At 55.9% G+C, this 69171-nt stretch overlaps 3 protein-coding genes across 3 annotated transcripts; 1 reads left to right on the top strand and 2 right to left on the bottom strand.

The window, feature by feature from the left end:
• Positions 1 to 22530: 22530 nt before the first annotated feature.
• On the bottom strand, positions 22531 to 42857 carry LOC309579563 (sacsin-like; the record flags this gene model as incomplete). Its single annotated transcript, XM_082292968.1, has 8 exons — positions 22531 to 32612; positions 33075 to 33163; positions 33404 to 34736; positions 35107 to 35253; positions 35510 to 35612; positions 35801 to 35888; positions 38912 to 39312; positions 42750 to 42857. The coding sequence occupies 8 exons, from the start codon at positions 42855 to 42857 to the stop codon at positions 22531 to 22533; spliced, it is 12351 nt and encodes a 4116-aa protein (XP_082149094.1).
• A 1708-nt stretch (positions 42858 to 44565) lies between these two features.
• Positions 44566 to 46629, top strand: LOC309579562 (osteoclast-associated immunoglobulin-like receptor; the record flags this gene model as incomplete). Its single annotated transcript, XM_082292967.1, has 5 exons — positions 44566 to 44688; positions 44800 to 44835; positions 45033 to 45302; positions 45534 to 45815; positions 46448 to 46629. The coding sequence occupies exons 1-5, from the start codon at positions 44658 to 44660 to the stop codon at positions 46627 to 46629; spliced, it is 801 nt and encodes a 266-aa protein (XP_082149093.1). The 5' UTR covers positions 44566 to 44657.
• A 5453-nt stretch (positions 46630 to 52082) lies between these two features.
• On the bottom strand, positions 52083 to 68639 carry L3MBTL1 (L3MBTL histone methyl-lysine binding protein 1; the record flags this gene model as incomplete). The annotated part of the gene is made up of 21 exons (XM_082292631.1): positions 68492 to 68639; positions 66311 to 66534; positions 65471 to 65615; positions 65192 to 65330; positions 64404 to 64527; positions 63680 to 63792; positions 61530 to 61614; positions 60833 to 60937; positions 59912 to 60047; positions 59411 to 59511; positions 58221 to 58372; positions 58059 to 58135; positions 57603 to 57688; positions 56939 to 57049; positions 56575 to 56689; positions 56219 to 56318; positions 55116 to 55313; positions 54780 to 54826; positions 53918 to 54075; positions 53136 to 53198; positions 52083 to 52217 (listed from the first exon to the last, which is right to left on the bottom strand). The coding sequence occupies exons 1-21, from the start codon at positions 68625 to 68627 to the stop codon at positions 52083 to 52085; spliced, it is 2550 nt and encodes an 849-aa protein (XP_082148757.1). The 5' UTR covers positions 68628 to 68639.
• Between the last annotated feature and the right edge of the window lie 532 nt (positions 68640 to 69171).

Below are 69171 nucleotides of genomic sequence, written 5' to 3'. Positions count from 1 at the left end.
ATTTCGGGCTTCCTTGGACGCCCTAGAGAAGGAAAAAGCCAGGTAAATGAAAGCCTGTGGGACTGTGCCTTGTGGGAATGGATTCCCTCTTTGCCATCTTTGCACCTGCCAGGGGCTCTGGCAGCATCTCCTACGTGGCAGAGTTCTGAACTCTCCGTGCAGACGCGTCTCGTTGTCTGGATGTTGTGTTTCATTTTCTTTTCTTTCAAGCCTTCAGTTAGAGTTTTTCTGAAGACAAAGGCTTTTGGAGTAGCTCTTTCCCTCTGGGGGTGTGTTCTGTTGTGAGGTGGGTGTGCTAACACTGCCCAAGCTGCAGTGTAAGGAGCTGGACACATCCAGCAGCTCTGCCTTGGGTCCTGTAACTTGAAGCCTTTGGCATCTGGATCAGCCTGGCAGCCTGATGCCTTTGCTTGGCAGAACCATCTCAAGGCCCTGATTGCTGACCTAGGCCAGATTCACCTCAAAGGCACCCAAGAACCAAGAGTGTCTCTGTTGCATCGTTCCTCAGAAAATGCCCCCAGGTGCCTGGAGGGGCTCAAGCAGGGTCCCTGCCACCCTCCAGAGTCACAGGCAATACTGACTGTGCAAAGAATGCAAGAAACAAGACCAAGGTTGGCGGGGCTCCTCCAGCTGACCAAGTCCTGCCGGTCTTAAGTGCCGCAGGATTCTTCTTCCAAGAAGAAGACAAAGAAAAGGCAGGGCACTCTTGCTTGCCTGCAGGTTTCTGCATCTTCCATCAGGTTGTGCTCCAGGGCTCTGTTGCCACTTCTGCTATCGGCCTTTGTTTCCCCAGCTGGAAGTAGGATGGGTGCTGGTAAATCTTAGGGAACTTCCCCGAGATCCGCTGGCTGTAGGGTGCTGCTCCTCCTACCTGGACATACAAGATGGGGCAAGGAAATGTCTCTTCCATGTTGACCAAACCTTTCCCCCTTGGAGCCTGGGTAGTCAGAAGAAAACTCTTCCTCTCCCCTAATCTCTTCATTGCAAGACTTTGTTAGGTCTATATTCACATTCCCATCTCAAGAAGAAGGTAGGACATGTAGGCAGGAACTCCCCATTCTTTCATGAATAAAAGCAGAGTGGGCACATGCTGGGCTGTGACTGCAGGGGGAACAAACAAACAGCCACGTTGTTTAGACAAACCTCATCAGACAGAGCAGTTTTCCCCGAGGTGGTGCGAGTCCTAAGAGTTCCTAAACTGTGATACCGTGTAGTAATGAGTTGCATGCTTCCCTTTTAGGCTGGTTCTGTCTCTGGAGGAAAAGAACCTGTGCCTCAGAACACTGGAAGAAAAGAACCAGGCACTGAACAATCAGGTGTGTCATCTGCATTCTGTGCTTCAGGAGGCCGAGCAGCTGTGTTCTGAGCTTAGAAAACAACTGCTGGAGCTCAACATCCAGGTAATCTGTGCCCTGGCATCCTCTTCTCCAGGGGCACACATCATCACCTTTGGCTTGGAGGCCCCACCTGCTTTCCCCTCCCAGCAGCATCCACTGCTGCCGTGTTCTGCCCCGGGGTGCTGCTGCACCCACAGGCCAAGGCTGGATCTGGTGTGTGCTGCCGATGTTTTCCCCCGTTCTCTCCCGGGTCCCAGCAGGAAATGTGGGAGGAGAAGCAGCAGCAGACTCCTTTGGAGCTTCTCCATCCCTCTGTTAGCAGTGTTGTCCCAGATGGAGTTGGTGCCTGTGCTGGGCACTGAGCAATGTGGGCACACAGACGTGGCTATGGCAGGCTGGGGAGGGCACTTCCACCGCAGCCAGTTCAGCCGGTGTTGAGAGCTGCAGCCTCAAGGATGCCCATTGGCTCCCTTTCCCTGTTTGCAGGACATTTGTTTCCATTGGAATCCTTGGCTCTGTGCCTTCTGTTTTGGGCATGTTTTTTTGTCTGAAGTCATTTCTCCTTCACTGCTTGCTCTACTGCCTGCTCTGCTGCCTCAGGAGCAGCCCTGTTCCTGACGCTCTGTGCATCCATCTTCCAGATTCAGGCCAAGCTGGAAGCAGTGATCGAGAAGGTGGCTCTCCAGCCTGCTCAGGAGCTGGAAACTGAGGTGTCTGAGCTGCGTGTGAGGCTCCAGAGCTCTGAGGAAAGAGCAGAGGCCATGGCCACGCAGTGTAAGGCTTTGGAGCTGGAGCTGAGGGAGGTGCAGGCTCAGAGAGACCATCTGAAGGCTCGCAACCAGGAGCTGCAGCAGGAGTTGGAGGAAAATGAGCAAGGTAGAGCTTCTCCTCTCGCACCCACTGCCCCATCCTGTCTCGCCAGCAGGGATCTCTGATCCCATGCAGAGCAAAAGTGCCCAGAGATGGCAGAGGGGAAGAACAACCAGCAGGAGATTTATCCATCCAGTGCCAGTGAAAGCTTTTTCTCGAGAAAGATGCCGTGGCTGGCAGTGCCATGTGGCTGTGCTGTGGCCGATGCCGTGCACAGGTGGTGCCTTTCAGGTGCTGTGTCTGTGCTGAGGAGCTGTAGCTGGATGCCTCAGCTCGATTCCCCCCAACTCCAGGCCCTGCCAGAGCCTCCAGGCTATTGGCCTCTCTGGAGCAGGGCTGCACAGGCATCCCTGCTCCTTTGTCTCTCTTGGATTGCTCACTGCACAAGCGCAAGAGCAAAGACACTTTCCTATTCCTCTGAACCTTGCCCCTTTGATTCCTGCTTTTTTCTCCTTCATTTCTGTCAGCTTTGGAAGCCCTTGTGGCCTTAGGGGCTGGCAAACACAGGCAGGCCGAGAAGACAGTGCTGTTGTCCCTGCAGGATGCACATCAGTTTGCCTTTGCTTTGCTGTTCTCATTCTCCTTCTCCTTCCTGCTGCAGCGATGTGGAGGGCAGAACACCAGAAGACCTCTCGAGAAACTGCCCTGGAAAAAGAGGCCGTTGCCCTGAAGGAAGAGGCTGTGACTCTTCATCAGGAGGTGGCACCTCTGCAGAGGAAACTGGAGAGCCTGGAGAAGGAAAGGAAGGATGTGCTGGTGAGAACGGCAGATGCCATGAAGGGCCATTTCCTAGCTATGTTTGGCCCTTGTGTTAATAGTTCCAAGGAGCACCTCTTTGCAGTTGAACTTGTCAAATTGCATTCTTCTGAATAAGGAGGAAAAGATGTCGTAGTCATGTCAAAGCCAGTTAGTGCTGAGGCTGCTGGTTTTCCTCCATGCTGGAGTTTTGTGCCCTACAAGCTGTAGTTCTCAATGTCCACACTGTCTCTGTGGACATTGCATGGTCTGGGCAATTCCTCGTGTCCAAACCCACGTTCAGATTTCAAATACCTGGACCTGGAACGAGGGGTGAGAAGGGCAAGTTTGCTGTTAATAGAAAGGTGTTTGGCCTTGGCCATCAGAGAGCAGCCAGTGGGGAGAAAAGAGAGAAAAGCAAAGTGCTGATGCAGATAAGGACGTGTGCCTGCAAGGGGAGAACTCGTCCTGAGTGGCAGCAGAGAATGACAGACTGATGTGGCCATTGCTGCTCCAAGAGAGGGCAGTGGGGCTCTCGGGGATGGTGCCATGGAAACTCTACACAGGAGAGCTCAAAAACCACTCCTGTCACCCCAACTGCAGGGAATGAAATGCTGGGGGTGTTTGCTCTTCCCTTTCTCCCTGATGGAGAGCACATCCTCATTTAGGCACTGCCTAAATCCTGCTTAGCATGGGCTTGGAATCCTGGCTGCAGTTCTGGCAGCTGCTCCCCAAAGGAACACTCGAGTGGAGCTGCAAGAGGTCGGGGAAGGGCAGAAAGGGAGCTGGGACGGGCTGAGTGAGCTGGGAAAGGCTCAGCGTCAAGGGCGGCCCCAGCAAAGGTCTGAGGCATCCCGAGAGGCAGAGAGAGAGGGGCAGCCTTTGCCTGCCTGTGGCAGGAGTCCTGATCTGGTATGAAAAGCAAACCCAGAGAGGGAATGAGTGACCTCTCTGTTTTGGCAGCGTGAACGGGAACTGTACGAGGAGCAGATGAGAGATCTGAAAAAGAAGAATGAAATGAAAACACCTGAGATTCCAAGAAAGGAAACAACACAACAATTGGACACTGAAAATGAAAGAAAACAGGAAGAGTTGGAGCATGGGGCTGCTGCTTTGAAGGAATGGCAAGAGACCGCTCAAGTCCTGACTGCTGCACTGAGCAAGAGTGAAATTTCCAAAGGGGCTCTGAAGAAAGACTTGGACATCCTGAAGGAAAAGCTTCATCTCCAGGTAGGCACTGGCATTGATCTTCAGTCCACTGCAACGTCTCTCAGTGATTCCAATGAAGTTTCCCATGAAGAGGTGGGATTCTAGATCCCTGTCAGTCTAGGCCTGCTTGGGCAAAGCAGCCCGGGCTGCAGCAGGCAGCCTTGTGTGTCTGCCTGGCTCCAGCCAGAGACCATTGGCTGCCAGATTGTTTGCTGGCACGCCTGGAACAACTGATGCAGCTCTGGAGCTGCTGTTCAAATCAGCTCCAGGCCAAAAGCTGGGCATGGGGAATTGCTTCTCCCGTGCCCAGGCAAGGGGAGGCAACAGGTGGGGGTTGGATTTGGTGTGGAAAGGAATGGAGCAGGTGAGCAGAGTGATGGACTGAAGTGAGCAGAGTTCTGTAGCGAGGGCTGAAGAGCAGCTGCACTGCTGGAGCTTTGAGGATGCTTCCTGAGATGGAGATTTCTGAGGGACAGCTCTTGTGGTGTTTGAAATAAGGCAATCATCTCCTCTCTGAATTCCCAGCAGGCTGTTGGAGCAGAAGGGAAGCGGCTGTCAGAGCGCTCCAGGAAGGGTGTGGAATGTGTGCGGGACCAGGTTGCAGCAGCAGCAGCAAAAGACAAGCCAGAGAAGCGTGAGCTCAGGAGAACTTTTGAGGTAAAGTGGGCTTTCGCTGCCTCTGCAGAGCCTCAGGCTCCTCTGGAACACAAGCCCGTGGTGTCAGGAAAGAAGAGTTGGAGGAGTTTCAAGGCCTCAGCAGTGCTTGAAGGCTCATTCTCCCCCTGGGCTTTGTTGCCCACATTGTGCTCTGCTCCCATTTGGAATGCTCAGATGTTTGGGAGAGGGAGAGTTTGCTCCCTGTCCCTGGGCTGGCTGTGCAGGAGCTTGCTGTTCAGATCAGCTCCAGGCCAAAAGCTGGGCATGGGGATCTGCTTCTCTCTTGCCCAGGCAAGGGGAGGCAACACGTGGGGGTGAGCAGAGTGATGGACTGAAGTGAGCAGAGTTTTGTAGCGAGGGCTGAACAGCAGCTGCGCTGCTGGTGCTTATAGCAAAGTGTATTGGCAGTTGTGGAAGATGCAGTATTTTTGGGTGACAACACGGAATTTGGGGCAGGGATGTTTTTCGGGAAGGAGCAATCTGGTGCCAGGCAAGCCAGCAGGGCCTGACACAGCACTTCCAAGGAAACAGTGCCAGAGGCTTTTGGCAGCCCAGGGTATCGGAGCTGCAGAGGGCAGATGCTGTGAAACTTTGAGCCCAGAGCACAGGAGCTCCCTGTCCTCTGGCTGCCTGCGAGGTGGCACTGGCTGGCTCTGCACAGGGCTCCTGAGGAAGGGCTTGAGCTGTACCTTGTCCTGCTTCCAGGTTTCCCAGGAGCAAGAGTCGTCGAGCAGGGCTCTGGAGCAGCTGCACCAAGAACTGGCCCAGGTGTGCAGAGAGAAGGAGCTGCTGGGCCGGGAGAAGGCTGCCCTTGAGGGCCAACTGGCAGCCATGGAGTGTCACCAACAAGACCTTTCCAAGCAGCTGGCAGAGACCAGGTAAAGGCAGGGAGGAGACCCTTTCTGGATGCTTTTACTTTGCATGGACAGACAATGGAAGTCTCAAGAAAAAGAAATATGCCACAATGTGAAGGTTATTTTTCTGACATCTAAAGCCAGCAAAGCTGTCATGAGCCTTGGGCTCCTGTTTGTGCCGCCCAGCACACTCATGTGGGAAGTCAAAAGCAAGCCACCCGGCCCTGAATTGAGTAGTAGTTAAACCATGCAGCTGTTGAGTGAAACCTCATGTTTTTCTTGGGTTTAATTCCTTGTTCTGGGCATTGAACATCCCTCTTTCCTTCCTAAGTAGCTTGACACAATCCTGATCTTCAGAACTGAAGCTTCATCTTCAGAATTCTAGGCTCTGACCTTGGGATGTTGGCAGTAGCACACTGCCATTCAGGGGGAAGCCAGAGGCTCCTGCTGAAAATGCTGAGGGCCTTCTGCTTCCAAGCACGCTCTTGAGAAGTGTGAGGCAGGACCTAGAGCTGGTTAGAGAGCAGCAGGGAAACCTCTTTGGAATTGTTGACAGCCCCTGGTGATTCTTGCTGAGGGTTGATGGGCACCCACCTGTCAAACCTGCCAAGGTCCTTTTGGATGGTCCCTCTCACTCTCCAAAGAAGGACAAGACTTGGGCTACTGCCTGCTTAGCTGGCAACACTAAAATAATGGTGGCTAGTCTATTCCGTGACCATGCAGGAGTTTAAACTGCAGTCTCTGCATTCAGGTAGTTGTTGTTCAGACAACATAGTGTTCTAAATTTTTACAAGTGCTGCCACGACCATGAGATTTTACTGTATCATGCAAAGTAGTTCTGAAGTCTCTTAAATACAGGGTGTCTGGAAAATTATGTACCTTTATGTCCATGATGAAGAGAGTTAACAAGTCAGGAGTGAGCCAGGACGAGAGTCTGTTCTGTCCCCCTGCAGAGCAGCTTGGAAGTGCTGATGAGAGAAGGGCTGTGAGCAGAGGCTGGGCTTTTGCTCCTCGGCCCAGCCTGTGTGGGCACAGCTAGCCAGGGTCATAGGTCAGGAACAGCAGCTGAAGGTTCGGCTGTTGAGGTCACGTTGGGCTGGGCTGTCTGTGCTGTGCCAGGCCATAAGGAAGGCCTGGGCACTCCCTCAGAGGGCCCTGCTTTGCTACTGAAATGGCACAAATGGGCCTTCTCTGTACAAGTTTCCATGCGAGCCATTTTGCATTCTCAGGCCTGGGGACCTTGAGCCACATTGTCTTGGAATAACTGCCTGGGAGTGTCAGGAGTGAGCAGCTCATGTCTCTCCGTATTTGCAACCTGTAGGTCAGCGAAGGAGAGCCTGGAATCCAGCCTGTTTGCTGCTCAGCAGCAGATATCTCAGCTGGAGATCACCAGCAACCATCTGGAGGCTCAAGTGCTCACAGTCACACAGGCCAAGGAGGTGCTACAAGGTGAGAACCTCGTGTGCTTTGTTTGTGGTGCCGCCCCTGCCTAGAGAAGCTGCTGTAAAGCCTCCTCTGTCTGCAGGGCTTCTGAGGAGCGGTGGGGCTGGAGGCAGGGCCCTCCTACGCCGACACTGGAAGGGCCTGAGTCAGTAAAGGCAGAAAAGACTCTGAATCTTGCTGTTGGTCGTGTTTGCAGGAGAAGTGAAGTGCCTCCAACGTGAGCTGGAAGCAGAGAGAGCTCTCAGGAAGCAGGAGCAGGAAGACACAGCGCAACAGCTCTTGCAGGCAGAGCAGCAGTGTCAAGAAAGCCTCAGGCTTCAGGGAACTGCTCAGCAGGTGGAAATAAACAAGCTCCTGCAAGACCTGGTAGGTGACAATAGGCTTCTGAATTGTCCAAGCTGGCCTTGGGGGCTGGTTTAGCAGCAGCAGAGCCTGAGGGTGTGAAAGGGCAGCAATCCTCTGCCAGAGGCCTCCCGCTGCTGGGCCGGGCAGGAGAGGCGGCGGCTCGGACTCGGAGGCGCGTGAAGACCCCCAGGATGGTGCTGGGCCAGTAAATGCAGCCACGGCTTCCGTGAGGGCGTCAGACGAGTTCCAGAGCAGCTTGGGCAGTGCCCACCCAAAGCGTGGCAGCCCAGGGCAGGATCTTCCCCGAGTCCCACCTGCCACGGAGCAGATGCCAGCGTGGAGCAGATGCCAACAGTGCTGCTGGCTGCAGGCGTGGGAACTCGGTTCCTGTCTTGCTGTGCTCCCACGGTGGACAGAGGGATTAGCTTTGGGCTGGAAGCAAATAGAACAGGCCCCGGTCCTTCAGTCCTTGTGACTGGGGCATCAGGGTGCCAGAAGGTGACACCTCCTTTTCTGAATGGTTGGACTCAATGCTGGTGCAGGTCTTTCCCAACAGAAATGATTCCATGGTTCTGTGATTCTTGCACCTGCTGAGCCTCCTTTTAAATTCCCTGACAGGACACAGTTTCTGGAGAGCAGAGAGCCAGTGCTGTTGTCTTTTCAGGTTGGGATTTGTGGGAGGGATGAAGCTTCACGGTTTTCAGCGAGGAGATTGCCTGGGGACTGCAACTTGAAGATTTTTCCTCCCCTCCTCAGGCAAGTGAGCGGGAAAGGCACCATGCAGAGATGCAGGAGATGCTGCAGCAGTGGGGAAAAGAGAAGGCAGAGAGGGAGCAGGAGCACGAGAAGGTGCTGTTTGAGATGAGGCAGAAAGTTGCCACCCTGCAGGCTCAAAGAGAAGAGGAACAAACTAGATTTGAAAATGCCAAGCGAGAGGTAATGATTGTGCAAGGAGAATTGGTGTGATTTTTTGCAAGGCTGGAGCTGTGGGAGATGGCAGGCTATGGGGGCTGTGTGGAGCATGCCCTCCATGTCTTCTACATGGAATTTGGGGAGGTGAAAGGTGAACAGGGCTATCTTTGGGCCCAGGAATGAGCCCTCTCCTAGGAAGCCAGGCAGAAACATCAGCTTTCCGTTGGGATTTTTGTGCTGCTCTTGTGCTCTGTTTTTCCAAGACTTACCTCGGAGGATCTGCACTGTTCTCTTACGGGTCCTCTTTTGGTGTGTACTGGTTGGTGTCCATAGGCAAATGGAGTTTGTAGGACTTTTCTTTTGTGGGCACAGGGAGGGCGCAGCAGGAACGCTGACAAGAGAAAAATCTTTTTAAAGACTCGCCTGGAGTATTTCTGAACAGCAACCCAGAGATGTCTCCTGGGCTGTGTTCTAAGTCACTTCCTGGGAAGCTGTGTCCCCCCCAGGGCAGACAGTGGCCCAGGGGAGCAGCAGCCGAGTGCTCTGAGAGCGCGTGAGCCCATCAGTCTTTGCCTCTTGCCACACAGAGTTTGCAGGGGAAGTGTCAAGCCCTCTGCTCTTTCCTTCTGTGCAGGTCCTGCTGGAAAAGCAGAAGGAGAATTCTTTATCAGAGACACTGCTCCAAACTCGGGGACAGCTAAGCCGAGCCTGCCAGCAGGTGCAGAAGCTCAGGCAGGAGGTGAAAGAGCAGCAAGAGAAGGGGCAGGTAAGTCTGAACAGGCAGGGAACAGAGTGCAGGGCAGTGGCAAGGGCACAAAAGGCAGGTGCTGGGAGTGAGGAGGCAAGGGCTGCTTCAGGCCCTGGCAGCACAGAGCCTGGCAAGCTCCAGAGCTCAGGCCCGGGAAGGAAGGCTTGCAATGGAAGCAGAGCTGGCTAGAGAAGCCAAAAGAAGTCGCTGAAAGAATGGGATTTTGGGACAGCAAATGGGAAAAGCTGAGCCTGAGGGCAGGTCCCAGGAAGTTGCTCTGCATTTTGTTGCCAGACCATCGAGGCAAAGCTGCAAGCTGAGCTGCAGGAAGCTCGGAGGGAAATCCAGGCAGCGCAGAAGAGGCACGAGGAAGAACTAGGAGGCATCAAAGAGGAAATGAATCTCCTCCTTGAGCAGAGGGAGGCTCTACAAAAGCAGGTGAGTGAAACAGCAGTGGCACTGCAGCATCCAGCAGGGGGTCTGTGCCCTTCTTGCTTTTCCATGGCAGAGCAGCAGCTGCTGGGGTGGTCCCTGGGGCTGCCTCGTGCTCTGGGCTCCTTGGCAGCTGCTCTGCAGGAGCCTCAGTGCTCTGCTGAATCTCAGCTGCTGCCCTGGACAGCTGGGCTAGTCCTCTGGGCTGTTGGCCAGCAACCATCAGCATGGATTCCTGCTGGCCTCTTCTTGCTAGCCTTGGTGTGGGAGGTGCTTTTTCAGGTGCCCTTGGTGGGCCACGTAGAGATTGAAACAAGTTGTGTATATGCATTGTGAATCTGGTGCTCTGAGGACAGGGAGAAATGGAAAGTTGGCCTTTGCCTTTTCTCACAGCCTCTGCTGTGGCTGACAGTGACAGGCTGTGGCTGTAGCCTCTGACTGCTTTGTTCTGTTTGACTGGAGGTGGGAGAGTTGGCATCTCAGCTGGCAGCCTCCAGAGAGTCCCAGGCAACGATTGTTCAGAGAGCCCAGCAAGAAGTGAGCTGGGCCCAGGAGCAGTCAAGGCAGAAGCTGTTGGAGGTTGAGCACCTCCAGAAGATGCTGGAGGAGGCAGAACAGCAGAACAAGGAGCTGCAAGTGCACCTGAAGAACTTGGAGCTGGAAGGGAGTCAATGGGAAGAAGTGGCACGCCAAAATTCAGGATTTCGGGCTTCCTTGGACGCCCTAGAGAAGGAAAAAGCCAGGTAAATGAAAGCCTGTGGGACTGTGCCTTGTGGGAATGGATTCCCTCTTTGCCATCTTTGCACCTGCCAGGGGCTCTGGCAGCATCTCCTACGTGGCAGAGTTCTGAACTCTCCGTGCAGACGCGTCTCGTTGTCTGGATGTTGTGTTTCATTTTCTTTTCTTTCAAGCCTTCAGTTAGAGTTTTTCTGAAGACAAAGGCTTTTGGAGTAGCTCTTTCCCTCTGGGGGTGTGTTCTGTTGTGAGGTGGGTGTGCTAACACTGCCCAAGCTGCAGTGTAAGGAGCTGGACACATCCAGCAGCTCTGCCTTGGGTCCTGTAACTTGAAGCCTTTGGCATCTGGATCAGCCTGGCAGCCTGATGCCTTTGCTTGGCAGAACCATCTCAAGGCCCTGATTGCTGACCTAGGCCAGATTCCCCTCAAAGGCACCCAAGAACCAAGAGTGTCTCTGTTGCATCGTTCCTCAGAAAATGCCCCCAGGTGCCTGGAGGGGCTCAAGCAGGGTCCCTGCCACCCTCCAGAGTCACAGGCAATACTGACTGTGCAAAGAATGCAAGAAACAAGACCAAGGTTGGCGGGGCTCCTCCAGCTGACCAAGTCCTGCCGGTCTTCAGTGCTGCAGGATTCTTCTTCCAAGAAGAAGACAAAGAAAAGGCAGGGCACTCTTGCTTGCCTGCAGGTTTCTGCATCTTCCATCAGGTTGTGCTCCAGGGCTCTGTTGCCACTTCTGCTATCGGCCTTTGTTTCCCCAGCTGGAAGTAGGATGGGTGCTGGTAAATCTTAGGGAACTTCTCCGAGATCCGCTGGCTGTAGGGTGCTGCTCCTCCTACCTGGACATACAAGATGGGGCAAGGAAATGTCTCTTCCATGTTGACCAAACCTTTCCCCCTTGGAGCCTGGGTAGTCAGAAGAAAATTCTTCCTCTCCCCTAATCTCTTCATTGCAAGACTTTGTTAGGTCTGCATTCACATTCCCATCTCAAGAATAAGGTAGGACATGTAGGCAGGAACTCCCCATTCTTTCATGAATAAAAGCAGAGTGGGCACATGCTGGGCTGTGACTGCAGGGGGAACAAACAAACAGCCACGTTGTTTAGACAAACCTCATCAGACAGAGCAGTTTTCCCCGAGGTGGTGCGAGTCCTAAGAGTTCCTAAACTGTGATACCGTGTAGTAGTGAGTTGCATGCTTCCCTTTTAGGCTGGTTCTGTCTCTGGAGGAAAAGAACCTGTGCCTCAGAACACTGGAAGAAAAGAACCAGGCACTGAACAATCAGGTGTGTCATCTGCATTCTGTGCTTCAGGAGACCGAGCAGCTGTATTCTGAGCTTAGAAGACAATTGCTGGAGCTCAACACCCAGGTAATCTGTGCCCTGGCATCCTCTTCTCCAGGGGCACACATCATCACCTTTGGCTTGGAGGCCCCACCTGCTTTCCCCTCCCAGCAGCATCCACTGCTGCCGTGTTCTGCCCCGGGGTGCTGCTGCACCCACAGGCCAAGGCTGGATCTGGTGTGTGCTGCCGATGTTTTCCCCCGTTCTCTCCCGGGTCCCAGCAGGAAATGTGGGAGGAGAAGCAGCAGCAGACTCCTTTGGAGCTTCTCCATCCCTCTGTTAGCAGTGTTGTCCCAGATGGAGTTGGTGCCTGTGCTGGGCACCGAGCAATGTGGGCACACAGACGTGGCTATGGCAGGCTGGGGAGGGCACTTCCACCGCAGCCAGTTCAGCCGGTGTTGAGAGCTGCAGCCTCAAGGATGCCCATTGGCTCCCTTTCCCTGTTTGCAGGACATTTGTTTCCACTGGAATCCTTGGCTCTGTGCCTTCTGTTTTGGGCATGTTTTTTTGCCTGAAGTCATTTCTCCTTCACTGCTTGCTCTACTGCCTGCTCTGCTGCCTCAGGAGCAGCCCTGTTCCTGACGCTCTGTGCATCCATCTTCCAGATGTGGGCCGAGCTGGAAGCAGTGATCGAGAAGGTGGCTCTCCAGCCTGCTCAGGAGCTGGAAACTGAGGTGTCTGAGCTGCGTGTGAGGCTCCAGAGCTCTGAGGAAAGAGCAGAGGCCATGGCCACGCAGTGTAAGGCTTTGGAGCTGGAGCTGAGGGAGGTGCAGGCTCAGAGAGACCATCTGAAGGCTCGCAACCAGGAGCTGCAGCAGGAGTTGGAGGAAAATGAGCAAGGTAGAGCTTCTCCTCTCGCACCCACTGCCCCATCCTGTCTCACCAGCAGGGATCTCTGATCCCATGCAGAGCAAAAGTGCCCAGAGATGGCAGAGGGGAAGAACAACCAGCAGGAGATTTATCCATCCAGTGCCAGTGAAAGCTTTTTCTCGAGAAAGATGCCGTGGCTGGCAGTGCCATGTGGCTGTGCTGTGGCTGATGCCGTGCACAGGTGGTGCCTTTCAGGTGCTGTGTCTGTGCTGAGGAGCTGTAGCTGGATGCCTCAGCTCGATTCCCCCCAACTCCAGGCCCTGCCAGAGCCTCCAGGCTATTGGCCTCTCTGGAGCAGGGCTGCACAGGCATCCCCGCTCCTTTGTCTCTCTTGGATTGCTCACTCTGCACAAGCGCAAGAGCAAAGACACTTTCCTATTCCTCTGAACCTTACCCCTTTGATTCCTGCTTTTTTCTCCTTCATTTCTGTCAGCTTTGGAAGCCCTTGTGGCCTTAGGGGCTGGCAAACACAGGCAGGCCGAGAAGACAGTGCTGTTGTCCCTGCAGGATGCACATCAGTTTGCCTTTGCTTTGCTGTTCTCATTCTCCTTCTCCTTCCTGCTGCAGCGATGTGGAGGGCAGAACACCAGAAGACCTCTCGAGAAACTGCCCTGGAGAAAGAGGCCATTGCCCTGAAGGAAGAGGCTGTGACTCTTCATCAGGAGGTGGCACCTCTGCAGAGGAAACTGGAGAGCCTGGAGAAGGAAAGGAAGGATGTGCTGGTGAGAACGGCAGATGCCATGAAGGGCCATTTCCTAGCTATGTTTGGCCCTTGTGTTAATAGTTCCAAGGAGCACCTCTTTGCAGTTGAACTTGTCAAATTGCATTCTTCTGAATAAGGAGGAAAAGATGTCGTAGTCATGTCAAAGCCAGTTAGTGCTGAGGCTGCTGGTTTTCCTCCATGCTGGAGTTTTGTGCCCTACAAGCTGTAGTTCTCAATGTCCACACTGTCTCTGTGGACATTGCATGGTCTGGGCAATTCCTCGTGTCCAAACCCACGTTCAGATTTCAAATACCTGGACCTGGAACGAGGGGTGAGAAGGGCAAGTTTGCTGTTAATAGAAAGGTGTTTGGCCTTGGCCATCAGAGAGCAGCCAGTGGGGAGAAAAGAGAGAAAAGCAAAGTGCTGATGCAGATAAGGACGTGTGCCTGCAAGGGGAGAACTCGTCCTGAGTGGCAGCAGAGAATGACAGACTGATGTGGCCATTGCTGCTCCAAGAGAGGGCAGTGGGGCTCTCGGGGATGGTGCCATGGAAACTCTACACAGGAGAGCTCAAAAACCACTCCTGTCACCCCAACTGCAGGGAATGAAATGCTGGGGGTGTTTGCTCTTCCCTTTCTCCCTGATGGAGAGCACATCCTCATTTAGGCACTGCCTAAATCCTGCTTAGCATGGGCTTGGAATCCTGGCTGCAGTTCTGGCAGCTGCTCCCCAAAGGAACACTCGAGTGGAGCTGCAAGAGGTCGGGGAAGAGCAGAAAGGGAGCTGGGACGGGCTGAGTGAGCTGGGAAAGGCTCAGCGTCAAGGGCGGCCCCAGCAAAGGTCTGAGGCATCCCGAGAGGCAGAGAGAGAGGGGCAGCCTTTGCCTGCCTGTGGCAGGAGTCCTGATCTGGTATGAAAAGCAAACCCAGAGAGGGAATGAGTGACCTCTCTGTTTTGGCAGCGTGAACGGGAACTGTACGAGGAGCAGATGAGAGATCTGAAAAAGAAGAATGAAATGAAAACACCTGAAATTCCAAGAAAGGAAACAACACAACAATTGGACACTGAAAATGAAAGAAAACAGGAAGAGTTGGAGCATGGGGCTGCTGCTTTGAAGGAATGGCAAGAGACCGCTCAAGTCCTGACTGCTGCACTGAGCAAGAGTGAAATTTCCAAAGGGGCTCTGAAGAAAGACTTGGACATCCTGAAGGAAAGGCTTCGTCTCCAGGTAGGCACTGGCATTGATCTTCAGTCCACTGCAACGTCTCTCAGTGATTCCAATGAAGTTTCCCATGAAGAGGTGGGATTCTAGATCCCTGTCAGTCTAGGCCTGCTTGGGCAAAGCAGCCCGGGCTGCAGCAGGCAGCCTTGTGTGTGTGCCTGGCTCCAGCCAGAGACCATTGGCTGCCAGATTGTTTGCTGGCACGCCTGGAACGACTGATGCAGCTCTGGAGCTGCTGTTCAAATCAGCTCCAGGCCAAAAGCTGGGCATGGGGAATTGCTTCTCCCGTGCCCAGGCAAGGGGAGGCAACAGGTGGGGGTTGGATTTGGTGTGGAAAGGAATGGAGCAGGTGAGCAGAGTGATGGACTGAAGTGAGCAGAGTTCTGTAGCGAGGGCTGAAGAGCAGCTGCACTGCTGGAGCTTTGAGGAGGCTTCCTGAGATGGAGATTTCTGAGGGACAGCTCTTGTGGTGTTTGAAATAAGGCAATCATCTCCTCTCTGAATTCCCAGCAGGCTGTTGGAGCAGAAGGGAAGCGGCTGTCAGAGCGCTCCAGGAAGGGTGTGGAATGTGTGCGGGACCAGGTTGCAGCAGCAGCAGCAAAAGACAAGCCAGAGAAGCGTGAGCTCAGGAGAACTTTTGAGGTAAAGTGGGCTTTCGCTGCCTCTGCAGAGCCTCAGGCTCCTCTGGAACATGACACGTGTGCCCAGGCAGTGCTCTGGAGTCCTCTGCTCGTTTCCTTGCCTCTCCCTGTCCCTGCTGTGGGTGCACCCTTTTGTTTGTTCTCTCTGTTGTGGCAGCCCATGGCTTTCACAAAGGCACCTTCACTCGGCTGCCTTCCTCCCTGGCCCCGTGTCCCCGGACACACACTGGCCTCTCCTGCACAGCCCCCAGCGAGAGCTCTTTGCCCCCAGTGTTGTCTGGTGCAATTGAGGGTCTCTGAGCTGAGATCTCCTTGCCTTGATGTCCAGAGGTCCTTTTGCCCCATGTTTGCTGACAGGTTTCTGTGACCCTTTCTCCCATCCAACGTGCAGGTGGAACCTGAAGGGAGGAGAATCAGAACTTTTAGGAGAGTGTTCCCCCCAGACTACTTTACATTGCCTGTCTCCAAGTCTGACCAGCAAAATGCATCAACCTCTGAAAGACAAGAGTCCTCCAGTAGCTCAGGGGAGCTGCAGCCCTCGTGCTGAGGCACAGCCTGTGGAGAAAGGGGTCAGTGGCCCGAATGCGTGCTTTGGGAATCAGAGCTGGGTTCCTAAATCCTGTTGGAACTCTCTCTCCCAGACCTGTGGTGGCTGAGGGTTGTATGAGGGAAGGGTTTGCCAGCCGTGAACTGGACTTGTTGATCATCTGAGCTCCGTTCAGGGGCAGTGTGGGAGCCTGTTCCTTTCCCCTTCCCCAGGGGCAGAGTGTTGGTGAGGGCTGGAGTTGGAGGCTGTGTCTGCCCCCACAGCCGGTACCGTGGGGCTGCGGATGCTCCTGCCCGCGTGGGCTTGACTGAGCTGGGCTTTCTGCCTCTTTCAGGTGTCCTTGCTGCACTCACAGCTGGCCCGAGACCGGCAGGACAACCTGGAGAGCTGTGCAGGGAGCAGGCAGGAGATGCTCCCGTTGAGTCACAAGGACCTCCTTATTTCCTAGGCTTGTCAGAGAGGAGCCAGGGTGCAGCTGGATGCAGTCGTAGTCTCAGATTTTGTCCATAGTTTATGTTTAAAGGGTTGCAGGTGTAACTGTAGGATTGTAGGATAATAGGTGTAGTCGTTGCAGCAGTCGTAGCCTCAGATTTTGTCCATAGGTTATGTTTAAAGGATTGCAGGTGTAACTGTAGGATTGTAGGATCATAGGTGTAATTGAACCTTTCTACAACTGTGTTCCAGAGGATGAAGGATATATTTATAGAAAAATAAAGTGTTTATTATGATCATGATTAAATGAAAAGATCTTTATCAGAGTTATTGACTACCCAGTACAGAGAACTATAACTTCCACTATAGTGCATTATATTTGAAGCAACATGGAAGCAGTTATATTCAAGCCAGCAAAACCTATTATTAATTAAAGATTGACGCTTCTCACCCAAACCAATGACCGTGGGCAAATATTTCTGTCAGCCTCAAGGAGTGACCTTGAGGGGCGTCCTCACTCCAGGGAGGAATCTGCAGATGGGACACACGTGACATGAACCACTTTGGTGAGGGCAGGAGAATCCTGCCATGTGTGGAGCTTTTCCATTTGTCCTTAGGAAACTGCAACCTGTTTTTTCTCCGAGTCACAGAATCTCAGGCTGGGGGAGGCTGCAGGCACCTCTGGAGGTCACCTTGCCCAGCCCCCTGCTCCATCAGGGCCACCCAGAGCCGGCTGCCCACGATGTGTCCAGGTGGCTTTTGAGTCTCTCCAGGGATGGAGACTCCACCACCTCCGCGGGCACCTGCACCAGTGCTCGGCCACCCTCCCAGTGCAGAAGTGTGTCCTGAGCTCGGAGGGCCCCTCCTATGTGTCAGTCTGTGCCCGTGGCTCCTGGGGCTGTCCCTGGCCCCATCCCCTCTGCAGCCTCCCCCCGGGTATTTGTCCACAGGGAGGAGATGCCCTGAGCCTGCTCTGCTCCAGGCTGGGCAGTCGCAGCTCTCTCAGCCTCTCCTCATGGCAGAGATGCTGCAGTCCCTCCATCACCTTGATGGCCCTGTGCTGGACTCTCTCCAGTCTGTCCCTGTCTCCTGTACTGGGCAGCCCAGCTCTGGGCCCAGCACTCCAGGGCTGCCCTCACTGGTGTGGAGCAGAGCGGAAGGATCCCCTCCCTCCGCCGGCTGTGACACAGCTCCCAGTGCAGCCCAGGACGCCGTTCTGCATTGCTGCAGGAGCACATTTCTGGCTCATGGGCATCCTGGTGTCCAGCAGGACCCTGCCAAACTTTAGTTTTCCAACTGGGTGGCCCCCAGCAGATACGGGTGCCTGTGGTTGTTCCTCCCCAAGGACAGGACTCAGCACTTGTCATTGAACTGTCACCCTCGTTGAACTGTCGTCCCTCTGGATGGCAGCACTTCTCTCTGGCGTATCAGCCACTCCCCCGCTTTTGTGGGAGGGCACAGCCTGCCCCATCGCCCAGATGACTAACAAAGATGTCAGAAAGGACTGCACTCAGCATTGTCCTCCGGGGTACAGCGCTAGACTTCATGCCCCTGATCACCAGGGATCCAAGAAGGTAGATTTGGTGCAAGGTGTCTTTGCTTGTATGTACGTATTCAGAAAGATTTGGCACGATTTACAGGGATTTCTGTTCCATATCTCATGTGGGAAAAAATGTAATGATCCATGCTCACTCTGACTAGTGGCAAAAGTGGTCCTGTTGTTGGTGACAGTGGATGTCACCTGCATGGGAACTGTGCCAGACTGGTGTGACATACTGTGGGAAGGAGCACTCTGAGGGAGGTAAAAGCTGGGGTGTAGAGATCATTTGAAGGCTGTTCTTCAAGCCATGTAAGTCCCTGGTTTGTGGGCTTATATGGCTTGATCAGGGACAATTCCTAGGCAAGGGCTGAAACTGTGATTCCGTGAGCTCCTTTCCCTTCCAGATTAATTTTCCATTAATGATGAGTGATCCAAGTTGAAACTTGCTCAGCTGATAATGCACTCATCTTCCTATGACCTTTGACAGGAGGGAGGAATTCTTGATCCTGGAAATGCTCAAGAACTGCCTGAGGATGAGAAGGTCAGGGGTTGAGGCTGTGAAAAGTACATTGGATAGTGTTGGCTTTCGCAGATGGGTTGTGCATTGTAATGTTGGCTCCGTGAGAGTGGTTCTGTTGTTATGAGGGGAAGAGACTGGGTGTTGACTTTCACTGGGGTTTAGAGCTATTTTTAACAGGAAGGTTGTACTGAGGTAGGAGGATGGTTGTAATTGGATAACATCTAAGCAGTGAGGGAATCGAAACCTCTTGAATGTGTGCAAAAGTAACAACTGCCCTAGACAAAGACAACTGCACACGCTCTAAAAAGGTGGGACAGGCGAGGAGCCATGTTAATTAGTTGAGAAAAGGTTTTAATATGAAAAATTATTTATAAATATGTAACTAGCTGATGCAATACCCAGGGGTATATAAGGGGGGTTGCTGCTGTTGACTGCGTGCCTCTGGCTGTGGCTATGCACTCAGCGCTGTTACCTTTTGCCTTTGTTTACTTTGTCCCTTATTAAATCTTTCCAACTTTGAAAAGTGAGTTCTATTTCTCACAAGGACCTAATTTAAAATAAGATAACTTAGCAAGGTGAAAAGCAGAATCACAGCCCTGGCTGACAGGAGATCAGTTGAGCAGGGAACTTGTGATCAACCTCATCTCAGAAAGGAGGAATGTGGAAGAAAAAATTGTGGAAGAAGAATCAAGTTATCCAGAAGGAGTGAACAGACATTGTTGTGGAAGCAGTAGGGGAGGGGGAGAATAGTCAGGGAGCTCTTGAGCCAGGCATCCACCAGGTGTGAGGACCAGAGGAAGCTACAGGAGCTGTCTGTCATCTTCAAAAAAGCCTGGCCATTGAAGGTGGTTCCTGAGAACAGCAAAGAGTGTTACACCAGTCTTAAAGATGGGCACAAAAAAAGGAGGGTCTGAAGAACTACAGGCTAATCAGCTCCTTTGGAATCCCTGGGAAGGTGATGGAGCAAATGGTCCTGGACACCCTTTCAAGCAACTGCGAGGGAAGGGCACTGGGAACAGCCAGCACAGATTTACCACGGGGAAATCATGGCTGGCCGACCTGATGGACTCTGTGAATAATGGGGGACCAGGGACGGTGCTTCCTGACATTGCAAAACATTCAGCAGCCACACAGTCTCCTTACAGCCGGGCTGGCGAGGTATGGACCGAGTGAGCGGCCAAGTGAATGGAAAACTGCCCGAGCCAGCGGGCTCAGTACTGCTGGATCAGGTGCAGGAAGTGGCCAGGTTGTGGTGACACCACGCACTGATCCTCCCTGGAGCCGGTATTACTGTTGATTAACGACAAATATTTACATGCAGAGGCGGTCTCCTCTAAGCAGATGTGTGTCATGAAACTTTACAACGGCTGTTTATTCCGTCAGGATCACACACATTCATTACAAGGTACTTCCTGGCTAATACATAAACATTAACTTTCCTGGAACTAATCTACCCACCTCTGCCCCTTACTGGAAGTCCTTTTATGCTCTTAGAGGGTTGTCTAAAGGTGGTCGTATTTGCTGAGAGCCCCCAAAATTGTAAGTGACCTTGCCTTGAACTTCTCTTAGGGCGTGCACTGGTGTTCCTTGTTACATAACTTTGTCACAAATCGCACTTAGGTTCCTTATTATCTGTTTATCCACTGCTTTCAGTGCTGTTTAGCATCCTGTGTGTACTTTTACATTCTTTTATCTAATTTGCTAGTTAGTCTTTAAGCTCTGTTTTGCAACCGAAAATTTCTATTCTCCATGTTGTCTGTCACAGTGAGTGGCAGCGATGCATCTTCCTGGCTGGAGCCACCCCCCATTTCTATGGTCCCTGAGGCTGACAGATATGCCACGCACTGATGTCACGTCCAGCCTCAGCTCAGCTTGCATCCCTTGCCCAGACAGGGGAGACCCACAGGCAGGAGAGACAGAAGCCGTGTGCTCAGGCTACCCTGCCTTGAAGGCACGTAAGCCTCCGCTTTCTACAGCTGCTCAAGGGTCAGGGCACCTGGCAGTGAGCCTTCAGCACCGAGTGATGGCATCCCACTTTTGCAGTCTTGGCCCAATTGGATGACCTGGTCTCCTCAGGAGCTGCCCTTTGATCTTGTCAGGGACCACCCAATGGACATGATGCCATGGCAGCTTGGCACCCCCTGGATTCGCCATCCCTAGCATGATGTTTCACCTCAGCATAGAATCCCCAACTGGTCTGGGATGGAGGGACCTCAAAGCTCATCCTATGCCCCCCCCGGCCATGTGCAGGGACATCTGCCACCAGACCAGGCTGCTCCAAGGCCCCTCCAACCTGGCCTTGGACACTTCCAGGCATGGGGCAGCCACAGCTTCTCTGGGCACCCTGTGCCAGGGCCTCCCCACCCTCCCAGGTGGGAGAGGGAAGAATTTCTTCTAACCCTGCCCTCTGGAATGGAAAGCCATTCCCCTTGTCCTGGCATTCCAGGCCCACTCCCAGCTCTCCTGGAGCCCCTTTAGGCACTGGAAATGGCTCTAAGGTCTCCCTGGAGCCTTCTCTTCTCCAGGCTGAACACCCGCAGCTCTCCCAGCCCGGCTCGGAGCAGAGGGGCTCCGGCCCTTGGAGCATCTCTGCAGCCTCTCTGAACTCACTCCAGCAGCTCCACATCCTTCTGATGTTGGACCCCAGGGCTGGAGGCAGCTCTGCAGGTGGGATCTCAGCCAAGCAGGGCAGAGGGGCAGAATCCCCCTGTCCCCTGCTGCCCACGCTGTGAGATCAGCCCAGGACATAGGGGGTTTCTGGGTGACAGTGCAAGGGGCTGGGGCACGTTGAGCTTTTTATCCACCAACACCCCCAAGTCCTTCTCCCCAGGGTGACTCTCGATCCATTCTCTGCCCAGCCTGAGTCTGTGCTTGGGATTGCCCTGACCTGGGGCCAGGCCGTGCACTTGGCCTCATACCAACAGAATCACACTGGGATTTTGGTGGTGGTCTCTGTGCCTATGGTAATGACTCCAGCTCACTGAAACTTCAAGCTCTTCTTGCTGCTTCCCCTGCCTCACACCTTCTTGAGACCCCCATGCTCCCCTAGGTACCACCTCATCATCCTTGTCTTGGGTTTGCATGGCCACGTCTGGGTAGCAGGGGCTGCAGGGGGGCCCTCTGTGAGGAGACACCAGAAGTTGCCCCCATGTCAGGCAGAGCCAGCTCTAGAGGGCTCCAGGACGGACCCACCACTGGCCAGGGCTGACCCAACCAGCAATGCTGGAAGGGCCTCTGTGATAAGGTATTAAAAAGGGGTAAACACTGCTGTGCAACAGCAGCTGGGGGGGAGGAGGGAGAATATGTGAGAGCAACAGCCCTACAGGCACCAAGGCTGGGGAAGGAGGAGGTGCTGGAGCAGAGATTCCCCTGCAGCCAGTAGTGTAGCCCATGGGGAGGAGGATTTTGCCCCATAGCCCATGGAGGCCAGCAGAGGAGCAGATCCCCACTGCAGCCCCATGTAAGGACCCCACAGCACAGCAGGTGGGGATGCCCCGAAGGGAGCTGCAGCCTGGGAAGAGCCCACACTGGAGCAAGCTCCGTGCAGGGGCTATGCTCTGTGGAGTCCATGCAGGAGCTGGCAGGACACTGGAGCAGTCTGTTCCTGAAGGACTGTACCCCATGGAAAGGGACCTTGCTGGAGCAGTTCTTAAGACAACTGCAGCCCATCAGAAGGACCCACTTCAGAAAAGTTGGTGCGGGACTGTCTTCCATGGAGAGGGGAACAGCATGAGGAGAAAGGAGTAGCAAAGTGTGATGAGCTGACAGCAATCCACATTCCCCATCTCGTGTATTGTTCAGAGGGAGGAGGTAAAAGAGTTGGGAGAAGCTGAGCCTGGGAGAAGGGAGGGTAGAGGGAGGTGTTTTCATGTTTGTTCTTATTTCTCATTTTCTTACTCTGTTTAATTGGTTATAAAATAAATTAATATCCCCACATTGAGTCTCTTTTGACTGTGACAGTAATTGGTGAGTGATCTCTCTGACCCATGGGATTTTTATCACATTTTCTCCCCCTTTTGGGTCAAAGAGGGGGAGTGATGGAGCGGCTTGGTGGGCACCTAGCTAGCCAAGATTGACCCACCACGAGTTCTCCAAATCTCTTCACCACCACCTCCACCTTCCACACCCATCCCATTGCCCATGACCTCTCCATGTCCCTGACTCCACCGTCAGTGAAGAGTCTGCCAGGACTGCAGCATTTATTAATGCACTTTATTTCCCCCTCACTCAAGACATGCCAATGGAACAGGCTACCCTGTGATGTCCAGTGGTCTGGGCCCTCATCTGCCTCCAAAACTCCCCTACAAGGGCTGCACAAATTGCCTGTGGCAGGTCTGTGGCAAGTCCATGGTAAGTCCACAACAGGTCCATGGTGGGTCTCTGATGAGCCCCTGGAGGTCCCTTGGCCCAGCTGCCTGTGCCTCTCTGTAGGGACCTCCTCACTTTCTGCCCAAATGGTCCTTCAGTATCACCAGCACTTTTTGTGCCTTCTTCAGGACCTCCTCCTCATCCACACTGGGGAAGGCCTCGCTGGGGGTCATGGGGAAGGGGTGGTAATTTGGGTACTGTGTGGCCTTGCCATTCACGCCGCAGCCACACAACCACTGCACATCCGGTACCAGGCCCCTCAGCTCCGGCTCCTCCGTCTCCAGCCATTGGGCCAGACCCATCAGCCCCCCTGGGCTCTCAAAGGCTTCACCACGGCAAAGTACGGCCGCCACCAGTGCCTTCTCCAGGGCCTGGTGCACTTTGAAGAGGACCCAGTTGGGGCAGCAGCGCCGGATGTCATTGTGGGCTGCCTGCAGGTCACTTGTGGCCTGACACAGCCACCGCAGGGCCTCAGGGACGGATGGTGTCAGGGCCATGAGCTCCTCAGTGCTCAGCCAGGAGCTGCAACCTCCCTGTCCCTGGTGCTGGGCAGCGCTCGCAGGTTTGTACTGGACACAGAACTCTGGCCACACCTTTGGCTGCCTGACACCATGCAGAGGCCTCGAGATTGCCAGGCTGGGACCCTTCCATGGCCCCCCTTCTTCCACAGCCTCCTCCTGCAGCCTCTTCTCTGGCTCTGGTGCAGCACCCACCAGTTCCACGTTGTTCTCCTCCAGAACCAAGGCCAAGTCCTGTGGCTCCTGGCAGACCAGCATTTCACGCAGCACGGACAAAGCAGGTGCCTCCAGCTGCCCATCCAGGATATTATTGATCTCCTGCACCAGTGTCTCCACGACCCTCATGTGGTGCCGGTTCAGCCCCATCTCTGTGTGTCGGATGTAGAGGAGCCGCTGGCCACCAGCAGATGGGCACACATGGATGACGTGTGACTGGGAGCTGCCCTTCACCTTTGCCCCACCATGGACCAGCACAGTGCGGATGTCCTTGCAGCACTGAACTTTCAGCTGCTCCACTGCAAAGCCACCATCCTCCTCCATTCCCGTCACAGCCTTATGGCTCTTCCACTGAAGCAGGGACTCCAGCCCCAGCCTAAACCATGGGGATATCAGCAGGGTCTGCAGATGCCTCTGCACGGGGCACTGAGAGCCATAGTGACATGGCCTTGGGCCACCCTCCTTCAGCTGCTGCTCTGTCACCTCTGAGAGTGCCCGTGGCCGCAGGTGAGGTGGCAGCCTTTGCAGCAGCCACCTGGTATTACACCCAGACACTGGCAGCGCAGCCATGAACACAAAGGTCTTCTCCAAGGCCCGAGCGGTCTCTGAGGACACGCAGTCATTGAAGCACAGCCTGTGGGATGGCTCCAGGCAGTCAGCAGTGCTCAGCAGGTACAGCTCAGCCACAGCAGAACAATCGGGGGGCTCTGGTTCCTCCTGCAGCAGCTGGAAGAAACGCCGTGTGGCCAGGAGGACCGTCTTCTTCTGGGTACTGGTAAGGGTCCCACTGCCATGGCTCTCCTGGTAGATTTGGGCCAGGACATGGCTGTAGTGAGTCACTGTGGGGACCAGGACCACGCCAAGGTGTTGCAGGAGATCTCCAAAGGCAGCCATGTGGGGGTCAGGTGTGAGGAGATAGGGGTAAAAGTCAGCCTCATCTGGGAGCGATGTCACCACCTGCCGTGGCCTGACCATGTCCCCTGACTTGGCCAGCACCATGGGCAGCTCAGCGAGGTGCTCTGAGTCCACCTCCTCCAGATGGGTCTGCAGGAAGCTGTACACGCTACGGAGCACGCTGCCCCGCGTGCTCACCTGCTCTGGTGTTGGGCAGGCTGCCCTGCACACATGCTCCAGGTTGGCCACCACCAGGGCAGTGGGTATCTCTACAAGGACTCCCATGGCCTTCAGGAACTTCTTATCAAGTTCAAGGGCTTTTGGCAGGATGGTGGCTGATGTCCACAGGAGCTCAGCCACATTTCTGCAGTAGGAAACGCTGCCTTTCAGAGCCACAGCCTTAGAGGAGGCTGCAAAAGGCGGGTGGAGGTTCATCAAGTCTAGGGGGATGTTCGGTGGAGGCAGGAAGTGGATTGTGGCAATTTTCTTCACGAAACCCTGTAACTCGGGATTTTTCAACAGGATTTCAAGCTGCTTGAGCATCTCCTGCTGTCGCGGCAGCAGTGCTGCAGTGTCGCAGGTAGCCTGAGTGGCTTCACACTCTATCTCCTGGGCCAGTGCCACAAAATCCTCTTCAGAGAGGCTGGTGCGGACACCTGCCTCAAGGAGGAAACCCATAGCTTTACAGTCCAAACATAGCTCCCTAAAGAAAGATTCAGGCACAAAGCGGTTTTGGAGCCGCAGGGTGTGGAAGGAGGGCATGTCATCATAAAAGTAGGAGGCCAGGCGCCAGACTCCGCAGGCATCTTGTATAAAGGCCACCTTCTGAAAAGCTGCCGCAATGGCCTCCAGGCTCTGAGCGTCAAAGAAAGGTTTCAGGACAAAGAACAAGCGTACAGCTTCCTTGAGGTTTTGTTGTGTGAGCTGGGACAGCCGGGGTAGCACCACAGTCATGAAGAGCTTTTTGTCATCTGTGGACTCCCAGTTCAAACCCTTGGCCAGCCATTCATGGATCGGGTTTTGTGTGAGCAGCACCATGTCTCTGTCCAGGTCATACAGGGCTTGGGCACTCGGGGGCACTTCTATGTATCTGTGGAGCAACAGCACTTTGCGGTAGGGAGCCACAGCTACATAGCCCCCCACAAACTTCTTGAAGAGTGGCAGGTGCTGGAGCTGCTGCAGTGCCCGTGCATCCGGATTTCCCTTCTGGACAAATCTCAGCAGGGCTGTCACGTCCTGATCGCTTAAATCCCCCCAGCGGAGATTAGCTCTGGTGTATGCCAGATGGGCCACGACAGCCCTGGGGTCTGTGACCTGCAGTGCTTTTGGCTTCAAGCAATGGACGGCAAAACTACGGGGCAGCAGGGACTGCTGGAGCACAGGGATGCCCAGTTTGTGCAGCACCTCTTCCTCTTGTAAGTAACACTGAAAAAGAACCCTGGAGAGGGAGGATAGTGGCAGTAGGTGCTTCGACTCTGTCTCACTCCCCTGAATAGGCAGCACCGCCATGTCCTGGAAATGATCCATGAATGACTTCATGTTTTCATCTGAGGTGCTGGTCAAGACCACACTTTCAAAGAAGACCCACAGCTCCTGGATCCACTTTTCCCCCTCTGTGGTCCACTCCAACTGACCCAATGCCTCCTGGATGAGTGGTGTGGCCTCTAGGAGGCCAAGCTTCTTCACAAAGCAAGGTGGGATCCATGCAGGAATACACTTTTGGGCAAAACGGTGTCTCTGCTGGGGGAAGAGGTGGGCAAAGGAGTTTTTGAAGACAGGACGGTGGATGCTGAAAGCATTCAGAAAACCATCTTCTGTGGCCAGCAAGGGCAGGCCTTCCAGTTCTTCCTTGTCCCCATTGTTGAGAGTACCTTGGGAGTGCCTGCTCCATTCTCTTAAATACCGCAGAAGGATGGAGCAGCTCTCTGCTGTCCTCAGGGGTGTCTCAGACAGCTTGCAGGGCACAGGCAGAGCCAGGGCCTTGAGGAAGCACCGGAGAGATGCTGGCTCCAAGACAACAGTGTTCACCTGGGCTTCAAAGAACTCCTCATGGATCTGTTGCAGGGGGGTGAATGCTGGAACCAGTTTCATGTTCAGTTGCTGCAGCACCTTCTGGACTTCTGGGTGAGGCATGTTCTTGAGGAAATATGGCTCTGTTAGCACGTCCCCTCCACCTGGAGATGCCCAGGTTATTGTCACCTTGCTGTCAGGTGACTTCTTGTCATCTGGCAGCAAGATGACAGGCACCAGGGGCAGGCGCGCATGACTGAGATGCCTGTAGATCTCTCTCACCATGTCCTGAAAGATAGGTAGCACCCTTTTCGTAACAGGGAAAAACTGGAGGAACTGGGAGTGCAGGTGCTTCTCACAGTGTGTCAGGGACTTGTACTGGAGCTTTTCTGGCCCCAGGGCTTTCCACTGCCTGGTGAGAAAGTCACAGTATAGTGGGACCACCAAGTGCCGGAGCAAGAAGTCATTCCAGGCTGTCTCTCTGCAGCCTTTGTCCCAGTGGAGATTGCGCCTGGCCGCATTCACAGAGAAGTTGGCGTTGATGTGCACAGGAAGCCCAGTGTTGATGGGCAGTGGAAGGGTGCAGAAGGCTCTGCCCACGTCTCTGTTCAGAGGCTCCAGCGGGGCAGCCAAAGCCCCGTAGGGCAACCACTCAAACACTGGAGACTTCTCAGCCCCACCCTGTGCCCCAATTTGGGAGATCACCCTCCACACACCTCTGGTCTTGGCCCTGCTGGTTTTGACTTTCATGGTATAGGAGAGAAGGGTGGGACTGTTCCCATCCATGGCTTGGCTTAATCTTGCTTGAAAATCCCGTCTCAGCTCTGCATCATCACCCGTGAGCTCTGTGGTTACGTGCAGCTTCTCCACCAACTCTTTCCCATCTGGGGGGATCTCAGAGAAGACCACGGTGTGGACGTGCCGGAGGAAGAGCACCAAGTCCTCACCTTCCTCAGCCAGTATTTGCTCCATGTCCCTGAGGTCTTGGTCTCGCACAACCATGTCAGACACCCTGGACTTGAGAGCCTCAGCTGCAGTGCGGAGCGGCAGCCGGAAAAGGACACCCTGTTTCAGGTCAAAGAAGGATGGTAGGAAGGTGTCATAAATGTCTGGAAAATTCTCCTTGAATTTAGGGTTGACAGCAAACATCCCACCAGGCTTCTCAGCTGTGGCTGTGGGCAGGTAGTAGAGATGGGGATCAAAGACACACAGGGTACTGTCTCCAGTCACGAAGGCTGGGCAGTCAGTAAAGTGGAAGACAGTGCTGAAGCCAAGACCATGTTTGCCTGTGACATCCTGCCGGCCTTGCTTGCCACCCACCCCCAGACGCTGAATGCCTTCAATGTCCTGCTGCTGGAAGGGGCTGTCATTGTAGATGCAGAGGGCAGGGCCCTGCAGGAGGTTCCAGTTCTCATTGAAAGTGGCGTTCACTGGGTGCTGTCGGCGGTCCCACACGAAGTGCACAAGCCCTGCACCAGCATCGTCCGCATTCTGGAGCACCTCCTTCACCATATCAGGAGCAGACGCTGGGTACTCCTTCAAGATGTTCTTCAGCCGTGTTGGCAAATCTTCATGGGCACCAAATGGCTGCGCCCAGCGGCTCAGGTGATCAGTGATTAGTTCACTCCTCTCCAGTGCTAGGTGGCGTATGGTGGCCACCCCACAGTGCAGGGCTGCATCTCGGGACAGCTCCTTATGGCACAGCAGGACATCTCTGTCCAATGGCATCCACGGTGCATCATTGAAGTGGAGCTTGTCCCGTGGGCGCAAAATGCCCTCCTCATCGGGCAGAAAGAGTTGCTGGGTCTGGTAGGTGTCAGGCTTGTTGCCATCTTCCATCAAGCCACAAGACACCAGCCGAAGGGCCAGAGCCAGCTCCGCCGCAGGCAGTGGCTCTCCGGCATGTGTCTCTGCCAGGGTGGAGAGCACTCGGGCATAATCATCCCACGTGAATGTGTGGCGCAGCCCCACACACTCCCAGAGCTCTCTGTAAGGCTTGTACTGCTCTTGGAGCTGATGAAGGTATGGGACAGCCTTAAATGACAGTGTCTCAGCCACAGCCGTGACTGGCACAAAATGGGAGCCCACCAAGATGAAGGGCTCCCCTTGGGCCACTGCAGAAGCCACCTCATCCCAGCTGGAGCGATGTTCCCTGAGCAGCATGTTCAGGTGCCTGTAGCAGCAGTTGGTGGTGTCCTGCAGGTTCTCCAAAGGGAGAGCATTGGAGCTACAGCTCAGTGCCTGCAGCTGGTTAAGGACTGGAGCTGCTGGTATCTGCCGGTCCAGCCCCAAGAAGGATGCAACCTCCTTGGGGAGGCTGAAGTTTTCCCCCAGCACTTTAGGAGCCAAGATAGGGTGGATGAGCCCCACTAATGGGGCATGGATGTGATGGTAGAGCTGGGCAGCTGGCAGCAGCACATGGTCGCCAGTGAGCAGTGTAGCAGGGAGGAAGGGCACAGTCCGGAAAGCGGCCTGCAGGGTGTTGTTCACTCTCTCCTTCACTGCATCCTGAAGCAGCTCAAGGATGCAGGCAGCCCTCTGGTAGCCCTGGGCATGATTCTTGGTCCAGACAAGCTGCACGGTCTTTGCCCGCTCCAGCAGCTCTGGCAGGGCCATGGTGTTCTTCACCATGCCCAGCCTCTCCAGTTGGCTTAGTCTCTCTGGGGAAAGGAAGGCATTCCCAGTGGGGAAGCGCCCATCGTTAGGGTCATATAAAGGGGCAGCACGGCCTCTGGGATGCACCAGGCGATTGATGAACTGCAGGTGGCCATGAGGGGTGGCAGGGATGCAGGGCACTGTCTGCAGCACTTTGTCCACATCCTCATGGGACATATCCAGCGCATGGAGGAGCAGTGGGTCCCGGTCAACAGCAGGGAGGTTTATCAAGTTGGGAAGCACAAGCTCACAGAGAAAGCGAGGCCAGTCATAGGTTCCAGCATCCAGCACCTTCCCAAGGCCCTCCTGCACTTTCCCAGGCAAGGCCACAGCCAACAGGGGATGGGGCACGGTGGTGGCAAAGACTCGCTGTGCCACAGCACCCAGCTTAGGGTGTCTTTCCACGGCCTGGTGCAGGAAGCGGGCGTCCTGCAGCGAGCACCAGGAGCGGCCATCAGAAAAGAGCCTGGGGCCACTCCTGGCTGCCACAGCCTGGTAGAAACCAGTCACGGCCTCTGTAAAGGGGTAATGGGCAGTGCTAATGTCTGGCCAGAAGAGATGATACTCATAGTTCTTCAACTCGCCTGCCTCATGCATGGCACGGAGATGGTCCAGTGCCCGGAGCCAGGCCGTCGGCACGGCGTTGTGGAGCAGCACCTGGTTCCATTTGCCCCTCTCCGCCTGGTTCCACAGCCCCTTGCGGTTTGAGAGGATGCTGAAGGTCCCATGCACATGAATTGCCAGCCCTGAGAAGACCGGCATGGGAAGGTGGCAGAAAACTTGCCCCTTCTCAGCATCCAGACGTGGCACCCACTTGCCATCTTCAGTAGGGGCAAGGGGAAGGGCCACACCAGCCATGGGAGGCGGAGGATGGAGCCCTGCCTGTGTGTTCTGGTGAAACAGTTCCAGCAACTCCCCATCACCCTGACATACCAAAACCAGGTAGTGCCACACAGTCCTGGATTCCTCCTCGCAGGCTGAGAGCTGCTCGATGGCTGCCCAGCTTGGGGGATCCCCAGGCGCCCCCAAGTCTTGGATCTCCTTTCGCTGCAGTGTGACCAGATGTGTGGTATCCTTTGCAGAGGTGGCCGTGTCTGGCAGCATCTCCAGGGACAGCTCCCTCACCTTCTTCAGGAAGAGCAGCAGGAGCTGGTTAGAGCCAAGGAAAGTGGTGCCAAGGGACTGGATGCGCTCTGTACCAAAGGCCTCAGTGCAAATCTGTGATGTCACAGCTTCTTCTTCAGTGCGAAAAGGCAGGCGGAAAAGGCTCCCTGGAAAGGGTCCTGGCTCAGGCAGGCAACACCCAAAGATACCATGGTAGGGCTGGAACTGTTCAGCAAAGACACGGAGGATGTGTGGTCGGCTGGAGAAGTCCAGGCGGATGCCAGGGCAGCTGGCACTGGGGAAGTGCTTGCCCAGATGGGTGCCGTTGGGATCAAAGATGAGCAGTGTCTCCCCACTCAGCACTGCCGGCACATCCGTGACACGGTAGACAGAGCTGAAGCCCAGCCCAAAGCGCCCGATCCGGCCTTCCCGGCCCTCCTTTGTAGCAGCCCCAATCCGGGTGATGTTCCGGAGGTCATCCTCTGTGAATAGGGCATTGTTGTAGGCCCAGAGAGCTGGGCCATGGCAGGCAGCCATGCCTGGGTCTAGCAGCCTAGAGGTGGCCTTTCTGCGGCACCGCAGGTCCAGGAGGAAGCGGCACACGGTAGCGCCGGCATCCTCTGCATTCTGGACCATCTCTGTGAAGAGGTCGCCCTCCTCGCCGTACTCCCGGAGGATGTTGCGGAGGCGTAGGGTGATGGGCTCCGAGGGGCCACAGGCTGTGAACGGCTCCGGGCCCAGCACCCGTGTACTGAGCAGCTCTGTGCCCAGGAATATGGCTGTGCTGGAAGGCAGTGCCTCGTGCACCACCTCCTGAACATCCTCGTCTTCCTCCAGCTCCATGTCCAGGTACACAGCAGAGGCAGCTGGTCGGAGGGCAAAGCCTGAGCCCTGTGGGATCCTCACAGGAACAGGCACGGTGCCCTTGCCCTGGTGGCCCCGACTCTTCAGCCACTCCAGGACAGCTACAACCACCTGCAACTCTGCAGCAGTGCCTGCTCTGGAGCTGCGCCCATCTATGTCCTGCCCCAGGCAGCGCAGGGCCGACACCGCCCTCTCCTCACTCACCCCCTCCGCCACCCCCCAAGCCCTGAAGAGGCACCTGTAGGGCAGGAAGTCAGGGGGCACGCGGGGCACCAGCATCCCCAGCTCCAGCTCCTTAGGGTAGTCCAGTACAGCATCATGTGGCAGGACAAGCCCAGACCCAGTCCACACTACAGCATCATTCGGAGCAGTCCCAAAGGCCTTCAGGTTTTCCTGCATGTGCCAGTAGACAGGCTGGAGAGCGGGACCCACCTCATCCATGTCCCCGTGCCCTGCCAGCTTTCTCAACTGCTCCCACACTCTCTCTGGCGGTGGGGTCTGGCTCAGACCCAGCTTCTTCTCTGCCTCTGGCACAAAGGCGCCAGTCAGGGGCATGGCAAGCCCCACCAGGGCCTGGTACTGGGTGGATCGCAGCTCCTTGGGGGGCAGGAAGGGCTGCCCAGGCTCTCCTGTGCACTTGGAGCGAGGCACCCATGGCAGGGCCTGGAGCTGCCTGAGCTCTGCAGCGCTGAAGCCATCCAGTGCCTTGGGGCGGTTGCAGACCCTGATCAGTGCCTCAGCCCTGTCCAGAGCTGCCATGTTGCCCTGGCTGACTTTTGCTGCAGCTGCCAGGATATCTGAGGGCAGCAGGCAACCCTCACCGTGCCGCAAGCCCACGGCCCTCAAGGCACAGAGGACAGATGGACTGTGGAAGGCGGCGGGAGGAAAGCGCTCGGGTCCCAGCAGTGCCTGCAAGGTGCTGTCGCAGGGGTCGTAGAGGTCTCGTGGGCATGCAGGGCCATTGGGGGTCTCCAGGAAGGCCAGCTCGCTGCAGGCCTGCCGGAGAGGGGGGCTCTGTGCAAAGACAACATCTCCGTGCTGCAGCACCCAGAGCAGCAGAGCCTCTGTCTCAGCTGCACGCCCCGCATACGTGCCTTGGGCCACGGCTTTGACGGCCTCCAGCATCACATGGGCTGCACTGATGAGGGGCCTCTGGAGCCTCCCGAGGAGCCGCCGGTCAACTTCATCCCGGCACCGCAACACGGCCTCCGGCAGCAGCACATCTCGGGGCGGCTCCAGCTCTGGCTCCAGCGCCGGGGTGGCACCGGCCGGCACCAGCTCCACGGGCTGTGGGGTGGCCAAGCAGGGCAGTGGCAGAAAGAGGGGCAGAGCAGCCAGCGTAGCCATGTCCTGCTTTGTCAGAGATGGGACATCTGCCAGGTAGAGCCGGAGGGTGACCACATCCGCATCGGGCAGCGAGGCCATGCGGGAGGCCACTGCTGCAGCCCCCTGCCTGCCCAGGGCCCGCAGGGCGTTGAGGGGACATGGAGGCAGGACATAGCGGGACAGGGAGCGGTGCCATGTGCCTGGTGGCACCACGGGGCAACCCAGGATCTCCAGCACAGAGGCCACAGCAGGTGGCAGGAGCTGGTCCTCCCATGCCTGGAAGATAAGACTGGATTCAGGTCTCAGTGGAGCCAGACGGACGCTGGGAGCATCCAGTGGGGACAGGGATATGAGAGGGAGCCCCTCCAGAGGGCCCAGATCTTCCACGTGATGGGCCAGGAATCGCCACACAGCTGGGAACCAGGAAGCTGGGGGCTGGGGGGGCCCTTGGGCTGGGCACCAGGTCACTGGGGTTGAAGACTGGGATGTCCAGGTGGGGGGCAGAGCCAAGCGCAGGGTCTGTGCAGTCACAGCTGGGTCCAGCAGAACCAGGTTGGGGAAGAGACCTGTGTGCAAGAGGCAGAGGCTGGACTAGAAACACATGGGACCTGGGACCTGGCAGGGGGACTCAGTATGGGGGAGAAAGAACCTGAGATCTGTGGGATATGGGAGGACCTGGACTCTGAAGGGACAGTGGATACCCTGAATAGGAGCACAGAGAACCCAGAAACCCCACATGGGTGGGGATATAGGAAAGAGATGTGGGAGGGAAAAAGGTGTAAGGGGGACCAGTAGTGGGGAGCACAGAGGTCTTCAAACAAGGAACACAGGGAGACCGAGGATCTGAGGGAGCACAGAAGGGACAAGGGAATGCGGGAAGAAGAGCAAGGACACGGAGTCCCCAGAGAGACAAGGAGGTACAGGGGCTGCAGAGGAGCCCCAAGGTGTACGAGGCTGCCTAGGGGTGTTGGGGTTTGGGGGGGGCAACCAGGGGACCTAAAGGTGGTCCAGGAACCCCCATGTCTTACCCTCCTTGGCAATGCCTCGCAGGAGGCTGTCCAAACCTGGCTCCAAGTCTGAGGGCAGGAAGGACCCGGCCAAGCCAGGCAGGAGCTCCCTGTGGGAACAAACAGAGGTGCTGGGGGACTCGAGAGGTAATGGGGGGCAGCTTTCTGGGCACCTGCCTCAGCTCCCACTTGGTGTCACCAGGTGAGAGAAGGAGGGCAGTGAGGAGCCCAAATACCCAGGTTTGGCCAGGGCCCCCTTTCCAATTCAACAGCGAGAGCTGCAACTGTTGGGCACCCGGCTGTCCTGCCCACTCTGCAGGGAGTGGAGCTGCCGGGGGCCAGGGGCTCACCTGGGGCACTCGGCTGTGTCCACGTAGACAAGGGCTGACGCGGTTCCAAAGGCCACGAAAGTTCTGTCGGCGCGAGGCAGCAGGGGGAGGCCCCGCAGCTCAGCATGGCACCCATCCCGGGCCACGTAGCGCAGCAGGGAGAGGCGGCCGGCAGCCGGGAGCTCTGGGGCCCCGTGGTGCCGCAGCACCTCCCGCACGAGTCCTGCCGTGGCCTCCCGCAGACCCTTCGGCATCCCCAAAGTCAGCGCCCTCCACACGTGGGATGGGACCTCGGCCACCGGTTCCCCAGCTGCCACCAGCACGGCCTGGATCGCCCTCCGTGTGGCCACGTCGCCCGCGGCCTCCGGCAGCAGCACAGCCTCGGGTGCCCGCAGCCACCCCGCTGCCCCCTCTGCGGCCGGCACCAGGACGGGGGCAGCCGCCAGCTCCTGGCACACACGGGTCACCAGGCTGCGCATCCGGCCGGAGCTCGGCGTGCGCTCGGGGTCTGGCCACAGGCTGTGGGCATCTGCAGCTGGCAGAGCCACGGCCACGGCGGCCAAAGAGCTGTAGACGCGGGGCAGGAGGTCGAGCAGCAGCAGAGCATTCCAGCGGGCGTCTTTCTCACCCTTCTCGCCTTCCTGGGGCCAGCGCAGGTGGCGGCGATCATCGGAGAGGGCGAAGGGAGCGCTGGCATGGAAGGGCAGCCCTGTGGCCGTCTCGTCGGTGGCTGGCAGGGGCAGGAAGCAGCAGAGCCGCCCTTGGCAGGTCCCGTGGAGGGGGTGTGCCAGGCTCAGTTCAGGGCAGCAACCCAGCTCTGTGCCCAGAGCTACGGCTGGCCCTTCAGTGGCCCTGCCCGTGGCCACCAGCCATTCGCTCCCAGCACCCACCCCATCCCCGTGCAGGGCCATCAGGCACCACGCCAGACTCAGCCCTTCATCCCCTGATGGCACCGGGACAGGGAGAGGCTGAGGGGATGCCGCAAGTGTTCCCATGAGTGTCTGGACCCCATCAGGGGCCACACGGTGCAGGGTCACACGGCGGACATGGCGGAGGAAGAGGAGGGCAAGAGGGGCCTCTGTGAGGAAGGTCTGGATGAGGCTGTGGATGCGCTCAGGATCGGAGACCCCTGCAGCGATTTCCGAGGGTTGCTGGCGAAGGGGGAAGCGGAAGAGGGTGCCCTGGGCAGAGGCACGGTGCTGTCCCACAGCTTCCAGCCCGGCCCAGAAGGGCTCAAAAAGGCCAGGAAGGTCCTGGGCTTCAGAGATGTTCCAGCGCTTGCCAGCGCCCGGCAGCACCTGGCATTCGGGGTCCAGCACCCCCAAGTATGGGGGGCTCAGCACACCTGGCAGGTCTGGAGACACGGGAACCATGAGGCCACAGAGATGACATGGACACCACTGCCTTCCCAGATCATCCCAACCTATCAGTGCCCCCAAATGCCCACCCCATAGCCTCAAGTTCATCACCACGGTGCCTCCCATGATCCAAAGCATAATCCCAATTCACCAGTCCTCCCTCAGTTTGTCCCCTAGCCCTGCCCTCCATTGCCAGCCAGCCTCCCCCCAGCCTCCTGGTGCTTTGGGTTTCCTCACTTCAGACTCAGCGCTCCATCCTGCACACCCCCAGTGCCCCGCAGTTCTCCCCAGCACCCGTAGCTCAGTGCCTCCAGTAAAACCCACGTCCCCAGTTCAGTCCCAGCTGAGACTCCCAGTGCCACTCACCGGTAAGGTGGTAGACAGAGGTGAAGCCCAAGCCGAAGCGCCCCACAGTGTGGGGATCCTCTCGCTTGTGTGACACCCCTGGCTTCTGAATCCCTGTCCAGTCCCGGGGTGACATCACGGCGTCATTGTAGGCCAGGAGAGCTGGGCCTGGTGGTCAGCACCATCATGGGTTAGGGGAGAATTGGGACATGGAGGGGGAATTGTCATTCACACTCAGTGTTCTCACAAGCTCCAGTCCCACAAAACCCCTCTCAATACCACTGAGCCTTCCCAGTACCCTTCAGTGCCCCCAGCACATCCCAGAACCCCTCAGCAGTTCCATTTCCCCCAGTCCCTCCCAGCACCAGCCAGTGCCACCCCAGGGCTTCATCCAGTCTCTCCCAGTGCCCACAGTGCCTCTCACCCTGGGTGCCCTCCAGTCCCCCTCCAGTGATGTCGAATTCCCGCTCGTCGCACACAAACACGACCTCGTTAGCGCCAGCATCGTCCGCGTTCTGCACGAGCTCCTGGAATCGGGATCAGTGCCCGGTCACCTGGGCCCCTCCAAGGCCCCAAGAAGAGCACCGACCTTCTCTCCCAGCTGGGCACCAAGGTCCTGGGGCTGGTGCTGAACAGGGACCAGCCCTGCTCCCTGTGGTCACTCTGCCCTGCTGGGCAGGAGATCCCAGACAGGTGGGTTCCCTGGAGGCCTCACCTTGAGGATCTGCCCCCCATCCGGGTACTTCTGCAGGATGCTGTGCAGGTAGTCAAGGAAGGTGGGTACCTTCTGGCAGAAGGTGTCCCTGTAAAGTAGAGAGAGGGAGAGGGGCTGTGGGGGAGGCTGCGTAACCAGGACCCCCATGTCCTCCTTGGATCCTGCAGGATGTCCCTCTCCTTGGAAGGGGTCAAGGACCCCATCTCCTTCCAGGACCCACTGAAACAACCCCTCCAAAGACTACAACCACACTTTTCCTGGGATGCTCCAGCGCCCTGGTTTTGACTGGGATAAAGTTAATTTTCTTCTCAGAAGCTGGTCCAGGGCTGTGTTCAGGATTTAGAGTGAGAACAGTGTTGGTAGCACTCTGATGTTTGAGTTGGAGCCATGCTCACTCCAAGTCAAGGACCTTTTGGTGTCCTGTGCTCTGCCAGTGAGGGGGAGCATGGCCAGGAGAGCTGACCCCAACTGGCCAGAGGGATATTCCGGACCACAGAACCTCCTGCCCAGTATAGACACTGGGAGGGGGTTGGCCAGGAGCCGCCGATCGCTGCTGGGGAAGGGGCTGGGCATTGGTCACTGGGTGATGAGCAACTCTTGGGCACTGCTGGTTTCTCTTGGGTTTTATTTCTTTCTCTCTCCTTTTCATTACTATTAGTTTTGTTTCAATTATTGAACTGTTCTTGTGTACGTTCAGGGGTTTTACCTTTTCTTTTTGATTTTCCCCCACTGGGAACAGCGAGTGGCTTTGTGGGACTGAGCTGTGGGCTGGGGTTAAACTGTCCTGGGGGTTTGGGTAACCACGGAGGGGAGGGGAGGGGAGGGGAGGGGAGGGGAGGGGAGGGGAGGGGAGGGGAGGGGAGGGGAGGGGAGGGGAGGGGAGGGGAGGGGAGGGGAACTCACCTATGCTGGACACCAGAGACTAATAATGCACTTGTAACTCTGAAACGTGAGTTAATGCAAGCTCCAGCATTGAGCATACCAAATGTCACTAAACCTTTTCTGTTGTTCTCACATGAGAGACAAGGACTGGTGCTGGAACTTTTGGCACAGAAGCTGGGACCATACAAAAGGCCAGTGGCTTATTTCTCCAAGCAGCTGGACGTGGTCAGCCAAGGATGGCCCGCCTGCCTGCGTGCAGTGGCAGCTGGGACCCTGAACATAGAGGAAGCCCTCGAGTTCACACTGGGCCAGCAGAGAACTGTTTTTGTCTCACATACCGTGTCAGCAGTGCTCACACAGAAAGGAAATCACTGGTTAAGCCCATCTCGCTTTCTCAAACACCAAGCTGCCCTAGCAGAATTGGAGGATGTGAGTATCCAAGTAACCAACATCTTCAATCCAGCAGCTTACTTCTAGGGCAAGGCTGCTGAGGTGCCTGTACAGCAGGATTGCATTGAAACCATGGAGGCAGTTTACTCCGGCCGCCCGGACCTAAAGGACTCTCTGCTAGAAAATGCAGGAAAACTGGTTCACCGACGGGAGCAGTTATGTCAAGGATGGTGAGCGGCTCGCTGGGTGTGCAGTTACAACCACAGACGCTGTCATTGAGGCAAAACTGTTACCTGTGGGGACATCAGCTCAAAAGGCTGAAATAACCCTAACTCAAGCCTTGGCGTTGGCCAAAGGAAAACCTATCAACATTTGGACTGATTCAAGGTATACTTTTGGGGTGGTACATGCTCACGGGGCTATCTGGAAAGAAAGAGGTTTATTAACCTCACAGAAGAAAGAAATCAAGCATGCTACTGAAATCATCCAGTTACAGGACGCAGTGATAAAACCTTCAAAAGTGGCTATAATGCATTGTAAGGGACACTCCCAGGGTAACACCATCCCTGAACTGGGAAATGCTATGGCAGACAAAACAGCAAAGGCAGTGGCCAGTGGGGTTCAGATCCAAGCCCTAACTCTAATTATGATTTAAATTAGATACAAGAAGAAAAAAAAAAATGAGCACAGATGAGTGGGCTAAGATAAAAAGGTATCATAGTCATACCCAGAAAACTGTTAAAATTATTTCTCCAAAGTGAACATTGCATCAAATCACCTTAGATGAGACTTCTTGAAGGCTTAAAGAGGTATGAGACAAACTTACATCATGGTTACCCAACTTATCCTGGCTTAAACAATTGTTTGTAATAGATATTTGTGTTATTGCATTCTTACTTACTGTTTGTATTAGTAATTACTGTTGTATGATATTATGTACTTAGAATCGCAATGCTTATGCTCAATGACAAAAGCATAAACTCAGAAATAAAATAGAGAAGGGTTCTTACATTAAAGACATGCAAGATTTGTAAAGAATTACAAATAACCAAAGAAAAGGGGGGATTGAAGAAGGGGCAGTCAATAACTAACTCATGGAAGCACAAGTGAACTATTGGGAGACAGCAAATGTTAGTTCAGACAGAAGATGTTAATTACAAAGCCTGAGAAGCCGAATTCACCCAAATCTTGTCAAGATAGAGGGGACAAGGATTATCTCAGAGACTGCTGAATCATTCCTCAGAGGACTACACATGCCCAGGGAGAAAGGTGAAAAGTTCATGAGAGGATGACTACTGGTCTTCATCAGAAAGACCCCCGAGGAAGAGGAGAGGTCTTCCTCAGCGCGACCACCAGGACACAGTGCATGTGTGGCCCATATGCTAATGACTTCCGAGAAATAATTTGTATAACCACACCTGTCCCAAGGAACGTGATGAATATTCATCATTTAACCCATAATACTGTGTTGTAGAGAGCACCAGGTGTGTGTGTTTGGAGGAGCGATCCCCACACACCCGGCGCGCCGAATAAAGCAAACACCCACTTCTCTGACTCTGTCTCTGAAGAGTCTCCTGGCCCGGTTGTGGCGTGATTCAGTAGCTTCTGGGGAGAAAATTCTCTCTCTCCCAGTCAAAACCAAGACATCCAGCAACCCCTGAAACTCCATTCCTGTGAGCCCTGACTGCCGCTGTCCCCACCTCCCTCAGTCACCCTTCAGCTCTCCCCACCACCCCTTGAGCCCCCGCCCCACCAACAGCTCCCCATGACCCCGGAATGCTCCAGCCATGCCCTGTGTCCCCCCACAAACCCCCAGTGACACCCCCCAGACCCACTCACTCCTTTGGCTGCTTGAGGGCCATGATGGGCACTGCAGAGAGACCCCTGCCCGGAGCTGCTGCTGCTGGCGGGAGCCGCTGCACCGCCCGCAGCCGCTCTGCCGCCCGGAGCCGCTCTGCCGCCCGGAGCCGCTCTGCCGCCCGGAGCCGCTGCACCGCCCGGAGCCGCTCTGCCGCCCGGAGCCGCTCTGCCGCCCGGAGCCGCTGCACCGCCCGGAGCCGCTCTGCCGCCCGGAGCCGCTCTGCCGCCCGGAGCCGCTCTGCCGCCCGCAGCCGCTCTGCCGCCCGCAGCCGCTCTGCCGCCCGAAGCCACTGTCCGGTGCTCCGGTCCGCCCCCTGCTCCGCGACCCTGGTCCCGCCTCCCAGCCCGACAGTTTCGATTCCCCGTTGCACGCACACAAACTGGGGAAATGCGCTTTTTTAGTTAAAAAAAAAAAAAATAGCGGCGGGGAGGGGGGGATGGGGCCGGGTCTTGGCTATGGGGCAGGGACATGGGAATGTAGGTATGTGGATGGGGTATGGGAATACATGAGGATACAGCTACAGGGATGTGGTATGTGAATATGTGGGGATAGTGCTAGGGGCCCAGGGCCATCAGGGCCCGCTCTCCCGCCTAAGGCTGGCCTGCAGAAATATCTGAACTCTCCTTGATGAAGGGGCTGTATCAAATGGATCATGGGACCTTATGGAGATCACTTGCACTGTATAGATCACATAAGACAAATTTCTGTCCCATGGAGTGTTATAGACCATGTGGGGACCACAGGACATCACAAGGATGCCACATTGAGGTTACTGGACTGCAGACTGCAGGCAAGAAGACCACAAAGACATAAGACCACTTGGAATGTGGGAAGAAGGAACCTGTAGGGCACAGTGACTTGGGGCAAATGTAGGACAAATGTCAGGGGATGCAGTGAGACACCTCTGCAGGGAAGCCTCCTCATGTCTTCCTTCTGTCACCTTGCTCCTGAGTGCAATGGTGTGCAGGTCAGTGCTCTGTGGCTTCGACCCCTCTCCAGGCAGATTCACACTCCTCCAAGATGCTCATCCCTGTGACCCTCAGAGCTGTGGTGGGACTGCAGCCAGCCATGGGCCTCTGCTCCATGTTCCCCCTCTGCAGGGATGGGGATGGGTCCTGCAGTGGTGCCCTGACCACTGGCCAGCCAGGGGACAGTGGGACACATAGCTGCTGCTGCACCAGAGGATGTGCTCACAGGGAAAGCTGGGGAAGAGAGAAGGGGATGTTTGGGTGATGGCATTTGTCTTCTCAAGTCACCATTACCGTGACGGAGCCAGGCTGTCCTGGGAATGGCTGAACCTGCCAGTGGAAAGTGGAGAATGATTCCCTTGGTTTGCATTGCTTGCATGTGCAGCTTTTGCTTCCCCTAGTAAACAGCTTTATCTCAAACCACAAGGGTTTTTTCACTTTTACCATTTGATTCTCTCCACTGTCCCACCAGGGACTGTGTGTGGGGCTGAGTTGTTGTCTGGGATTAAACCATGACAGAAGGTACGTAAAATGAGTCCTTCCCTTGATAGGTGTAATAAAACTGACCCTTCTCTTCTCTGCTTTTTCTCAGGTGCTGGGCTGAGGTGGACAGAGCAAGCTGAGGCATCTCCTGGCCTGTTCGGAGCAGTTTTGCACGTCTGGAGCAAAGTCTTCCATGTAGTTCTCTCTGGATGTAGCACAGCCAAGACAGATGAGGGACAGGGAGGGAGGGATCTAATTAAACACTTATTCTCCAGAATCTTGGCTCTCAGAATTAAGGCAAAATTTGAAAAACTGAAACTGAAAGGCAAAAATAGGCAGATTATAAGAAAAGGAAGTAGAACCCAAACCAAGTCTGACCTTATAATTTTAATTATTTGCTTTCTCTTCTGGAAAATGCAGGTTCACTGAAAGAAACCAATAAAACCTGCCTGTAAGAAAGGATCAGTTCTTATTATTCTGAACTAATCTGAAACAATTCAGGTGGAAAAAATGTTTTCCTGTTGATCTTTTCAAGAAGAATATTCTACTATTTTATAATTCAGGACAATGCTTTTATCACAGTATTTCAGTTAATTCATAGTCTAAAGTGTGAAAGATTAATAAAAAAAGATAAAAATATTATTTACGTAATCTATTTTTAAAATTCAATCTTAGGAATTTCTTCCCATTTGTCTTCTTGAACAGTATTATTTTCCAAGTTTTTGGCTTTTTACCAAAATTCCAAAATTTGTGTGACAGGGAAAAAACCATTTGTGGCTTAGCTTAATGGTTAAAATCTAAAAATGTCTGGGGCACAAATTACAGTCAACGTTGCAGCCTGTTGAATCGTGGGTGTACTTCAGTGAACTGTAGGTTGATGCTGCTTGCCTCGGGAGCCCGAGTTTGCTGCATCTTTTCAGCAGAGGCAGGTCTAGAACAATGTGGAGTCTGCCCTGACATTTCTACAGCCACCTTTCCTAGGAAGTCTGCTTCAGGCTGGTCCTTGCTGCTATCTGGCCTTGACACTGGAGGATGTGCTCAGGTGGTGGTGTGTGAACAGGCAGGTGGAGGAAGAGTTTGTTTCATGCTTAGCTTCTGCATGTGTTTGTGATTAACCCCTCCAGCGACAGCCAGGGAGAATCCAGGCAGGAAGCGACAGCCAAGGCCTGCAGGGCTGTCGGGAGGCATGGGCTCATGGTCCATGATGGTGCCACCAGTGAGCAGGTAGAAGATCATTACTGGAGTCTGCTGTGCTGACTGGGAGCACTGCAGCTGCTGGATTTTGGCAGCAGGGATGGTTGCTTGTGGTATTTGCATGGTTTGGAAACAGCTTGTATTTCTTTATCCTTCCCTGTTTATTCTATTATGGATGTAGTACTGCTCTAGCCAGTGACCCGAGGCTGCAGAATTAAACTGAGGAATGTAGAGAACTGAAAGGGAAATATTATATAACAGTGGTTTCCTTGAGGGCCAAAAGAAGAAGAACCTACTTGTACCGGTTTGGCCAAACTTAGAAATATCTCCTCGGAGAGAAGGCACAACCACCCCTCCCCCACCAGGTTCGGGAAAAAATAAATTTTCCTCGAAGGAAAGTGAAGGAGATAAAACTATTTATTTAACAAACACACGGGAAAAGGAAAATAATGCTAAATAATAAAATCTCTCACTGTGGAGAAAAAACCTGGGAAAGTGTTAGAGTTCTCCTGTTGGTCTCCTCGGAGCTGGGGCTTGGCCCAGGGCCAGGCCCTCTGTGCTCGGTGGAAAGTCCTCCTGATGTGTTCTAATATTGTAGCAGTCCAGTGGAAAAGGGAGAAAATCTGAAATTCCTGGGAAGAGAAAAAAAAATTCAACTCTCAGTCTCTCTCTGGAGAACAAGAAACTGAAACAACTGGCCAAAAGCTGACTGGAAAGCAGCCAGCCGGGTGCCTCCTCCCTCCCCTGCCACAGCTGGGGAAAAAAAACGCTATTTGTGTGTGACCTTGAACAAGCTGCAAACTGCTTTGAAAAAGTTTTTCTCCGTTTTTCCTTCCCTCTCAGGCTCAGTTTAGAGGCATAGAAAGGCACAAAGTTAATTTCTGGGCATAGGGCAGTGATATGGGATACACATCATAAAGTCACCCCAAGACACTACTGTTTCACATATTTGCACTGTAACCAGGTGTTGGACTCGATGATCCTGATGGGTCCCTTCCAGGTCAGCATAGTCTGTGATTCTAAGATGAGAACATCCAATGGTAGAAAGGGCTAAACTGGCCGAGATCAGGAATGCCAGGGATACTGATTCCTGTCAGAGGATGACATTTCACTTGCTGGTGAGGTAAGATGTACAGCAGCCTTGTCTTGCAGGCAATGCAAGAGGAGCCACCTTCGGGCAGTAGAGGGAGGTGTAGCTGTAGCTGCGGCTGAAGCCCAGATCACAGGGGAGTTCTTTGGGGCTGCTTAAGTGGCTATGAGGAATTGTCTCCAGCCACATCTCTCCATACCCCCTGTAGAACCATTTGTGGTGGTAGGACTCTGACAGTATATTGTTCATTAAAGCTTTTGATATTTAAGCTCAAATGTGCTTGCAGAGGTACGATAAGAGGCCTGTTGGTGCTGTCTGTGGGAGGCCCTGTGTGCCTGTCCAGACCTGTGGAACTGGCCGTGTCTATGCGTGACCCTCTGTCGGCTCCACAGCTGCTTGGATCTGGGGGCTTGGAGCTGTGGCAGCCTCCTCTCTCTCAGGCTGCTGGATCAGGCAACTCCTAACAGCGGTGATGGAGCAGGAAAGCTCTTTCCATGGTCCCATGTCCTGGATGTGCACCCAGAGGTCAGTCTCAGGCTGAGGGATGTGAGAAAAGGCTCTGGAGAGGAGGGTGAGGATTCCAATGTGCCCATGGATGGGCCCACGGCGATGCCACCAACATCATCCTGGACAGTGTGAGCCAGGCCAGGGGGGCCAGGCCAGAACCACAGCGTGGCCAGGGCTTGTTGTCCACTGGGCACTGGTGAGCCCAGAGCAGTTTGGTGTGGCCAGTGGGGGTTGTGGAAACAAATGGGCCTGAAAGGAGGCTCTCCAGGGAGATGCCAAGAATCGGTTGAGGCTGGGGGAGGCAAAGGGTGGTTAGACAGTAGAGAGGGCCAGAGGAGGTGCCCAGAACAGGAGGAGGCCATAGGGCACCCTGCTGCCAAAACTTCTCCTCACCCATGGTATCTCCAAGGGAGACCAAAAATGCTGAGGAGGGAAGAAAGAAAAGGGTAGAGAAGGGTCTAGAAGGGGCCACAGGGGTCCCAGAGAAGTCCAGCTTTGCCTTTTCCCCTGGTTTACACCCATATAACCTACACCTATTCAGCCCTGAGCCTGCCCTGTTTTTCCTGCAGGGACCAGTTGTGGCAGAGGTTGCAGACACAGAAGGGACAGGGTGTGCTGCGTGCAGCTCACAGGAGGGCAGGGAGCTACAGATGCTGCTGCCTTCAGAGCAGGACCCCTGGACAAGCTGCCACATGTCTCACAGCCACAGTGCCACAATCCATCCATTCCCTTCTCCCACATCCAGAAGTGCAAGCGACTTCCCCTGTTTAATTAGCCCTTCATTATTGGCAAAGGGAGCTCTGTTTACATCCCTGGCCAACCCAGAGAAGGTGCAGCTGAGGCGCACCTGGCTCCAGGTGTGGGGTGGAAGAGAGCAGCTGTTTGGAGTAAGGACCATCAGTTGCTCCAGTGTGGGACTGGGGGGGCCTGGATGGATGAGGAGTGGGACCAGCCCTGTGGGGTGCATCCAGACCTACAGGTAGGAGGTATTGCTGTCCCTCCTGCAATGACAGACACTGTGGGCCAGAAAGACAGAACTGCCCCTGAGACGGCCAAAAGGGAAGTCAAGTTCCTTCCCTCCTATTCCATTCTGTTGAGCCACCAAACTTGTGGGTTTGTGGTTGTGAAACAACCCCGTTTCATAAGGCAGAGAGGAAGCCATTTCCCCATCAAGTGACCGGAACTAAGAAAGAGAAACAAAAAGTCCTGATAGCCTTTCCCCCAAGGTCTGCAGGATCCTAAGTGGTCACGGGGGCCCAGCCCTGGGCATGTGACTGGGACATTGTGGTTCCAGTTCAACCATCCCAGCCCTGCAGTCGTGCTACAGAAACCCAAGCCGTGGGACAGAAGGTGGCTTGTGGCAACGAGGTCATATCAGGAGCCCCAAGAACCCACCCAGCTGCTCAGTGCCTCTGGCCAAAGCCTTCCTCTGAAGAAGCCCTGCTTGAGCCGAGAGGGAGAGAGGGAGCCAAGAGGGACGTGATGCTGCCTGTGACCCATGTGATTGCCTTCGGTGAGTGCCAGAGGCTGTGGGGATTCCCAGAGGGTGACAGGAGATTCCCAGAGGATGACAGGAGGTGTCCAGACACTCCACAGAGATGTGACACAGCTGCTTCTCTTGCAGGCGCTTGGCTGGTGGCACAGAGCGAGGCTACACCAAGTGAGTATCTTGAGGAGGTAGGTGGGGGGTTTGGACACATTTCTGGGTCCACCCATCTCCCACAGGGCTCTTCCACAGTCCCCTGGAACAAAACTCACCCTTGTGTGGAGACAGAGCCTGGTGGCAGCCCCGGGCTCATGGCAGGGCAGCTGCTGGGGGCTTCCTGTCTGTCTGGCAGCATCTCTCTCCCTGTGCAGGTGCCCCCACAATCTCCATCTACCAGAAGCCACCTGGGGTGATCCCACCAGGAGGCTCCACCACCATCTGCTGCACTTGCCAGCACAGCTATGGGAGCTTCGTGCTGTACAAGGGCAGCCGCCAGCTCCGTACCCTGGAGCAGAGTGGCAGCAGGGCTGAGTTCTCCATCTCTAATGCCACCTATGAGGATAGAGGTACCTACGTCTGCCATTACCTGGAGGGAGGCACTGTGCTGGCTCGCAGTGATGAACTGGAAGTCTCTGTGGAAGGTAAGGGATGTGCTGTTTCCCCTCTTGTGGGGTCACATGCCCCAGGGCACACCAGGATGCCCATGGCCATTTCCATGATGGGCAGGGTTTTTCTCTTCTTCAGCGGCTTAGGGAGGTGGGGACCATCTTCACCTCTGCCTGAGCCAGCTGGTGGCTTCACAGAGATCCTGGTGCTCCTGGCACCATGTCAAAGCCCTCTACGCCTTCTCATTCCCTGTCCTGTCCCCACAGAGCTCCGTCTCCCCAGACCCGACCTCTCTGTCCTGCCTGGGCACAAGGTGACTGTGGGAGCTGACGTGATGCTGCGCTGCACCCCCACACACCCCAGCACCGGCTGTTACCTGTACCTGGAGGGCCAGATCCGAGCCCAGCTGCTCCCAAGGGAACAAGGTGACTACAACCTCTCCCACGTGCAGAAAGGTGACGGCGGCCGCTACAGCTGCCAGTGCTACGCCATCAATGCTTCGAGAGAATGGTCTGCTGTCAGCAGGACCCTGGACTTGGTGGTGAGAGGTGAGACATCCCCCAGCCACATCCTGCTCTACTCTTCCTCCCTGCAATCTGTCACATCCTGGGGGAACTAGAAAAGAGGATTTAGGGCAGGAAAGCAGCTGTAAGAGGGGTCCAAGCAGAGGGTTCCAGCTTCCTTCAGCTGTGTTTGAGCCTGGCCAGCTCCTCAGAGAGCCTAGAGATGACCTACAGACCCTACAGATACAGGATTGCTGGGCTGACAGGTGGGGATAAGAGTCAGAGGACACCTCTCCCTGCACCTCCCAGCCCCAGGGACAGCCACATGTCTTGTCACAGCTCAGTGTCACCATCTGGCTGGCAGTGGCATCTGAGGGCCAGCTCCATGTTCTTTGCTCCTTCCCATCTTCGGTGCCACTGGGTGGGGTCACAGGTGAGAGGCTGAGAGTAGGGGGTGTCCCAGGGGACAGGGATGTGGGAGGTGCAGCTGGCGGCCTCCTCGGGGCTCCCTTTACTCCCTATGAACTTCCCTTTGTGTCTCTTTAGCCCAGGACCTCCCTGGGGTGTCCCCTTGCCCTGTATGTCCCCTCGGATCCCCTGCTGTCCCCATGGGAGGACTCCGTTGGCCTTGGATCTCCCGGGGGTTCCTCCCCAGTGACTGTCCCTTCTGTCCCCAGCAGATTACACGCTGTGCAACATCGTGCGCCTGGCGCTGGGGGCCGGGCTCCTGCTCCTGCTGGGGCTCCTCACGGCTGAGGCCGCGCGGAGCCGCTGCTGCCGGGCCCGGGCGGGCGGCTCGCTCCCCGCTGCGGGACCGCCGCGGCTCTGCCCGTCCAGCACCTCGCGCTGGGGTAAATAAACCTTCCTTGTCCTGTCCCTGTCCCGCCTCCTGTCCCAGTCGCTGTCCCGGTCCCTATTTCTGTCCCTGTCCCGGTCCCTGTCCTTGTCCCGGTCTCGGTCCCGGTCCCTGTCCTTGTCCCGGTCCCGGTCCCTGTCCTTGTCCCGGTCTCGGTCCCGGTCCCGGTCCCTATTTCTGTCCCTGTCCCGGTCCCTGTCCTTGTCCCGGTCTCGGTCCCGGTCCCTATTTCTGTCCCTGTCCCGGTCCCTGTCCTTGTCCCGGTCTCGGTCCCGGTCCCGGTCCCTATTTCTGTCCCTGTCCCGGTCCCGGCTGCCTCGGGGGTCCCGCGGGGCGAGCGGGCGGCGGAACACGCAGAGGGGCGGGGCCTTCGCCCTCGGGCGGCGGAGTGACCGCTGCACTGACCGCTGCACTGACCGCTGCACTCATCCCCCGGCCACTCACTGACCGCTGCACTGACCGCTGCACTCATCCCCCGGCCACTCACTGACCGCTGCACTGACCGCTGCACTCATCCCCCGGCCACTCACTGACCGCTGCACTCATCCCCCGGCCACTCACTGACCGCTGCACTGACCGCTGCACTCATCCCCCGGCCACTCACTGACCGCTGCACTGACCGCTGCACTGCTCCCCCGGCCACTCACTGACCACTGCACTGATTCCCCGGCCACGCAATGACCGCTGCACTGACCGCTGCACTGATTCCCCGGCCACGCACTGACCGCTGCACTGCTCCCCCGGCCACGCACTGACCGCTGCACTGATCGCTGTGGCCACGCACTGACCGCTGCACTGACTGCTCCTGCTGCACAGTGACCGCTGCACTGACCACTCCACTGATCGCTGTGGCCATGCAGTGACAGCCGGACTGACCACTCAACTGACCACTCTGCTGGCCACTCCTGCTATGCAGCAACTGCTCCAGCCATGTTGTGCCTGCTCCTGCATGGTGGCTGCTCCTGCTGCATGCTGGCCACTAGACTGACCTCACCTGCTGCACAGTGACCATGCTGGCCACACAGTGACTGCTCCCACGCAGTGACCACTGCACTGACCTCTCCCACCATGCAGTGGCTGCTCCTGCTACCTGCACAGTGATTGCTCCCACTGCCCTGCAGTGACCACTCACACAGTGCAGTGACCACTCCTGCTTCACAGGCTTCTGTTGCTCACATTCGTTTATTATTTTAAAACATTGACAAAACACATCACACCATCATCTATATATATAAATTTACTTTTGTACCACTATAAATTTATATATATAGAGCCTTTAAACCTCTGTACGTTCAGGACACACAGTTCCGGAATAGCTGCACTGGTTACAACAGAAGGATTTTCATTATGAAAACACAGAGAGGAGGCGCGGATATCAAAAACACAGAAAAAAAGAAATTAAGAAAGAGTGCAAAATGAATGAAAGTGCAAAAAAGCTTTTGTTATCATAATCACACTCCCTCCACAATATGGTCCCCATTCCCCCCTCCAAGGACGAGCGAGCCTCAGGCCCCAGAGGGAAGGGCTGGGCTGGAGGAAGGGAGCCGAGCTGCAGCCCTCCTGTCTTTCCCTGTCTGCACCGAGCTCTCCTGGAGGATGAGGAGTGAGGAACCCGAGCAGCCAAGTCACATCCCTCCCCCAGCTCCCTTCTCCAGCACCCTCATTGCACCCACGGGCCCAGATGTGCCCCTGCGGGCAGCAGCTGCCCCAAGCCCCCAGCCCTCCCAGGCCATTTGGAGGGTGCTTTTCCCTTCTCAAAGTTCTTGTGATCGCCATGGAAAGCAGTGCAGGGAGGCGAGGGAAGGTGGCTGTGCTCTGGTGGGGCAGGCACGGCTGCCCTCCCCGCTGAGCTCCAGGCTGGCTGCTCTGATGGAAACAGAGACCTTGGCTCGCACTGTCCCAGTGCTGCCCATTTCCACGAGGAGGAGGAAACACTTTCCCAGGAGGCTCCAACTGCTCCCATGCACCCAGAGTCAGCCGCAGACCAGCCCCCCCAGAAGACACCCCATATCTGAGGCTGGAGCACGTAGTGGGACTTCTCCCACAGCTCCAGCTAAGCCCTGCCAACACCAGCTGCAGGGCAGGAGCGGCAGAAACAGACACTTGGGGACCTTCACTCAGAAGAACATTTGACTTGAAGAATTCTTCATTGACTTAGAAATTGTGGCTGCTGTCACATCTCTCAGAAAGGCCCCAGAGGGGAACCTGTGGGCCAGCCCCAGCCCCACAGTCCTCTCTGGCTTCTTAGTGACATGGCAGTGAACTTCCCTTGGAGGAATCTGGTCAGGCAACAGGGGAAGCACAGAAAACTTTGGTGCCTCTGCCTTGGTCAAAGCTGTCCTTGATGGTCCCTGAGGGGGGACTCCCACTCAGTGTTCTGTGGGGGTGGAGGACCTGCCAAGGCCAGGGGTGCAGCAACCCCTCCTTCTCTTGGCCTTCCTGCTGGGACCAGGGACAACTGCTCACAGAGGACACATCACCCGTGACCCTGGGATGGGCGTCTGCCACCTCCACAGCCCCAGAGACCCCCACCCTAAAACACACCAACATCAGGGGAATGGTGTCATGGTACTCCCACGATCACCCACCCACACGTACACGATGCTTTGGGTTTGGTTTTAAAGGACACAGAAGGTTATAAGTTTTAACAGTAAATAGCCCTTGACCACCTACAAACCCTGTAACTCCCTCACCCAGACAAATCCAGCAGCTTTGTACCCCAACAGGTCCATCAGCCCAAGCGGCTGAGGAAGCGATGCTCAGTTCAGCAGGTGTGTGACACAGAGCTCCCATCTCCCATCACCCTTCCAGTAGGACTGGCGTTCCTGACAGCTGCTCCCGGCACAGAGCTCAGACCCAGTGGGCACCTGGGCTCCAGCTCTGCAGCCAGACCGCCCAGGCAAGGGGCAGCAGCCTGGCAGTCCTGTCCAGGTCGTGTCTGCTCTCTAAGAAGGTGAGGAGAGCCCAGGGCAGGCGGTGCCGTGGCTGGCAGTGTGGGGATGCACCTGTGCCTGTGTGCCTGGTGCCCAGGCAGAGCATGGCTTGGTTGCACCTGACAGCAGAGCAAGAGCTGGTGGTGCTGGCTGTACCCAGCCCTGGGGGGCAGCCAGGGCTTGGCTTGTGGCTCCTCTTCCCCTTCAGCGGGATCTTCTGAGCTCCTCACCACCTGTGCTCTCCCAGGCAGCCCTGTGAGACACAAGGCTCTCCCTCCTTCACAGTAGTTTCAGATCTGATGCCTGGGTAGCAGCTCCTCTCCCAGCACCCTGGGACAGTGCTCAGTCCCTTCCCCAACAGGAGTAACGACTTCACACGTGGGAATTCAGCAGATGAGAACAGGATGCTTTCCTAAGATGGGTCCTTGCAAGCTCAAGGGCTGTGTCCAGTGTGAGGAAGCCTTTTCATTCCAGATCACACCTGGAAAGGTCTCAGCACCATTCACAGCCTGGGCTGAAGGTCCCAGGGCTCCTCCTCTTCTACGCCAGCACAGTGGCCCAGAAAGACACTCTCCATCAGCTGAAGAGACCGACGTGCACACCATTTCCTGCAGATCAAGGGTGGCTTGGGGAGTGACTCTGGGACCCAGGGACACAGCTGTTCCTTCTCACTCCCTCTCTCCACAGCTGGCCACACTGAAGTGCTTGAAGAGATTCAAGGACATAAAAAAGGAAAGGAGAGGGAAAGCTGCCTAAATCAAACCCAAGCAATGACAAAACAAAGACATGGACAAGTTGCAAGTCCTGCATGAAGAGCAAGCGGCAGACGTTTCAAGAGCAGGTCAAACGTGACCCCAAATATTCAATAACAAAGAGTCAAAATGCTACATTTCCATGGGAAGCCTCGAACAGGTTGACCCAGATGTGACAGTGGCTCCCAAGGCAGCGCTGCTCCAGGACACATTGCTGGTGCACTTGCACACATCTCTGCATCCCTGTCTTTGGGCACTGGGAAAGGGGGGAAATCGTTTTGTTACTGGTGTGTCATTGCTGGGAATGGGAAAGGAAGAGCACCTGGGACTGGGCCCCTGGGCAGGTGGCCGTCCTCCAGCACTGCACGGCCACTCCCTGCTCCAACAGCTCCCACATCAGGCATGCCAGGGTGATGGACCACAGAGAGCAGTGTGGGCACTGCCAGGAGGTACAGGGGCCTATCAGAAGCTGCTGGGATTCTGCCAGGACCCCCAGGCATGTTGGCTTTTCTGGCTCTGCAGCCCTTTGTCCCCTCCTCAATTACAAGGGACAGTGTTACATGAGCATTCCCAAAGTGCCTGTGGCCCTGTTGGAAAGGTGCTATGTTCTGAAAAGGACAGAAACAAACCAGGTAAGTGCTGGCTTTCTTTTAGCTCTGCAGGTAAGGGATCCAGGGACAGCAGAAGATCTCTTCAGACAGCAAAACCTGGGTGCCTTGTGAGGGCAGAAAGGGGGGAGAAGGCAGCTTGGCAGAATCAGCTCAGCCAACTCAGGAATGCCTTCAGAAGTGACTGTGGATCTGCCTATTGGAGCAATGGATGCTTCTTGTCCTTGGCAGCTGTCTCCACTCTAGAGAGGGCCTTGCTCCTAATACAAGGACCAAAGAGGGCCTGACTTCCTTTGTAGAAGATTCTTTAATAGGTGCAAGGGGAACAAGCTATCCAAGCATCCATTCTCCCAGAGAAGTGCTGGACAAAACAGTCTGAAGTGCAAGAAATGGAGCCTGTTCTGCACCCAGCCAGCCCTGGCCCAGCAAGGCCCTGGGGCTGCTGCATTCCAGGAAAGAGGAATAAAGCACAGGCGCTGGTCGTGGGCAGAGCAGCAGCCAGGACAGCTGCTCCCTGAAGGGGCAAGAGGTGGCCACTGGTTTGCAGTGTGGCACAGGGGCAAAGCAGTCATCAACTGGCCTTAAAAAGGGAAAGCCAAAAGAATTCAGAGAAAAAGGCAAAATGAGCAGAAGCTCCTCAAGAACGTCCCTTGGAAATGGTGTTCGCACAAGTACCCCCAGAGGATCACACTGAGGGAAAAACCCCAAATCTCTCTCAGCTGCTGAGCAAAGGCAAGAGCAGCCTTTAAGAGGGTGTGAGCATGGATGCAGGCAGTCAGTCCCTTCCCCTGCCTGGCTGGCTGGAGCAGTGCTGTCAGCCCCCGCTGTTACACCCTCCACAGGGCTCTGCCAGCCCTGAGCACCTCCGGCCCGGCGCAGGCACAGCAGGATGTGGGGGCAGCTGCGGCGCTAAGACGGGCCAGTGCCACGTCCACCTCCTTCCCTGCAACTGCCTGCCTGGGGTCAGCCTGCAGCCAGCGCTGCAGAAGGGCAGCGTGGAAGGAAGAGGATGGGAGATGGACTGGTGGGAGAGTGGAGAGGTGGCATCCAGGAGGACACGAGCAGGACGTGACAAGCTGCGGTCGTTTGGGGGAGTCTCTGTCCTGACCAGACAGTTTGGCAGCACCAGTGCTGAGGGAGGGTCCCAGCTGGGCCAAGAAAAGTCACTTTAAGGTGTCGTCAGCGTTCTTGAACATGAGGATGGCATTGTAGATCTTGAGTGCCGGGCCCAGCTTGACACTCATAATCTTGACGATGTCAGCCTGCGTCAGCAAGAGGAACGCCTCGCCATCGATCATCTGGGGAGGAGAGCAGGGACAAAGGCACTCACTGCAAACCCGGGCTGGGACTCCTGGGAACAGCCAGCACCAGCACGACCTGGGCAGGAGCCACAGGCGACCCCAGAGAGCAGGGCAGGGACCACCCACAGCACTCCCACACTGCCCCGGGGAAACCCCAGCTGGCAGCTCACATGCCCAGGAACAGGGCAGAGGGGGAAAGGCCCTTCCAGGGGCCATCCCAGGAGCTCACACTGCAGCCAGGTTGAGATTCTGTGCTGGAGCCTCATGGGCACAGCACAGAGCCACCACAACCTGCTCTGGGCATTCCCTGCTCCAGGGACCAGCACCCGTGGATGCTGCCCTGGTTCAGCTTTGCCTGCCCGAGCACCCTTAAAGCACAGGGGCTCTTCCTGGACAGGCTGTGACAGTGGTGTACCCAGTGTGCCCAGGATCAGCCCCGAGTGTCAGAGCCACCCCCATACGTCTGCCCACAGAGGGTCCAAAACCGCCGACCCTGGCAGGCAGCAGTGCCACCCGACTGCTGTGCTGCTGAGAGGGGCAGAGGGGGAAGGACAAAAGGGTGAGGAGGAAGCAGCTTCCCTCAGGAGGCAATGGTGCTCTTAAGGCTGCAGCACCATCCTCCTCCTGCCCCCATCTGCATCCCCTCAGAGGGACCCTCCATCCCCCATGCTGGGAGAATAGGGCAGCACAGCTCCCTGGGGGTCAGCAGCTCCCCTCCTGCCCTACATGGGCACTGCCAGGTGGCTGCACACTCCCATGCAGTGGGGCTGCAGGGCGGGACCACTGCCAGGTGCTGGATGTGCCCCCAGCATCCAGCAGCAAGCCACTGCAGGAAGGCCACTGGCCAATTCCTCCTAGCCCCACTGGCAAACAGCTGTCCTTGGCCACCTGCTCTCATCCACCAGCCCTTCTCACCTCATCCTTGAAGAGCTTGGCTTGGTCCTCGCAACCCGTCAGAGTCTGAACAAAGCTAAACACCTTGGAAGAAACACAGAGAAATGCCAAGACAGAGCAATGTTTCTGACTGGAGACCCCCCTGAGCCCACACCCTCACATTTTGAGCCCTGCAAGGTGCCACAGGGCTCTTGGGGCACAGGCTGCAGTTGCTTTGCCCTCCCATGCCAGAGCCCACCCCTGGCCCCGGGCACAGGCACTGGCCTCCCCCAGCAAAGGCTTCAGCAGCTCCATCCCCACCAAGTGTCTCCAGCACAGCGAGAGGATTGCCACCGAGGGCCGGGGCAGGAGAGGGGCACCCAGGGGGGCAATGGGGACATCAGGGGATCATTAAGGCTGGCAGAGCCCTCTGAGATCATCAAGGCCATCCACTGACCAGCACTGCCAAGGCCACCACTAAGCCATGCCCCCAGGTGCCACATCCACACAGCTTTTGAACACTTGCAGGCATGGTGACTCCACCCCTGCCCTGGGCAGCTGTGCCACTGCCCAAGAGCGGGCAGGGGCTGCTGGGGCTGGTGCCAGAGCTCTTCCACCCACTCAGGCATTAAGAGGGGTCACCATGACTGCCCAAGAAAGTGAACAAAGGTGACAATGTGTCCAGCAGACCTCTCCTCGCTAGCCCAGCGACGTGGCCACTGAAGTGCTTGGTGCATGTGCCATGGTGCTGCACAGCCAGGCAGGGCACTCCCAGCCACGCCAGCACATCAGGGACCAGCATGGAGCCTTCCAAAGCACCTCACCTCATCAATGGTCCACTTGGCCACCGTGGCTGCTGTGATGCCAGCCACCCCTGGCAGCAGCTTGCAGTGCTGTTCCCAGCACAGGGACAGGGAGCGGTCGGGGTGGGCGGACAGGGCGGACATGAAGAGCGACTGGTGCATATTGTCTGAAGAAATAGCTGGGGATAAAGCACAACACGTGATACGAGGTCAAGGATGAGAACATCCCATCCAGCTATCCAGAGCTGGTGGCTGTCCCTTGAATCAACAGGGTGTCAGTGTATCCAGGTGTTCAGTTTGGTGGGATTGGGGATGCTGGGGAAAGAAGCTGAGACAAGCTTGGCTTTGCCTTGTTCTCATGACCTTCAATCATTTGTTTTCTAATCACCCCCAGCGCTGGGGTAGGTGGCAGGACAGCCCGTGGTGAAAAGGGTGCTGGATGGAATGAATACACATCAGGCATCTGCTTCTGTCAGGCATCAGAACTAAATGCCAAGCCAACTGTCCAGCATCAGTTTCTGTGTGGCAGCAATAATTTGGCACTTCACAGCCACACTGAAATTTTGGGGCACAGCTTCCCACTATCCCTGTCTGAAGAGGACAAAGCACCACAGAAAATACACTGCCATAGAGAGGATCCTAATTCCATGCCCTAAAGCACTCGAAGATTCCCAGCCATAACCCTGGAGCCAAACCGAGGGAGCTTTGTGAGCCCTGGCACAGGGCAGGGAGGTCCCTTATCGATGGTCAGCTCTGGCAGCTGACCACAAACCACTGGGGCACACCTGTGTGAGCCAAAGGAGACCTGCCCCCAGCACACCCACCCACCCCAGCTCCTCTGGCCTTGCCCTGCAATGACACCGTGGCAGAGGATGGCACTTACTCTGGAAGTCTTCCTGCTGGATCTTCCGGTACTTTGGAGGTCTCCCTCTAAAGAGACAGGAAGACTGATGTCCAGCTGGGCTGCGACTGGCCCAAGGGCCCTCCTCCCCAGCGCCCAGAGCAACGCCTCGGCAGTGGGAGCAGGGACCTCTTGGACCCTGACCCAAAGGGTTGACAGCCAAAGCCAGAAACCGTGGGAAGAAAAAGCGAGAGAGGTGCCCGGCAGAGGCAGCAGGACCGAGGCCAAGGAGCCTCTGTGGCCCGCTCACCCCTGCCAGGGCGGGCAGTGGCGGCACAGGGCCCCTCCCCGCGCGGGGCTCGCCGGCCGTGCCCCTACCTCCCGTGGTGCCGAGATTTCTTTCGCTGAGGGAAACCCATCGGGCTCCTCTTGCGAGTCGAGGCCTCGGTGTCGGACAAGTCGGCCTTCAGCCTGCCCTGGTTCTTCTCTGCCAGTGGGCACCCTGAGAGGCAGTAATGGGCTGTGAACCTCCCCGTCACGTGGCCTGACCCATCGCAGCCCGGTGTGGGGCACTTCCTAGAGAACAGAGGGGACACAAGCGTTGGGCCCAGCTTGGAGCAGCACTGGGGGACAAGCCAGCAGGGCCACCCTTCTGCCCCCGAGCACGGGCACCCAGAGCCCTGGCCATGGAAGGCAGAGGAAAGATGCGCTGACCAAATTCCCGGGGCGGGGCCGCTGGGGGCAGGGGCAGGGCACAGCCAGTCCCTCCAGGTACAGACCTTGGCCATCTGCCATCCCTGCAACCCTGGGCAAGGCACCAGCGTGCTGATCGAGCAGCTCATTGGGGCTCCCAGAGTCTCCATCTTGCCCCCCTTGCCTCCACAGGCATCCAGACCAGCCTCAGAGCGAGCAGGACGTGAGTGCCAGGAGCGTGGCCAGCAGAGAAACCCCTGGGAGGCAGACCTGCCCTCCCCATCCTCATGGCTACTCCACCATACTGGCTCCTCCTGACACCAGCCTAGGGCTGGGGTTGGCACTAGACCCAGCCTGGTTTCCCCTGGAAAAGGTCCCTCAAGTGACTGCCTGAGCTGGAACCGTGCACTGCTCCTTCTTGGGACTTCCCAGCTCAAAGCCTGACACAGAAAGGCACCCATGAGGGGTGGGGGGAACAGTGTCCTCACAGCTGGTGTCAGTGAACAGCATCCACACCATCCTCTCTGTAGCCCACAGGTGCCCATGGGTAGGTGGACACACAGGGCACCTTCAGGCACAGGAGGGGCTCACAGGGGTTACTCCATCTGGGGTCCTGGTGCCACCCCGGGGCCCAGCCTGGAGGAACAGGGGGCAGAGCCAGGCGTGGGGTGAGTGCAGGGAAGGGCTGGATGCTGGTGGGGGTGGCAGGTGAGGAGGAGCAGAGGAAGAGCTGGCCTGGCCCAGCAGGGAAGAAGCTGTGTCCCTCTGGGCTGTGCTGGGGAGCTCACCTGTGGTGAAAGCTGTACTTGGAGCTCTTGGAGTGAGGGATGCTCTTGCAGCCCAGGCTTGGGCAGCCCCCATGGGCAGAGGAGGCTGGTTCCTTTGGCCCTACAGCCGGAGGAGAGGAACAGGAGAAAGGCTGTCAGGGCTGCAAGCCTGGGGAGAGCCAGGGCTCTGGGCTCCCTGCCTGCACCAAACAGGAAGCACTTTTCCAACTGACAAATCCATGGAATGGCTTTTCCTCCCTGCCCATCCTCAGCCAGAACCTGCCCTCCCATTTCTGTGCATGGGCAGGTGGCAGTGACAGTGGGGTCTGGCATGATCGTGCCCTGCGAGGAGGAGCTGACACAGGTGCAGCACTTACTCAGAGGAGGCTGCAGCGGGTGTCCAGTTTTTGAGCACCAGCCCATGGGATGGATGTCTGGATGATCTGCATCAATCCAGAAATCATACACGTGGCTCCAGCCATCAAAATGGATCTGGGGAAGCAAGCAGAGAGGTCACCTTTCAAATCCCAGGACACCTCTCCGAGGAGCTCTGGAGCCCTCTGAGTCGAGAGCAAGAAGCAGGGTAGAGCTGAAGTGCAGCACAAGGCTCTCCACTCCTGGAGCTGGGCAGTGGCACCTGCCCACCTCTGCACACTGTGCTTCCACAGAGCACTCCCAGCGAGCTGGGAAGGGCAGGAGCAAGCCAGCACAGTGCCTGGACACTCATGCTCCAGCACCCACCTTTATCCTGTGATCTTCCACATCCTCCACACTGGCCACTCGGATGAAGGAAGGAGTCCTCCTGTCCACTGCCTCCAGCTTCATGTTGACCAGGAAGCCGTGGGGCGGGCGCTGCAAGAGCCCAGTCAGAGGGAGCAGGGCCCTGCTTCAGGCTCCCGTCCCCTCAGCGGCTTTCTCAGCACTGTGTCCTCCTCAAGCCCAGCTCCCAGCCCTGGCCTGGCCAGGGAAGAGCCATCCCAGCTCACAGTGCCAACAGGAGAGAGCGGGAACCGGCTCCCTGCATTTGAGCTGTCTTTAACAAGATGTGCCCCAGGGAAGGTCTCTAAGAGACACATTTTGGGGATCCATATTGCAGCCACCCTTGGCTGGACACGGCTGCTGCTGGTGCAGCTGGAGACAAAAACTAATCAAGCAAACCTAAATTATTTCCCATCACTCAGCTCCTGTCTAGCTGAGGGGATGGTCATACTCCTCCTTTTTGCCAGTTTTGAACTATTTGCCCAGGATAGCCCTGACTTCCGAACCCTGAGTGTAGGTCCAAAGCCCAGGCCTGTGGCAGGAGAATACGGAACATCACTGGACTCGTCACAAAAGCAAAGACCTGACAATGAAGAAAACCCAAATTCCTGCCCAGGTGGGGTAGAGCAGATGATGTGACACTCACCACTTTAAAGGCCCAAGCAGGGACAGCAGATGCTCCAGTTTCTTTCAAGTACTTTTCCCAGGTGAAGTTGTCGGGATCAGGATAATCTGGAAGGGGGAAGATGCAGAAGGTGAGACATGCCTGCAGGAAGTCAGAAAGTACCCCAGAATGCCACACTGCCTTTAAGGGCCAACCAAGTCTGTGCCAGGCACATGGGAACCTGAGAGACACCAAGAAGTGCTGTTATTTTCTCACAGACCATGAAAGCCACAGTACAAGGAAGCAGAAACAGCCAGGTGTGCACAGACAGCATCTCCGAGTGGAGACTTGGCCCAATACAAGCACCATGCTGCACCTGAACATGTGTACAGGAGCCCTGGCAGGAGGTTTGTGTCCCCAGAACCCCCACTCCACCCTGGGAAGCCTGTTCCCAAGGGGATGCACTCCCAGGCTGCACCTGACTGACCACTGACTCACCTTGAGGAGGTGTGAGGGGTTTGCCGTGCTCATGACACCATCCAACTGGGTGGATGTATGGACTGCTGGGGTCACACCTAGAAAACATACCCAAGCTCTTACACAGGGCCCTCTGCGGGTGTCTCCCCACCACTGGCCCCCCAGGAGCCTCTGTGCACTTACCAGTAGTCATAAGTATCATCCCAGTTGTCAAAGTGCACCAGAAAGCGATTGTCCACCACGTCAGTCACTGTGGCAACACAGATCAGGGAGGGGTTCATGCGGTCCACGGCTTCGAGCTTCATGCCCACCTTGAAGCCTGGGGAAGCCTCGTGCTGGCAGGAGAGAGGGGCAGGGCTTTTTCAGAGCTGCAGCCCCAGCTCCTTCCTCACCACTTCCCTTGCCTGCTGCAAGGAAACACCTGCCCAAACCCTCCCCAAACCAGACCCTCTCCGACCTCCAGGCAGGCCTGGGACCAGCCAGGCTCTCAGAAGGGCAGTGTGCTGCTGTGCATGCAAGGAAAGAGGAAGGGGGTAAGAAACTCAGCTTGGTCACACAAAGAAAGAGGAAAAGTGATCTTCAGACCCTCAGGATCTTCTAAAAGCAGTAAATTCCAAGAGAAAAAAACCCTCCAACTGACACTAGTTCTGCTTTTGTCCCCAAACACTTGTTTGTGGTCACAATCTTCTGGTGTCAGCAGCGACCAATGCCTCAGGCATGGCAGGAGGAGCTGGGGTGGGGCCCTTCTCCCTTCCTTGCCTTTATTTCTTGGATCCAGAATCTGTGCAAAACACTGCATCACACACACTGGTGGGCTTGTTGCAGCAAAGAACAGCAGGGGTTAGACACAATAAATAACTTGGAGAGGCTGATTTGCCAGTAGTTTCCTCTGCAGCTGACAAAGGAATGATCAGCATTTTTCACTTTCCTACATTCCCACTTTCCTTACCCAAGCTTCCACGTGAAAAAAATAGGCAGACACAGAAACAATGAAGACACAAAACAGACACAAAGGAATTATACTTATGAAACATTAAGTGATGTGGTTTTAGCCAAATAATTGTTGAGAGTAGTGGTTATTTCTCCTCACCAGTATTTCTGTAACAAATTTAATTGTCCAAGAGATCCGCCTGGATGAAACAGAATCAGACCAGCACCAATTCTGGGCATATCAAATGAGTGTCCAAACTCAAACTACAGATCCTGAGCAGCAAAGTGTGCCACATGTTCCTGGCTCTTGAGCACTGTGGGCTTGAGGGGTGTGGAGTGGACAAAGCGAAGCCCAGTGCTGGTGGAAGCATTTTGCTCAGCTGGAGGGGACAAGTCACACCTGAACCTGTAGGCTCTGGCAGGAAGGAGATGCTGCTACTCACAGTGTTTCGGACCATGAAGAGGTGCTTAGGAGCTGCCTGAGCCTTTGTTAACTTCAGGTAGTTTGTCCAGCTGAATTCTTCTTCCTTATAACCTACAACCCCTCAGGAAGAGAAATGAGAGCAGTGAGTTCAGAGCCAGGAGGATGTGAGGGTGAGCCTGGCCATCCCTGACACGCTGTCACCCTGCCAGCATGTCCTGCTGTGGGCAGATGGGATCTGTGGCAGCCCTGGGATGCCCAAAGCCTGTGGCTGAGGTCTGATGGATGGTTTTGAAAGCGTGTTAGGAAACATGAGCAGTGGAGTGGAAATCCAGAGCAACAGCCCCAAAATGTGAGCAAGCAGAGATGGGTATGTGGAATGTTGTCCTGTGGAACAACCCCAGTACGGCAGCATCCCTCCCTGGCCCCACGGAGCCATCCTGTCCCCACCTCAAGCTCTACATCTGGCCCACTCTTCATCCCTCTCCTTCGGCAGGACCCACCACCTGAGTTAACTCCTTACCTTTGGGGGGCTGGAGTTTGTGCCCTGTCTCCTCAAACCAGCCAGCAGGGTGGATGTCAGGGGAGTCGGCGTTCAGCCAGAAGTCATGGCACTCGGAGTAGCCATCGAAGTGGAGACGCATCCGGTAACCACACACCTGCCAGCAGGGAGGGAGGAGAAGGAAAGGGCCATGGAGACCTGCTGCTGTCCCTGGCTGAGCATTAAACCCCCTCCCCTCCCACACACCAGCTCAGCATGGGTCACTTTGGGAAGCCAGGAGTCAATCACAGGCCAGTGCCCAAACTGGGAGGCACAAACCAGTCCCAAAGGGTGTCCAGCACGGAACAAGGTCAGTGCAAAGCCACCACAAGCCAGCCCAAAGAAGGGATGTTCAGGCTGGTGCATTAAATGCCATGGTGGGGCATCTTGCTGGATCCAGCAAGTGCAAAGACTCCACTTGCTGTACCCTAGGAAGTTGCTGGTGCAGGGATTTGGCTAAATGCCACACTGGCTGCCTGGGGAGCTCTGCGAGGCAAGGCTGGTTCGGCTGCCACGCGGCTGAGTGGAAAGTGGATCTGCATGGACACAAGGAAGATGCCTCCAGTGGAGGTGCATCCAGTGGGATGCCTCCACACCCTCTGTCTCAAGGGCTCAGACCTGTCTTAGGGACAAAAGCTGTTGCCATCACCACAACCCCTCCCCCGTGCTGTGTCAGGGTGATGGAGAGACCAACACAGCTGCACAGTGCTGTGCCCTGTCCCTCCGAGCTGGCAGGGAGCTCCCTGCTTGTTTGCCTGAGGTGCTGGAGCAGCAGCTCATCTCCTGCAGTGACAGGCTCTGTCTCCTCCAGGGGCCAGCTGGCAGCACCTCCCCTGCCCCAGAGCCTCTGGCTGACCAGGAGCCAGGAGGAACTGAGGAACATGGGCACTGGAGGCTCCTTACCTCAGCCACTGTCAGGATGAAGTACATAGATGGGTGCTGCGGGTCGATCCCCTCCAGCTTCATCCCCACTTTAAAGCCGTTCTTGTGCTGGGAAGCTACTTGGTACTGCAAACAAAAATTAAACTACAATGTAAAAGCAACACAGGGAGTTGGGTCTAGAACCTGCCAGGGGAGCAACCGCCAGGCAATGGGAGCTGCTGGGACCAAGAGACTGTGGGCCACAGGTTATGTTGCCATCCAAATTTCAATTTTTTTCCCATAGAAGAAAACAGTGTTCCACCTCCTTACGGATTTACATCTCTTGCTATTGGCAGGGCAAGGTGTCCCTGGGGTAGAAGCTGCAGCTAGGGGAGTGGGGCATGGGCCTGACTTGTTTGCAGCACAGCCTCAGGAGAGCCCACCTGGCTTCCAAGAAGGGCTGGAAAGGCTCCACCACCCTGCCAGAGTCACAGCAGTGTCCTAGGCAAAGGTGGGGTGCTTGGGATGGGGGCCAACACCCTGCTGGGGAGTGAGACTCGGGGCAAATCAAAACTGGAGGCTGCCTGGTCACCTCCAGGTGACAACGGGAGCTTGGCTATTGCTCAGAGTCCCGCAAAACAGGGAAGCAAGGAAGAGAGGAGAAGGAGGAGGGGTGGGAAAAAAAGGGAAAGAAAAGAGAAGATGAAAGAGGGAAAAAGACAGGAAAATCCCAACTCACATCCTGGAAGAGATCTAAAGGGGCAGCGACAGCTTTCTGCTCCTCCAAGTAGGACGCCCAAGACCAGCCTTCTTTCTTCTCCTCACTGGCACCTGAGCGCAGCACAAACGCACACAAACGCTGCTGAGGGGCCGCTGCAGCCCCGCCCCGCTGCCTCGGGGCCGTCCCGCTCTCACACTGCTCCTGCATCCCTGCAAAGCTCAGCACCATCCTACCACAGCCCCTTCTCCAGCAAACCTGGCCGGCTGCACGACGAGGGGCAGAGCCAGGAGCCCCCATGGCCCAAATGTCCTGAGCCATGTCCTAGTAAGGCACCTGGGATAGTGGGAGGTGTCCCTGTTCATGGCAGGGGGTGGAACCAGATGGGCTTTAAGGTCCCTTCCAACCAGTCTGGGATTCCAAGGAGTGTGAGGGACAAGCCATCCTGGGCAAAGCATCAGGACACCTCTGCAACCAGACCCTCCTCCAGCCAGAATATCTGCTATGTCCACACAGGATGGATTTGGGGCAGCCAGCAGGATCCATGCAGAGGTCCGGGAATCATTCCCAGCTGCAAGGGGCTCCTAGGCACTCAAACCAGCAGCAGGCTGACATGCCAGCTCTGCCATCCTCTGCTCCAAGACAGCCACCTGAGCCCGCCGTGGCACAGCACCACTGCTCTGATGCCCTAGAGAAGTATTTGCCCATGTGACAAGACAGCATCGTCCCTTCATAGGCAGGGAGGTGACCATTCATGCCTTTGAGAAGGCCACAAAGGCCTTGCCCAAGGCATGTGAGACACAACCCAAGTCTCTTGCTCTTCAGCTTCTTTGTCTCCCTAATTTGCAGCAGCTGAAGGGACTCCAGGAGTGCTGTGCCTATTCCAGTGCTGAGGAATTCACAGCTACAGGTCAGCCATGGCAGACAGCCTCAGGTAGGGCAGGCCACAAATGCAGGGGCAAACCAGACCAACTCCTTCCTCCCTTTGCCTCAGGGGAAGAGGAGATGGAAAAAACCAGAAACTTAGGGAAGAAATTAAAGCTGAATTTCAGGGAGAAAGGTGACTAACCTTGCCTTGCTGACACTTCAGAATGAAAAACCTCTTTATTATTCATTAGGACATAGAAATAGTGCCAGGCATGGCTGGGGAATCTGTGAGTACAAGCTCTGCACTTCTGTGGAATGACAAATACACCAAGAGTCAGAGCATACCCTGACTGCTGCACTGAGGCATCCAGGTGTGTATTTTGTTTGCTGAAGTACTTCTAAAATGAGAGAAAATAAAATGCTGAAATAACAAAGCTCATCACTGCTTACTTGTATGCAGCAGGGAAGGTTACATGCTCAGGGCTCAGGGTGAGAAGCAGGTATGAGATTTGAGATTCCTTTTGAACCGTGGTTAACTCAGTGTAACATCAGGGGTTAATGACACCTGGCCCCTGCCACTGTCCCTCCACTTGGCTATGGAGAGGAGTAGGAAGCTGGAACAGTTTAATTTTAAAATTATTTTGAGTATGACCTTCAGTACTCAAAGACAAAAGGTTTCCCATAAATGTTTATTTTCAGTGTTTCCCAAAGTTTTCCTTCACACTGCAGGGAAAACACCAACCAAGCAAACACTGCATCCCTCAGCTTGTCTCCTTTCCCTCCATGTCGACAGCTCTGCTTTTGAGATCTCTGATACAGTCCAGGAGTAGATCCCCACAGGATGAGACAACCCCAAATCACACGGCTTCAGTGGCACTGCACCTGCAGGAGCAGCTCCCAAACTTATGAGCTCCTGATGCCACGAGGGAAGTTCCCCACGAGCCCATCCAAGGGAGGGCAAGGCCACACGTGGTGCAGTCCTGTTCTTGCTCAGGACTGTGTCCCTGGCAGCAAACATGATGTCCATGAGCCAGTAACAAACTGAGCTCCTGAGGGGAGGGACAGGAAGCTCTGCCCAGCACGGGCCAGTGCCGTGTCCATAGGGGTGCCCCCTTCCCATGGAGAGAAAGAGAGGAAAGGAGAGAAACGGAAAGAGACAGAGAGAGCAGGATCAAGCAAGCAGAGGAGCTCACAAGCCTTCAGGACCACGTGCCAGGGCATTGCAGTGGGTGTTTGACCCTGCAGGAGCACCAAAAGGGTCCAACCCTGCAGTGGGACCCCCCAGCCCCAGCAGGAGTGCTCACCCCACCGCCCGCCTCGCCTCCGTACCGTGCTGGCTCCCGTTCCACGCCTCAGCCTCCAGATTGCTCATGGCAGAGTCTTCCACAGAGCTTTTCCTCTCTTCCTGCTTTTCCTCCTAGACATGGGAGCAGACAAAACAGAACCCAGGTTCACACATAGGTTTTTGGCTGGGTGTTGTACCCTCACACTGGTGCCCAGGGCCATACTGCACCTCCACGAGGTCCATGGTTTGACCAATGCCTGGCCCAGAAATGGGCTGCCAGAGAATCTGATGATGGGAGCTTGCAGGGACTCAGTGCTGACTGCAGCAATGACACCTGGACTGGACTTGCTACAGTCAGGGCTGGCAAGCAGAGCTTCCTTGCCTTGTCAAAGTCTCTCCCTTCCCCAGGACACCCAGCACACAGACAGACACTCCCCTACTTCAACCCTTACTTTGGTGGCCCACACTCAAGAGAGCAGCTGAGAGAGCTCAGTAGCTACAGCCCAGCCTGGACAGTCTGGCACTGCCCAGGCCACGGTGCTCCACATGCCAAACAACCAGCCCAGTGCTAGGAGCCTTCATCTCCACACATTCAAGTCTTTTTGGCACTTTGGCCAAGCCGTTTCCCTTTTGACCCACAGCTGGCACAGCCCTGAGCAGCACGATGAGATCTGTGCACACAGGGCTGGCCCCCAGCCCCCTGGACACTGGCTGCACACAGCCCCTCCCTGCCTTTGTCCTACCATTTGCTCAGATTCATATTCTTCTTCTGAGGGGCTCTGATAGTCCTTCCTCTTTCGTTTCTTCACAGGCTTGAGGATTTCAGTGGCATTGGTGCTGCTGGCAGAGTTTTCCACGATGACGGACCTGCACAGAGGGAGGGAGGGAGGAAGGGAGGGAGGGCCAAGCACTGCAGGCAGTGCAGCACGGTGACACTGCCTGGGGTGTCAGTAAGGGAGGGGCTGCTGGACAATCACTGTCCCTCCATTTCTTACTCACACATGTCCCCACCCCTCCTGATGGATGTATGCACACAAGCTGCCAAGAGTTAGAGCCAAGGACAGGCCACAGTCACCCTGACTCACTTGGGTGTCAGAAACCTGAATCCAGGGATGGATCAAAATGGATCTAATTTTGTAGCAGGGCTCTAAGCTGCACCAGAGATGCTGATAAACAAATCCCAGGAGTCACACACTGGTCAGGAGTAGGGCTGGAAATGCCTCCGTGACCTGTGGCCTTCCACTGCTGCTCAGCCTGGAAGCCCCCACTGCAACAACTTCCTGCTCCAGCAGATCCATGTTTACGAGGCCACAAACTGGGCAGGAAAAAATCTGGCTCCCTTGCTTCCTGCTCTTCCCTTGGGAACTCTTCCTTCCCCCACCCTGCCTCCAGGAACAAGCGGAACAAGCGGGACCCCCAGCACCTGCCAGGGGCAGACGCGCTCACGTCCCTTGCTGGAGCACGTGGAGCAGGGGAAGGAGGGCAGAGGGATGGACAGGGCTCTGCAGGGCACAGGCCCCCCCTCCTTTACCTCTCTTTGAACTGCTGGTGGCAGTGCTCGCTGCAGAAGCCCCGGCCTTCCCGGGCCCCGTCCCACACGTGTCTGCGGCCGCAGGTATCGCAGTGGCACAGGCCTTCTGCTGCCGGCAGCGTGGGCTGCTCCGGCACGTCTGGGGCACAGAGAGGAGCAGCAGTGAGGCACAAGGAAGGACAGCAGATGCAGGAGGCATTTGCCTCGCCCATGGAGACATCAGACAGCATCTGCTGGATGGTGGTACCCACCCTACAAGTGCCACCACGGTGCCCTTACCCTGAGCCACGGTAGGATTGTCTCTGCTGGGAGGTGCCACCTCTGAGTCCCCATCTTTCTCTGCGTGACCCTCCTTTAGAGCTTCCACAGGAGGCATCTTATCAGCACTCACCACCTTCAGCGTCCCGTACTCATTAATCCGGAACTGTGTCATTGAACAAAAAGCAAGAAAAAAGGGTTAAGGAGGACAGAAATGTAACTGGATGCTTGGTCTGAAAATGAGGGACATGGTTTGGTCATCAGTGTGCCTGACAAGAGGACAGCTCTTCTGAGGACAGAGGTGAGCCCAGCACCCCAGGCCCTGTGAAGCTGCCCTGCCCACAGCCTGTGCTGGGCACACCACGGGCACTCAGGTGACACCAGCACCAGCTGGAGCTGGCAGGTGGGTGGCTGGAGGATGCAGTGCCCTGAGGCTGAGCAGCAGCTGAGAAATGGGTGCATTTTCTGCAAGCTGTCATGCACTGAGGGTACCCCTGAGGCACCCGCTGCCTGCCGAGCACAAGGCCACTGCTTCCAGGGTGAGGACAGGAGCTTGGGCAGAGCCAAGTCCACAGCACAGTTTGGGAGGGAAGATGTCCTGTCCTGCACAGCACGTAGCACCCCTGTGCCTCCCTAACCCAGGCACCTCGTGTGAGCTCTGTGCTAAGCTCATGGGATGGCAGAGCCATAGGGATGGGGCAGGAGAAGAGCTGGAGCAGCTGAGGGATCCTCCAGCTGGGGTGCAGGTACTGCCAGGGGCCACAGCACATCCTGGTGCTCCCTGCCTGGCACAGGCTGGGGGATTTACAGCAGTGGGGAGTGGCAGAGGGGGCAAACCCAGTGGCCCAGGGCTACACTTACCCGCAGGTTACTCCCAGGCAAAGTTGCCACCCCATCTTTCCACTCCAGCACACGGACTGTGCTGCAGGTCTGCACCCCGCTGATCTGGGGAATGACAGCAGCTGTGATGGGCTCATTGCCTGCTCCCCTCTCTGGCCTCTCGGCCCCTGTGCTTCTCTGGGGCTCCCGGGGGAATCGCTGGATTTCTAAGGTGCTCGTGGGAAGGTTGATGGCAGCAGCGTTTGCTTGAGAAGGGAAGAAAGGAGACAAACAACCAGAGGCATACACAGAACACTTCACTGATGCAAACAAGGCTCCAGGGCAGCCCAGAATCCCAGAGGACATAGTCTCCCAGGTGAGGGCTCTGCTGTGGGCCAAAGTACAGGCAAGCAGAGTGACCCAAAAAATCTGCAGCTAGTAATGGCTCGTGCTGGGGGTGGCTCCAACACTATCCACATTCAAGGGTTTCTACTCCAGCCTGGTCTCAGACTGTTTCCATGCCCAGGGTGCCCTGAGGCGACAGGAGTTTGCTGGCAGGCTCCTGGACTGCAACTTCCAGTTTAGTTACGTTTCAAAGCAACACACTGTGCAACCTAGGGCAGTGAGAACAGGAGCAGGAAAATTTGGGAGATCTGCTTCTAGAGAACAGCCCTGATCTCACCTAACACACAACCATGCTTTGCTCAAACACCTCCTGAAAGACACCAGTCAGCTGCACTCAAAATTGTCCCAGTTTTCAAGAAGGGTAAGAAGGATGACCGTGATAATTACAGGCCTGTCAGGCTCACTACAGGGCTTGGTAAAATTATGGAGAAGGTTATTCTGGGAGTTACTGGAAAACACTGGAGAGACAATGCAGTTGTTGGTCACAGCCAACACAGGTTCACAAGGGGAAGTCCTGCTTAACCAACTGAATTTCCCTTTATGGAAAGGTCACCCCACTGAGCTGACCAAGCAAAGCCAACAGATGAGGGTTTCTAGGATTTTAGCAAAGCTTTGATACTGCCTCTCACAGTACCCTTCTGGACGAAGTGTCCAGCCCAGAGCTCATCCAGTCCATTGTCCATTGGGTGAACAGCTGGGTGATGGGTCTCCTCCAGTTGGGCTCAAAGGCTTACAGGAACTGGGCACACATCAGGCTGGGGGCCATCGCCACTGGGGTTCCCCAGGGTTTAGGGCCAACGCTCCTGAATATTTCATAAATGATCTGGATGCAGGAATTGATTGTCCATTAAGTAAGTTTATCAATGACACTAAATTAGGAGGAGCTGTAGACTCCCTTGAAGGAAGAGAGGCCTTACACAGAGATCTGGACAGACCAGAGAGCCAGGCAATCCAATCACTGTGTGTGTGAAACAGGAGTAAGACCTGGATTCTGCACCTGGGATGGGATAATCCTGATTAATTGTATGACCTGGGGGACAAGACTGGAGAGCTGTCCTGGGGAAGGGGCTTGGGGGGTTTGGGCTGAGGGCAAGTGGAACAGGAGCCAGCAGTGCCCTGGCAGCCCCAAGGGAGACATTGGGGGGTGACTGTCCTGCTCTGCTCTGCACTGGGGCAGCCTCACCTCGAGTCCTGGGGACAGTTTGGGCCCCTCAGCACACAAAGGACATCTGAGGGCTGGAGTGTGTCCAGAGCAGGGCACCAGGATGGTGAAAGGTCCCGAGGGCAGGACTTGGGAGGAGCGGCTGAGGCCACTTGGCCTGTTCAGCTGGGAGGAGAGAAGGCTGAGGGGTGACCCCCTCACTGTCTGCACCTTCACGGTGCTCCCCAGGGAAGCGGTCACAGCACCAGGTTCAGGGAGTGTCTGGACAAGACTCAGTCCCTATGGTTTAATTTTAGGTGGTCCTACCAGGAGCAGAGGTTTGGACTTGATGATCCCTATGGATCCCTTCCAGCTTGAGCTATTCTGTGATTTCCATGATAACACAGCAGCCCAGGAGCCCACAGCCCTGCAGAGCAGGCACCCAGCACACTGTGCTGCCCTGGCTCAGGGCCCCTCGCATCAGGGCCTCAGTTTAAAGCTGCATCAAGAAGTTTTGATCGCCCACAAACAGTCCAAGTGATGTGGGATAGCCACAGAGAACCTCTAAGATGGCAACAGTAGCTTGGCTTTGCCTCCCAAGGGAGGCAGCCCAGCTACACAAGGAGTGTGGGCTATCAAGGCTGGGGGCAGCAGTTAGAGGGGACTGCTCCACATACCTGGTATGATGAAGGCAGTGGTGGGCAGGTGGGTGCTCTGCACAGTGCTCTCGGTGGTGACCACGTGGACACTGACCTCCCCAGCAGCACTGCCCTTGGTGCTCCTCACCACCTCCATCTCCCCCCTGCTGTCCATCACCTTGCCCGGGCACACAGCAAGGCCCTGCGAGGCAGCAGGGAAGAAATCAAGTTGGGTACCAGCATAAACACAACAAAGGAGCGAGGAAGTGGCTGCACAGGATGGTCTCTCCCAGCAGAAACCCCTGCAAGACGTGTTAAAGGTCCACTGAACCCACACGAACATCACAGCTGGCATCAACATGACCCATGAAAGCCCTTGTTGTGAGGTCCCAGCTCAGAGCCTGCAAATGCTGAGGGTTTTTTCTCACCTGGCACCACCATAAGATGGTACAAGCACGCCAGGTCCACCACAAGCTGCTCCTGGCTCCCACGGGGGCCTACAATGCTCCGACAGACTGGGACTGGGGGCTGCCAAATCCCACCCTGGAGCAGGCAGAGCTCCCTGCAGGTCCCCTTCCAGTTCTCCTGCTGGAGTGTCACCCTTCTCTTCTAAGTGGCTGCAAGAGAGAATTGCACAAGTGACAGGAGTTACTGGGGGGAATTTGATGTCCCCTGTACCCCACCTGAGTTTCTCACGGGCCTGGTGATGCTCAGCCTCT

Source organism: Coloeus monedula (assembly GCF_965178545.1).
Source record: "Coloeus monedula genome assembly, chromosome: 17".
NCBI lineage: Eukaryota > Metazoa > Chordata > Aves > Passeriformes > Corvidae > Coloeus > Coloeus monedula.
This window is presented reverse-complemented; position numbering and strand designations above follow the sequence as displayed.